The sequence below is a fragment of the Thalia democratica genome, chromosome 1, assembly GCF_965202585.1.
Source record: "Thalia democratica chromosome 1, ktThaDemo2.hap1.1, whole genome shotgun sequence".
NCBI lineage: Eukaryota > Metazoa > Chordata > Thaliacea > Salpida > Salpidae > Thalia > Thalia democratica.
Window position 1 is genome coordinate 63,367,590 of NC_139165.1, and position 52,069 is coordinate 63,419,658.

The following is a 52,069-nucleotide window of genomic DNA, read 5'->3' on the forward strand; positions in this document are numbered from 1 at the left end:
CTGCTAAGCTTTGTTTTCATTTTTTCTTTACAATCGTTTGTGGAATGATACTTAAACCTGTACTGTTTTAGGAAATTTTTAATTTAGCTTACTTACCGCAAGATATTGATTTTACGAGCGTTACCTTGGCTGGAATAGAATTTTTTACAATTTTTTTTAACCCAAACTTTAAAACCAATTATTTACAGTTTCTTTAATGTTAACTTGGAAATGTTTTTATTTATTTTTAAAGAACGCTTTTTTGCTTTGCTTTTCACAATAACTTCTATCCAATTGGGGTTTTTTATATTTTTTATCTAGTTTTTTAACTTTATAATATTTTTAAACAAATAAGTGTTAAACTAACACTTATTTGTTTACGTTATTTGAGGGATTTTTGCTCAAATGCTAAGAATTTTGGTAAAACTTTTATGGGTCTATTAGAAAAATAATAATAAGTTAGAAAAAAAGTATAATAACGTTATAAAACTTAAATATATAGGTATGTTAAAAATGAACTTATTAAAAAAATAATTTATTTTTGCTATAAAACCATGTAAAAAAAAAACTAAAGCCGTGCAAAATTGAAATTTTTCTAAAAAATTGATTTAGGCATATGTTATAAAAAACAAAATTGAAAACAAAAATTAATAATGTTTTCAAACTCAGTTTAAGAAGTATGTTTAAAAATATTTCAAAAAAATTATAAGAATTTATTATAAAAAGACAACTGTGTACAAAATAATTTATGGTAGTTTAATAAATAGCCTAGTAACAGTTAGAAAATGATTGTATAAAAATAGATCTGTAGTGTACTTAAAAGGAATTAATAAACAATAAAAGCTTTTAGAAAAACATATATTACCTTTAAAAGTTAAAATATTGTTAAAAATGATTTCAATTTTAAAGTAATAATTTTTAACACGCTTTAACTAAAGCTAGTCTTGAACCAAGAAAGTTTGAACTAAAAAACTAGTTGCTATAACTAACTTTTTTTTTAAACTTTATCAGATATTTACTGATATATTTTTTTGTCCTTTAATTTTTTCGATTTTTTTTAGTTTTTATAAAGTTTATTGAGCATTAATATTTTATGTTTTATAACACCAAATAATACAGTAATAAAACTATTTCTCAGTATTTTTTTTACTTAAACTTATAGCCAAACCAAATATTAGTTTTAAATAAATTAAAAACATGAGATGTTAAGCAATCAGCTTTTCGTATATACTTCATTTTATTACATTTTGTTTTATTTACGATACCTTCCGTTTGTTTTTTCAAATACTTTTTTCAGATTTATTTAACATCTGAAGATCTCTCATAGTTTACTGTAGAAGTGAAACGTTGTATTGTTTTTATTAATCTGTTAAATAAAATCAAATATTTTTATGAGAACTTTGTACTTTGTCCTTTAAATCCTTAGTTGTTTATGACGTAAATTTCTAAGTTCAAAACCTTGTAAAATATCAAAAAAAAAGTTTACCTTTTTACATTTGTTTCTGTTTCTTTTGTATTTTCTGATCTTTAAAGTTCAAATTAAGCTTATGTTTATTGTGAGATAGGTAAATATTTAATTAAAACCAGTGTTATTTTTTCTTAACGTTTGATTTTTTATGAAACTATAAAATATTCTAAACTTTTTCGTTGTAAAATAAGAGTTGCAGTAAACTTTTAATAATAAAGGTCTGAAACTAATTCATGTTTGTGTTTTTAATAAGAAAAGTTTTAAAAGAGGTTAATACTAATAAGAAATGGCATCGATGTTTCAGTTATTTCTAACACTTGTGACAACCATTTTCGAAACTATTTTGTACTCAGGTGTAGTTTATGGATGGGCATCTATTCACGAAGTTTTTGTTCATGAACAATATTTTAAAGCAGATAATGAAACTGCTGTTGGCAACCTAACAACCTCTGATTCCGACCAGCTCAAAAACCTTAACTTGGTTTTCACAATATCTTCTTCTTTAACACCTGTTACATTGTTTTTAATTGGCTTGCTTTTGGACAGAAAAGGAATCTGGGTTACAAGAACGATTTTATTAGTTGTCCAGGCTTTCGGCTATACACTTATTGCTCTAGTACCTCAAAATTACTCATTTGTTTTATTTTTCACAATTTCTTGCTTAGACATCGGGGGTCTCGGAATGCTAACTGTTAATTCACAAATAGGCAACTTGTTTCCAAATCATCGATCTACAGTCCTTACTACTCTTTGTGGCTGCTTTACCACCTCAGCAGCTGTTTTTTTGACTTACAACTACTTGTATTTTAATTTAGCAATAAGTGTTAAGAGTTTGTTTTTAAGTGGAGCATTACTGTCTCTTCCATTACACATGAAAACTTTCTTTTTGATGCCAAAAAATGTAGTTCCAAAGAGTTTACCCAAAGACTACAACTACGGCTATAAGGAGCTACCTTTCTTTCAAAAACATAGATTTAGATCTACTGATCCTTTTTCAAACGAAACCACAGTACAGGATAATATAAATGAAAACAGCAATATCCAAAGTGATGACAAAAAATGCTTTAAAGAGTGTTTGTTTACCATACCAACTTTTGTCTATATTTCTCATTTTTGTCTGTTGCAGTTTGGGTGCATTTACTTTCTTGGTACGTTTAATACATGGGTAAAAAACAGATTACCAGCAGCAAGTTCTGAAGAAATTACTCTTGAAGTAAGACTGTTCAACATTTTCCGTTGCATGGCGGTAATCATTGGTTTGTTGTGCGGAGCTGTGATTAATAAAATACATAAATTTTTCTGTAAAGGAAGAACTGAAGTTTATATAGCTAGGAAAAAGGCTGGAGCCTGGTCATTGATATTGACCAGCTTAGTTACTTCTTGCATGTTTGCTGCATCCTTAATAAACATTTCCTATTTTCAGTATGTCACATACTTTTTAAATGCAGTTACGAATTCAGTGTTATACGGTTCTATGTCTTCAAACATCGCTTGTTGCTACCCTGCTAAACACTTTGGTAAAATGTATGGACTGACTTACGCTGTTGGAGGTCTTTCGTTATTATTACAGTATCCTTTGACTGTTGCTACAGTGAATTTGCCCAGAGAGCAACACAAATATGTGAACATTTTCTTTCTCGCTTCTAGTCTGCTAACTGTGCTTTTACCTTGCTGGATATTATCAAACTTAAGGAAAAATAAAGAAAGTGATTTAAAAAACAAAACTGTTGTTAGCTTTAAGCTTTTATAATTTTTCAAGATTTGTTAAGTATATGTACTATCAAACATTAACAATTTTTATGATACTTTGAGAAGAATAAAACAGAAAAAAAAATCAAAATTATTATTTCTTAGATTAAATTTTTAATTTAAAAAAGTAATTTACTGTTGTTAGTGTCTCGGTTGTTAATAATATTGTTTTTTAATCACATTTAGCTTCTGAATTAGTAAAAAATTGTAAAGTTTTCTCATACTGTTTATAACAGTTAGTGTACATTCTACATTCTACAGTTAAACTTAAACTTAGGAATTTAAACATCGCGATGTATAGTTATGATAAACTTTTAAAACAGTCAAAGATTTTGAAATTATTAATTCTTTATTAAATCAATTATTTAATTTTCAAACTTAATTGAACACTTTGAAAACTTAAAATATTGTCTATAACTAAATACATTGTTTTTGAAATTAGCTAGTTTAAATTTATGTAGTATTACAGTTCATAAAGTTTAAAAAGTTAAACTAAACCAAATTTATTACAAAACATATATGTTATTTTAATAAAATAAAACAATTAAAATCTTATGATAATTTTATGCTTTTGTAAATGAAATAATACTGTTAAAGTATTAATTAACGTAAAAAATATTTTAAAGATTGTATTAATAACAGTTGTTCTAAAATTTTTGCGTTTTAATTTCTTTATTCTGTTGTATATAAAGTATTCTCAACATATAAAAATTGTCATTTACTTACTTATAACTTTGTTTATGTTGTAGCTTTTTATGAGTTGCTAGAAACTGTTAATGCGCTATAAAATTAATTTAAAGTCACATTAAAACATTTCAAAACAAAAATAAGTAAGTAATAACTAGGATTTGGTAAACTATCCTGAGGATTAGTACTGTTTTACAATTAAAGATATTTTTATTTTCCAAAATAAATCGAATTAGTGGTTATTAGCGTTGGGTAAATTATATAGCTCTGCGATTCTTAACCTGGGGTAAATTTATCCCTGGGGTAAATTCCCTTGTTTTAGGGTGTAAATTTACTTTATTACAGGTTATGTAAATTAATGTTTGTTAATTTTGTTTTAGTTTATAAGTTATTGTTAAACTTTGTAAATTTTACGATTTTTTACTTTAAACAATTTTTTTTTTTTTCATCTAAATTAAACAATACTTTGTATATTGTGAATAAACTTGGTAATAACTTTTCAAAAAGGAGTAACTTTGTAATAAACTTTCAAAAAAGGGTAACACATGAAAAAAATGCTAAGAACCGCTGTTCTAGCTAGACTGCAAAAGGAGTATTTCAGTTTTTAAAGAAAACAAATATTTTTTATAACAGAAAACATTATAAAATGGTACACCTAATATATTTTGTTTGGTATAGATTACTTACAATTTATAATTTTACTATAGAAAATTCTAATTTTTAAATGAACAGAAAATTATGGCTTAATTTTATTTCGTATATTGGTGTGTAGTTCACATAAAAGGTTCTAGTTCGCAAAATTTGAACAAAGGCTTTAAAGAGCACAGGTACACAAAAAGAAAACTTTTGAAACTACTAAAAAGAAGAATTTGTCTTTTAGTTGACAGAACAGCTTTTACATAAAAATAAAAGTATAACTTAACAATTAATTGTGAGATTTATTTTATTTTACAACATACTTTCAAAGTCTTATCAGCTTTGAAGTTCATTCTTATAGAAATTTAAATCACAGATTTTGTTCATTTTTTGGTTAACTTATAAATATATATTAGAGCTCGTCTTTACTTTTACCAACAAAACAAACTTAAAAAAAAGTGAGTCATATTAGAAAAAATAAAGAAATACTTTCCTTAAACATTAAAATGTTACTATTGAAGTACTGCTTTTAGACTTTTAAAATTGCCAAAATAAAAGCAAAGCTACTAAATTACTTTTTTGTAAAACTGATTTTAAGGATTATGCGTTACTTTCTAGAACTAAAATCATTAGTACTTAATATTTTAAAAGTCTTTAGAGGCCATAGTATCCATTTTTGATAAGCAGAATACTTTTTAAATTCTAATTTTGAAATTCGTTAAATGTATTTATGATTTTTTCTTTTTTAACACTGAAAGTAATTTTATCAGTAGGGTACCCACTTAGAGTGAAACATATTCTATTACGATAAAACTATAAAACCTACCGGATCAGGATAACAAAAAATATTTGAAAATTTTTAATGCTAAACTAAATTTCGAATATAAGGTTTAGAATTTTCTACAACCTTTATTAGAAGTGGGAAATTTTTAAAATCGGTGGACAAGATTTACAAGAAAATATTTTTGTAGACAAGAAAACATTGGCAGACTGCTTAATTTCTGAAAGCTACAATATTTCTTTATTAGTTTTTAAATAAAAACCTTGATTGATTATTTAATAAGTATTACTAAAGTAGTATCACACTTGAAAACAACTGTGCAGAAAAAGCTCAATTTTAATTAATTTCAAAAACTTTAAAAGTTGTTTAAAAAAACTTTGCAAGCCAGAGGTTTCTGCATTGCTGCGGGCTGGATCTTATCCGCAGGCATATGTTGCTCATCCCCAGCATATATATATATTTTAGGAAAACAGGTCAAATATGCACGAAGACTTTTTCGCACGAATATATTTTTGCACAAAGACACTTTGACACGAAGGGTCACTTTTGGACGAAGACACCTTTGCACGGAGGATCATTTTTGCACAAAGGGTCATTTTTGCACCACAGTAAAAAAATATATGACATAAAAAAAAACATAAAAAATAAGTAAAAAAGTTTCGGGTTTCAGGCTTAAAATGTAAATTGCCTCCAAGTTTTTTAGATAAAAATCATTACTTCATTTCGATATCGTTTTAAAGTTATCCACTTTGTGTTTTTTAAAGTAATCCAAACTGTTTATCAACTGTTTATGTTAACCAACTGCTTAATTAGTTAAAATAGTTTCTGCACTTGCCCAATCATTTAACTAATTGAGAATTTTGTTGAATAATTTTTTTGTAGATTTTGATCTGCTCTGTTTATATAACTATTATTTGTTCTACCCACGAATGTTTGTTCAAATAAAATGCATACTTGTAGATTACATTGTTATTCTTGTTGATAAAAACAAATTATACAGTAATCTTCCTTTATTCTACCAACATATGTTTCTGTGTGTCAACGAATCAACACACTTCAACTGGGTTCTGTAAAAAAAATAATTACTGTAATGAGAGAATAGAAGCATAGAATAAAGTAGGTGTATACATGTTTTCGTTAAAATAAGATATTTTCTACAGATAATAGTTATTAATAGGTAAAATACTTAATATTAAATCCGACTGTTATAAAACTATATAACATTTGTGATTATTAAGTCTAAAATAAGTAAAGTAAGCTAAATTACACGACAAAACAACAACTCATGATATAAACAAACAACTCACGTTAATGGGAAAGATAAATGATTCAAATTTTATTGTTGTTAACTAATGAAAAATACATACATTGCAACTGATAATTACGTCACAATGTAAATGAGGCTATTTAAACTATTTAATTTGTACCGCAAAAAAACATTAATTTAGTTTTTATGTAGTCTATTTTGAACAAAAATAAAACATTAACCATTAGTTAGTGAATCAATAAAATTTAATAAAACTTAACGACGGTGAAGGCGATAAAAGTCACAGAAACTCGATGCAACATGTATATTATATATCGAATGTTTGTAATGATTGAATCAAAGTTATATAGAATTAGGAAGCAGATTTAGTTCAAATGTAAAAGTCAAAAATGAAAAAATTAAACTTTAAGAAAAAACAAAATGAATTAACTTGATCTACAACAATTCTTATTAAACTTCTTCGAGTTATTTTACTTAACTGTTTTAGGATCAGAAAGTGACTTTAGATATATGTCCGAATTGAGAAAAAAAGATAAATATGTTTTTCACCTTTTCCAACTCTATTGTAGAATTAATTATCCGAGCAGATATTTGTTTACTTTGTTTGTGTTGAACAAAATATTGTTCTGAACTGATTGGTTTTAGATATAATCAGTTTTATTCAAAATTAATTGTAGGTCGTACATCTCAACGGTTTATATAAGACGAAAACATCATGTAATGAAAAATCAGAAAAAGTTAGTTTTAATTGGCGAGTAAAAGCCTAAAAGAGAACAATTATCGATTCACAAACACTTCCATAGTAATCTTACTTGTGCAAGAAATTACATAAATAGCAGATTTAAAAAGTTATCTAGAGCTAGAAATATATACCAATTCTTAGTTCTAGAATCGCTCTTTATCAGAACTTGCTAGCCGAAAATCAGCAGCAAGATGTGTATAACTTAAGACTGTAAAAACATAGTTTTTTTAAATGTTTAGTTTTTGTTAGATGAAAATCCTAAACCTTAAAAATGTTTTTCTTTTATAATTTCTTTTATATTCAACTTTAAATCGTCAAATATTAATTTAATTTAGTGCTAATAATAATTAAGTTAAAGGAAACCTGTTTTATTTTTGTTTTTTATTACGCAACTGTTTTTAACTAAGTTTAATAACTGTATTTTTAATTAAATATGTTAGTTTTTAATAATTTTCATCTGAACATGAGCTTAACGAAAATTTTTATAAACTTGTTGAATAGAGTTGATTATGCATAGTTTTTTATTTATTTAAAAACATGTTATGAAATTACTTAATAACTTATGATACAGGACGAGAGTTTATTAAAGATAAAAAACAAATAAATGTATTATTCAGAAATTTTAGTTTCTGTAACAATACAATAAATTGCGATTTGCAAAAAAAATAAAGTAGCTTTTCTACACAATTTTTTTTTAGCGTTAACTAGCAGAAAAAATTTTCTACATGAAAGAAACTTTGTAATATTTACAATAAAAATAATAAAAAAAAGTTCATACAATACCTTCAACAAAAAACAACTAATACTAAATTTATTTCCAAACTATGAACTTAACTTCACGATCTTTAATACTAATTAAATTAATGCAACATATTGCGAATCTAATTTTTAAACAAAACACATTTTTATATTGTAAAACTACAAAAACGTAGTCATTTTGTTCAAAACTAATTATATTTCACAAGTAACTAACTTTTAAAAACTAAATTTGTTCATTAATTTTCATTTAAGTGCGACTGTCATGTAGATTAATAAAGTCTGGCAAACTTGAATTATGCATTACACTTACATTGTACCACTTTGGGGTTGTTTACTTTTTTTTTATTAGTATGATGCAATTATAATACATAAAAAAAACAGAAGTAGTTTCATATGAGAAGTTATTTTATATTAACTTGTAAAAACTTCTAGGTGTTGAATAAAAAAACAATATGTTTTATTCTGTTTAATAAATACTTTGGAAATTTAAATTTCCAAGATCTTAAAAAGACATACTTACCTATCTGTTAGCTAAACGACTGTTGTTATTTTATGAATTTGAAAATTCAGAACAACAGTAAACCAAAGTATAAACATTTAGAAATGAATTGTAAAGTTATGAAAATTCAAAAAACCTGTTTTAAATTTTTAGTTCTTTTTATGCTTTAATTTTTCGCTATCTCTATATAAAAAGTTCAAAATATACGGTAAGGAGAGAAGTTTAAAAAAAGATTTTTTAATGAAATTTATATTAAAATCAGAGTATGAATTTTTAGGAAACAATAAGTTATCTAAAATGTATCTATTTAAAGTAAGCAAAAATATTTGCTTAACTGCTTTAATTACTAAAACTTAACTTATTACATAACATTTAAAACTTACAAAACGTTTTGACAATACAAGCTATGTTTTTTTATTGAATATTCAGTGTGTATACGAGAGAGTTATACACTTGAGAGAGTTTACGACAAGAAAAAAAGTTTCAACATTTGCTTTATCGGCTAGTCATTTGTGTTAATGTTTGGTGAAGTTAGTAGAATATTTAAGTTCGATAAACTTAAACATTCCCTTTAGTTTGAATGCTTATTCTTTAAAAGTGTTAGTTTAGAATTTTGTGAAATGATTAGATTTTGGTACATTAGTAAAAAATATTTGTCTACTCAAATATATAAAATGATTAATTGACCTTTTTTTTAAAGCGAACAGTTATAAGAAGAAAACTTATAACGATAAAAAATGCTCAAACTACTTGTTAAATCATTTTATATTTACGTACTTAATCTAAGTTTAGTTTGTTTTTTGCAAGCCTAACAAACAAATACATACAACTACATATATTTAGTTTACCAGAATATTTTAAATATAAAATGAATGCTAGTCTAAATTGTAAATATTTAAAGCATTTAAAGTAAGTGAACATGAAAATTTAAGAAACAGTATTTATTTTAGATTTTCATGTTTTTAAACTATGCCAAGTTTTGTTTAGGTTGATATTTGTAATAAAATTTTTAGTAAATTATTAGTATTATAAAATTTCAATATTCTAAGTTTGTTTAACATGTACATGAATACATACTTTTTTTAATTTTTATACATTTTGTAAAACTTTTTATTTTAATTTTTAATGTTAAAACATTTTTACTCGAGCTAAACAACTTTATACTTTTTGTAACATTTGTATTATGTTAAGTAGGCTACAAAAAAAGTATATTATAGCTTTATATCTTTAAAAAATAAAATAGTATATAAAAATAAAATGTACTACTAATAACCTCTTATTCTAAAACTTTCATAGTAAAAAAAAGATATACCATAGTTTTTATTTAAACAAAAAAATTTAGTTCTTTATGCTTTTATAAGCATTGCTATTATTTTATGCATAGTTAAAAAGGCTTACAGTGACATCTAATTTTTAGCAACTATGGCTTTCAATTGAATAAAAAAAAAACATTTTGAAATGATAAATTTACAATGCATGAACTATGTAGTTGAAGTTTAAAAATAGAAGTTTAAAACTTTCTAAACTTTGCAATTTATTATTTATAATTAGTAGTATTGAGAAAAATCAAAAATTTTTATATCAGGGACGTTTAAAAAATAATGGAAACGCGCGATCGTCCGAAGCGAGCCGCGTCAACAAATGCCAGCACTTTGATGAAATTTTGTATGGAAGATGATTACCAAACAGACTACAAAAAATTGAAACTTTCTGGTAATAGCAGGTGCCTAATTTTGAACTTACTTTACAAGATTTCTTTATTAACTCACAAAACACTAGAATCTGATAGTAGTTCAAAATAGCAAATAATCTTTTGGTATTCTAACTTGATAATTGATAAAATAGACTGCTTAATTTCTGTTTTATTTTGTCTTACTTTTAGTATAAGTTCTACAACTTTGAACAGTAAATTAAGATTTTTTATTATAATTCAACAAAAGATTTATACTAATTTATCGAACATACGATAATAAAATATTACTTTTTACTTTATGTTTTTTGCTGCTAGTATAATAAGTATATAATATCTAACATGTTATTTAATAACTTTAAGCTTCTCAAAATAAAAATATTAAAAAAAAACATTATCATAAAACTAAGTTTATTTAAAAAAAGCATTAACTTCTAAATAGAAATCAAAGTTATAAAAACACTTTTTTCATATTTTTAAAGTTTGTTTACTTAAATAGTTTTGTAACTGTTTTACCTTAAGAAAGTCTTGTACATTTAATGAATTTATATTAAACTATCCAGTCAAGTTAAGTTGATATCTTTTATTTTATAACTTAGATTTTTTATATATGTAGCATAAATTTTAAAGTTTTAAAAAAATCAACAACTGATTTGATAATAGTCTTTTCAAAAACTGTTTAAATAGAAAGATTTGTAAAGTTTTATATCAAAATACAGTTTTAGAAAACCAAAAAAGAAGTCCGAATTTCATAACAAAACAATGTTAAACAAGCTTTCAATAGAACGTTCGAACTTTCTTAATCAATCAATAAATACAAAAAACAACGCTTCGCGTCCAGTAGTCGCAGTGAAACCGATGATAAAACTTTCTAAATATGCACACAAACCCTTTGAAAAACCCGGTCTTACCTTTACGCAGAATTTTGTGCAACCAATAAAGTATTTCAAATCATCTCACTCAGTTTCTAAATCTGGACTTTTGAATGTAACTAAACCCATAGCTCAAGTACCTCCTTATAAACAGCTCAGTAGCAAAAATGAAGAATTTAATGTTAAAAATAACGAGCCTGATAACCTAAACGGAAAAACAGATGATGCTGTGACACTTTCTGTTCAAACAAAAGGTTAAATTTAATTTATTTTCTAAATTTCAAATGGTTGCTTAAAATATAATGTATATATAAAATTTTCGTGAGTGTAAACATGTTTTATTTAAATGTCCGACTTTAATAAACAATTACTTGTTAAATATTTTAAACTAATACTTGGATTAAAAATATTATTTTGTTGTACTTATACAAAATATTATTGAGTATTTATACTAATATATTTAAGAAGTTTTAGTTTGTTTACAAATAACTATAGAAAGTATAACAGAACACTTTAGCAGATAATTTTAAGTTTTTTCAGTAAATTAAGTATGTGTTTACACTTAGCGTATAGTTTTAGGCATTTTTTATTAAGTCAAAGATATTGTCAAGTATAAAATTTCACTATATATTACAGATTAATTAAATTTAAACAAATGATTTCAAGTTACATTTTTATAAGTTTGGTTTGAAAACAAACCTGAAAATATTTTTGCAACATTTTATATTTAAAAGTAATTATTATAATTTTAATAAATCAAAACACCAGTTTACATTAGAAACCATTAAAAATCTAAGCTTATAATAATGAATATATTACAAATAGATACTTACATAAATTTACGTAACTAAACTACTTAATAAAAAAAATAATTACAAGTTTGTCTTTAGAACATGTCTGTTATAATACAAAACAAGACTCATTGTTTCAAACTTAACTCTATCTAAATTTTCTTTAAACCTTATAACTAGGCTGGTAAAAGTTATTGATAGAAAAAAACTCTTAATGTTTAATATGTTTTTTAATAGGAGATAAATTATTTTTAGATTTATGAGAATACATTTTTTTGGTAAGATATAGTTTTTTTTAAACTAGTTTAGATTTTTTTAATATAAATATTAAAAAAAAAAATTCAATTTATATAATTACTTAAAATGCTTTCATAAAAAGGTTTCGAAAGCAAAAGTTTGATTTATCTTTATTTTCTACCTATATTTAAACTTTAAAACTTTATACCTTAAAATGTGTGCGATAATTGAAGAAAAACAAAAATAACTTCATAAAGTAAATGAAAAATTGTTTATACGTTGATAATCTTTTAAACTGTGTTAAAAGGTAATTATTTTTGTATACGGTTAGTAAAAACTTCTGTGTATATTTAGAGACGAACACAATGAATAATTAAACTAACTGAAACGTCATAATTATTTTCATTCGTTATACTAATTATAACTTTGTTTGAAAAAAAAGTCTTAAAGTTTATTTGAAATATTAAAGTAGGAAAAAAAAAGTTAATACTAAAAGTTTTAACATAGTAGTCTTTTAAATTTAGCTTAGTGAGTTTTCTCTATTAAAATTATATTTGACGTTTATTTGTAATTAGTGATAAAACATAAGCTGTAGTTATACTAAACATTAATCTTAATTGGTTTTTAATAAACTATAATTAAAAAAACTAGTAAATTCTAAACCTTATGAGTGTATGCATAGATACTACTAAATTAAATTATTCAAACTACCGACCATGTAACAACATAACTATTTGTTTTTTAGGAAAATTATAATTATTAAAGTTTATTCTTATCTGTTATTATACAAAATGAAAGAGATTTCTTTTTAACTATGAAAAACTGTTTGTAAAAAGGTAAAATATAAACCTACTTAAAAACTATTTTCACTTTTGATCAACATTTTTGTGCACAATAAGTCAGATAAGTGAATACACTGTGCTAAACTGTGAAAAAAACTCAATATCTTTTTAAACATTAATAAATAATAATTTTTTTATAAGTGTTTCTGTAACACTGGAATCTCTTAATGTTTACAGTATTTTTTTTCAAGGTTTTAATAACTTTAAACATAGTTAAAATTGTAAAATTAAATATACTTTTACCTCTGGTATAAATTAAAATTTATATAAGAGTTAACTTATATGTCTACGTAAATATGAAAAATATAAAAATTAAAAGAATACTTTATTTTTGCGAAAAGTTAGTTTTAATAACTTTATGTTTAATAAAAATTTTGATTAAGGGAAAAATATGTAGTAATACTATGATAGCAATGATTTTAAAGTAGGTTATCTACATTAACAATATTTAGTAAATTTTTACAAAACATTTTTACGGTAAACGATAAGCAGTTTAACTAGTTACTAGTAGATTATCAATTTGAAGTTTAATTTTGTAAACAAATTTTTCCAGTCTTTAAATGCTACCGATTACATTTGAAAACTAACCAAAAATACATTTCTTAATGTAAGATGTAACGTTAAAAGGCGTTAAATCCTGGAGATCCTGATAAGCTAAGCTTATCGGAATATATACCACAGATGTTCTTGTGCTAAAACTTTATTTCAACTAACGGCGTTTCACTGCTCTCAAATAAATTTAAGAACAGATCTACGGAGTCTATAAAATATTAACACACATTAGAAAAAAAGCAGAAAAAGCATGTATAATTATGTATAGTGTTTATGTAGGTAGTAACTATAAATGAACTTTATGGTTTAAAAACAAAGTTTGGGATAAAAACATAAAATTATAAAATTGTCTACAAAAAATACAAATTTAATAAAAGTAGGCACTAACCTCAAAAAGCTCTAAGAATAGGCAAGTTTTTAAAATGAAAATTAAATTGAGTTGTGCAGAAATTTTACGTCATAATAAATTTAACAAGTTGGTCAATAATTTATACAGCTTAAAAACATGAAGTATTAAGCTTGCAAGTGTATGTAATTGTATTGTGAGTGTTGTTAAATAAATTAGTACATAAGTAGACAGAGTTATTTAAAGTAGAATCGTCGGTTGTGGGGACAAATATTCGATAAATCTTGCCGCTTATTCAGAAGTAGGTCTTTATCTTCTGCTGCAATTACTGCTCTTTCTGTATTGCAAGTTGGGCAAATTCTACTTACTCCGTTGGATGCATGTTTGATCTTTGAAACAATACTCCACTCCATGTTTGGCCTTTTACCGTACCTGTGAAAAAAGCTCCAGACATAATCCGATAAACGCGTGCTTTGTTTTTTATTTATATTTTTAAAAGTATGTTTATGGTTAGCATATCTATCCTTGAAACTACCTGCTGTACTTCCGATATAAATTTTATCTGGGCCCTTACTTTCAATTTTAACTTTATAAATTACATTTTTAATTAAACAATTACCTTTTAATGGGCAGTTATCTTTGTTTAATTTACGGCAATTACATGTTTTAGGCATATTACTTAACTTATTACTATTAGGGTTAGTTGGTTTTGAATATTTATTTATAGTTTTATTGTTATGCATTTTGCTTATACTTTTAGCGCTATTATCACTTACTTGTTCTTAGTTTTCTTTTATCATTTTAGAAATACTTCTAGTTATACGTTAGTCTTAGTGCAGTTATTTTAATTAAAAACTAAAGAAAAATTTTTAGCTAAGCTTAAAAAGAAAATTTTTAAACATTTGCCTTTATGTAATATGTAACAGTAAGAATATTTTAGTTTTAAGTGTCTCAAATCTTCCCTTGGTTGTGTGAAGTTCTTTGTGATTTTTTTGCCTTTATCGATCGTAATATGTAAAAGACGAGTTGTAATATGTAAAAAACTGTACAAGTTTTTTAAATAAGTTTCTTACAAAATTAAATAAAATAATTTTTTTTTTAATAAGTTTTTCAATCGGTGGCAAAGTTATAAACTAGAACAAAAGAGTAAAAGTGTTATTAAATTGATAATTTATTTTTCTAAATTCTTCAGTCTGTCTGTTTTATTTTATACGAGGCTGATTTTCAAAGCATTAGATTTGTGTTATAGATTAGTTACAGAAAATATATTAATATTTCAGTCTTTTAAACTAGCTAAATTTTATATAACTTGTTTATACTGTTTTTATCTTAATTAATTAACATGCGTTTTATTTAACTAAACTTGCTTTTGTCACAAAAGTATCATAAAACAATAAATGAATTCAATAATCGTCTTAAATTAAAAAAACAAATCATTTATATACTAGTGTATTTTGGAAAGCTAACTTATAATTAGATTAGTTTAATTATACAATTTATAAAAAAGATGTTTAGTCCTAGGTTGTAAGATGCAAAAAAAAATTAAACTTTTTATAAACTGAACTATTTATTGTTTTTAAAATTTTTAACTTGACTTTACCTTTATTATCAGGAATATGTTAATGTAGTCTTTTTTCAAAAAATATATATAGTACTTTTAACAAATAAGTATTTGATAAGAAATCTATTTTTTTTTGCCGATAATGACTAAAACATGTTTATCAAAATGTCAGTTCAAAAACTTTATTAACAACCTATTTCAGAAAAGCAGGACCTATACAAAAAAGAACTAAAGTTTAAAAAATGTTTCAAAAACGACACCGCCAATTTTAGTACACTTAAGGTTAAAAAAACAAAAGTCTATATTGTCAAATATTATGAAAGTGTTCAAAAAATAAAAAAACTGGTTAGCGAAGTTTTATCATTAGAAAAAATATTTTTTTGTGGCTTTAAAATTTTTCACATGTACAATTTTTCTTCTTATAAATAATACATACAAAATTTAACTATCTGAGAAAAACTTGTGATATGTATACATTAAACTCTATAAGCTCCTTTTGAATATTTTAATAAAAAATATTTCAGTATAATATGATAGTATTATGCAATCAGCTCAGTATTTAAAATGAACGAAATATACAAAGTTAACATTTAAAATTTAAACTGTAAGTTTCAATGTTTTATCAGAACTAAATTAAGTGTTTTGTTTCTCTTTTTTTAATTATGTTAAAATACACATAATGTATTGATAGTTTTCGATGTTTTATAAACAGTTAAGTATATTACAAAATTGTTGCCAAAAAAGTACTCACTAAATAAAAGATTTATTTTATACAATACTTCGTCAGTTTTAAACTTTTATGTTAACTTGTTTTATAAAGTATTAATTATAGTTGAAAAATAAACTAAACTTTGTTTTAATATATGACTTATTTCAAAACCGTAAAAATAAGAAGCTAGTTTAAAGTAAATAAGTCTGTTTTTAAGCTGAATTTAAAGTTTAAAAAGTTATTTAAAATAATTGCTTGCTAAAATCTTATTATCAAATACGTTTCATTACTCAATACTACCTCTAGTGTCAAATACAGTGCTTTTCCCTATTTCAAGTTTTTAAGTATAGTTAATTTTTTATAGTTTTTGTGTTCTAAAAATTTTTTATTAGATTTTTATTATCACAATTGTTTTCATTTCGTAGTTTAGTTCTAACAAGCTAATTAAACCAGTTTACACTGAGTTTTAATTTTTTGTTCTGCATTTTCAAATGTTGTTATTGTAAAACCTTATTAACTCATAATTTATAAAAAACGATAATAAAATTTAGGTCGGTTGACTTAAAACTATACAATCATTTTCTTGAATTTTAGAGTTTGTGTTGTAGAGAACTCTAAAATTTTAAAATTTAATTGTAGTATAAAAAAAAAACTTCATAAGCTAAATAAAAGAAAACTAATTATAATCCATTTCATTACATATATATAGAACCTAATGTTTTCAAATATTAATCGAAAAGCCTGTATACATCATTCAACATAGTTTTTAAATATTTTAAAACTTTAGGATAGTTATAAAACGAAGAAAAATAGATTTAAAAAAAGTATAAAAAAAGACAAGTCATATATTAAAGAAGAAAACTGTGATAGTGGAAATAAGAACTGGGTTGCTCAAGGAACTCAGTACACACAACTTGTTTTTGATAAAGTTATTATTTCTTATAAACATTTTATTCATAAATAAGCAAGTAATAAAACATTTTATTAGTTTTTTGCTTAACTAGCTTTCGTTTCACAATGAAAAATTATTATAATGTACAAATTAAAATGGTATAAATTTAGTTCTAAGCGTGTAGAAAGTCTTTAACTAAGTCGTTAAAATTAGACGTAAAAAATAGGAAACAAAAAGCTATACACTAAGAAAATGTTACCCACAAGTTAAGAATGTAACTGACGAAGATGAAACTTGTGTTAAGCTTTATGACTGTGTAAAAATTAAGTCGCATGATAACAACTACTTTATTGGAAAAGTAAACGCTATTTGGAAAAATAGTCAAGAAAAACTTCAAGTTTCTGTCATTTGGTTTTATCAGTTAGCATGAATTTATAGATATAAAATTAATTTGAGTATATACATAGTTTTTCACAAAACATAAAGTATTTTCAAAAAAATATTTATGAATATTAAAACTATACTCTCATTTATATATTTTTTGCTTTTTTTTTTTACTAGTAATTTTTATTGTAAATATATAAAAAAGTAGTTGTAATCAAATTTTTGTATATAGTTTACTTAGGTTACAATCATAAACTAAATTTTTAGTAAAAAATTGCAAAATTAATAAGTACTTTTACTATCATAAATCAATGAGCTTACAAATTGTTTTTTTAGTTCATTAAACTTATCGAATAAAATACTTATTAGAAACAGAATAAATAAAAACCTTAATAACCAAAATAATCTTTTTAACTTTTTAAGTTAATTGTATTTAAAACTATTTCTTTTTTTAAGAGAGTTGTAGCTAATACAATTCATTTTGCTAACAATCAAAAAAATGTTTTTTTTTCTAAATACAACAATAAAATTAAGAACGAGGAGTTGCTATTCAGACGAAAAAAAAGAAAACAACAGAGGAAAAACCAAAATAAAAAAACAAAAAGTTAAAAGCAAGTTGGCAAGGGAACGTGAGTTATACATATCTACTCATGTTGATTCTGTTGCAGTGTCAACAATTGAAGACAAGTGTTTTGTAGTACAAAGTTATGAAAGCTGGATGAGGTAAGTATAATTTTGTAAGTTTTATTAAACAAAACAAACTTAGCCTTAAAATAACCATTAAAACATTATAACTACTAATTCTGATAATCCTTTTAACAGCTTTCAGGCCAAGTAAAATGTTTAAGTAAAAGCTTGACTAACAAAGTTTGTACAGAAACTACAACTTAGATATGATGAAGACAAACTACAACAAGCATTTGAAAAAAAGAGTCAATGAGCATGTGTTAAAGAACAGCGTAGTAAAAAGTAACACGTGTGAAAATTTGTACTTTTATGAAAAGTTTTATGACGTCACAACAATGCGAACAAAATTACTGCCAAGGTTTGAAAATGAAGTAGAAAAATTTGTGAAAAGTCAATAATTAAAAGAGAATTCTTATAAAATACTTCATTTTTAATAGAAAATATCTTTAAGTACTTTTGAAAAGCTATCGCTTATATGGTTATGTTTTTTTTTTCTTTTTCTTTTTAGTTTTACTTGAAATGAAACGTTTAGTAAAAAAAACACTTTAGGTTGAAAATTTTGTAGAAGGTTATCTTAAGAGGAAATATAAAGTAATTTTTTTAAGGAATGAGATTTATTTACCAGTATTTGTTAACAATCTTTTATTTTAATTATTGTTTACTAGTATTGCTATTTTCCTTATAACAGTGTTTTTTTTTTCGAAATAAACAGAAAACTTTACCATAAGTTGATATTACACCGAATGTAACTTTGATACCTTTAATACTAAGTTTTTAATTCTTCTTTCTTCGCCGAAAAGCTTTGTAAATATTGTTATTTAGTGAAATTTTAAATGTAATTAAGTAACACTGTCACTTTTGAATCTTAACACATCTTTTTGTTAAATTTAAATATCTTGAAATGGATTGATATATTAAAGAGTGTTTTTAAATCGGTTAAAAGTGTATAATATTAGCAAGTTTTAAAAGTGCTTAAAGTATTAATTTAACGCAAACATTACTGTTATTACAAAAATTGACCTTTTTTTTATATATCTTTTGTACCAAGCATACTTCATTAATGTAAATGTTTATATGCTAGTTAAAAGAACTTATACCAATAATAAGCCTAATGAAGTTATTGTAAAGTGTGTATTTTTTATAATAAAAAAATTTGTTTTTATTTTCTTAAATCCTACTTAAATAGATTTATGCAAATTGTATATTTTATTCGCGACCGGTTTCGTTGGCAAGAGATTGCGACCTTTTCAGGCAAAAATAAAATATGAATCCTACTTAAATACTTTTCAAAATGTTTTATTTTTGTAAGCTTAAGTTTTTTTAAATTGTAGTTTTTTTGAGTAAAAAAATTTCTTAAGTACTTTGCTATTTTGTTTTTTTTAACTAGAAATCTAAGCAAACTTTATAAACAAACTTAGAATATTAATTTAAATCTATTAAAGACCTTTTTAATTTTATAAATACAAACAGCGACGTTTTTGTAAGTTTTGTTATAGTTTTAAGGGATTATTAGAATAACCTTTGTATTTATTTTTTATAAGTAACCATTAAATGTTTATAAAATATTTAGAAAAGTCAGTATTCTACAGCTATTTGCTTTTAAAGATTAGTTTTTCTGCTTAACTGGTAAAATATAGTACTTTAAAAATGTGATATTAAAAATGTAAAAATTAGACCCCAATTCTATAAAATACTTTTATAATACGTTTGAGTTAAAATAAGTATTGTTTATGTTTGTTAACGCATTTAGAGATTTAAGACTTCGTGTTTACAAAAAATTAAATGTTAAGTAATACTAAGTAAATAAGTACGTAAAAAAGTGTCTATGAAAAATTAAAAAACAAAATAAATATTAAAAAATTTAAAAATACTTTGTAAATATTTTAAGGGCAGAAAAATTTAACATTAGTACAACAATTTTTTTTAAATTTTTATGAGACTTATAAACAGTTATTACTAGGTATTAAAAAATTAAGTTTGTCGTAAGTTTGAAATATTTACTTCATATGTTATAATTTCTATAGTAATAAAATATATAAATTTCAAAAAATTAAAAAATTAATTTAGAAAGATTAATTTGTTTTTAAAATATATTTTCAACAAAAAAAGTTGCATGAAAAATTTATTATTTTAAACTGCAAAACACTCATGGTCAATGGTAATATTAAAGCTCACAAAATAAATTTGAATGTAGTATCTTACAAAGCTTCATTATACAAGTTAAACTTACAAAATGTCTAATAAAATTAAGACTAAAAGTTGTCACTGTTTTTTTATTACTTATAACATTTTTAATTAAAAGTATCAAAAAATTTATTAATAATTTTTTAATAAAGTTCAAAAAATTTTGTAATTTGTATGAACAAATACTGCAAAAAATTACAAAAAAGTACACGTCTAATTTCTTTTAAACAAAAACGAAATAAAAGTTAGATAAGTTTAAAAATTTTATAAAAAGTTTTAAATTATGTAAACTATTAAAAATCAAAATTATATAAAAAAGCTAATCGAGCATCAAAAATTTAGTCTTTTTCAACACATCAAAATACATACTGTTAAATCAATCATATTGTTTCTTTAATTCAACTTAAAAAAAGAATTTTTAATGCTTATCAATCAGTTGTAGTATAAAACTTATAACTATTTTTGATTAATTCAAAAACTATTTAATAATATGAATAGTTGGTTTAGTTAGTTTTTCATCATAAAAACTGAACAATTTTATTCTAACAACAAAATTTTGTATATTTATTTTTACAAAAGTGTACTTTAAGTAAAAGTAGATTAAGTTTCTAGAAACAATTTTTAATGTACCCAACAGAAAGACTGCGGTAGAGAACGAAAATTACTACCTACATTAGGTCATATAACTTAATACACTGATAAAGCCTTTATTAGAATAATTTTTTTTGATAAAAAAAAGAAGTTCTTTTTTGCGATCAAAATTTTTTTTATTAGAAAACTACTGTAAAACAATAAAGTATGTTATATGACTTAAACTTAGTAATATTTTTTTTACAATTTTATTAATCGTAAAGACTTACACAGTGCTTATTTGAACGCAACTTTCATGTGAAAAGAAAAAACGTTAATGTCTAAATGATATAAGTGTATTGGTTAATTTAAGTGCTTTAATATTTTTTTAAAAGCCTTCACAACAGAAAGTAACTTTAAAAACATTAAATAAAAACTATTTAGTAAATTCCAAGATCTCTATATAGTTTTTATCTATATAACAAAATAAGTTAACTTGAAAAACTTATACCTAAATAATTAAGATTTAAGTAAAAGACAATAATCAATTTAAAAAAGCCGAAGATGTTTAAATGTTTTTTTTATATGTAAAAGTTTACTTTAAAAACTTTTATACTAATAATAAATTATTTTTTTTAAATTCTACTGATAAACAAAATATATCAAGTAAAAGTAACGCGCCTAAATTCTATCAAGTAGAAATACAACCAGGTCCTTACGCCAAATTTTTTGAGCGCTTTTTTTTATCGTTCAATATACAAGCCTAAAATCGAAAATTGAATTTTTTTTTTTCTTTAAGTAAAAATAATAACCTTAAAACTGAATAAGTAAAAATAATGACTACTTAAATTGAACAACCTATAAAGACAACAGTTATACATTTCCAACCTTACTAAAGCGTAGTTTATAAGTATTTTTACTTTAAATCAGAATCCTTAACTCACCTTGACAAATAATTGCTTAATATTTTTTTGTTACCTAACCAACTTTATTCAAACCTTATCAAGTTTGTACAAGTTTTAAAAAAATGTCGAAGTTATGACAAAACTAGATATAACCAAAAAAAGAACTTGATTTAATAAAATTACCTAGCATTTGCGAATATGTCAGAAATATGCTTTAGTAAAAAAAAAAAAGAAGTTTTTATTGTTATTTTATGATAATCTAAACAATTTTTTTTATTAAATTGAAATATTAATATTAAAAAAGAGGTATCTCAACTAAAATTTATAAAACAACGAATGCTTCGGTTGCAAATTTTAAAGTATTTAAATTATGATTACAGAGCAGGCTAAATAACTTTAGTTCAAATTACAAACGAGAAATTATAAAAAAGAAGAACGTTCGAACATATATTTAAAGCAAGTTTATTAGTTAATAAAGTTAAAATAAGCTGACTCGTAATTGAAAACTACTATCATAGAGATAAATATTTTGAAGCATAGAAGAATAAAATTATAATAAATTATCAAAATATAAATAATTATGACAAAAGCTTTCTTTAAATTTTTATGACTTCAATATTGAGAAACTGTTGAGCTAAAGTAGTTTTTGTTTAATTTTTAATATTTGCAAAACTTACAACTTTTAGTATTTCATTCTAATAGTTAAGTTTAATAAAAAAATCTCATTAAAATCCACTTATAATAAAACATAATTGTTTTTACATTGAGCAAAAGTAGATTTTAAGGAAATATGTTGTTAACAAACAAAATAAGTTTTTGAAATTCGAGAGACTTTTTGAAAAGGAAAAAAAAACCATAATACAGTACAAACAGTACAAAGAGTTGTCAGCAGCACTAAGTTTGAAATACTTAGCTTAAAACAATTAATTTATTGTGCGAGCAGAACAGTAACAAATTAAGTTTAATTATTTAGAAAGTAAAAGATTATCTTTATGATTTCATATTAAAAAAAAGGAAGGTTGTGTGTTGAAGAAAAGTAATATAATGATAGAAGTATATGATAGAATATTAAAAACTTCAAACCAAAAGTAAATTAAATTTAATTTTGTAATCTTTTATTTAAATGCAGTTTTAGTCTGTAAAAATATTTTTAAGTAACCGCATTTTACTTTATATATTTAGTTTCTCATTGAAAGACTTAATGTAAGTTTTGATTATAATAAAGTCAATAAAAGTGCAACTTAAAATAATTTTGTTCTTTTCCAAATGAAGTTTAGTTTTTTTACTTAAAACTTATAGACTAAAAAAGGAAAATTTAGTCATATTCAAATAGTTATTTTAGAAAAACGAAACCTAAGGAATTTCTAACTAAAGAAAGATAAAATAATTTTTTTGACATATTTACTACTAACAATTTTAGTTAGGTGCTTGAAATTTTATACAATGAGTTATAAATAAAAATTACTTGGCCATTATCTTTATTTTAATCAGAATTGAGATGGAAGTAACTTTATTAAGATATTTATTTTTTTTTTAAATAAAATACTAATCGTTAATTTTTTACAGTAATTTCATTTAATTTTACAAAAAAAAAAAATTAGTACAATCTTTCAAAACTACTTAGCACTCTTTTCTAAACAAGTCCTGGTTCGCAATTTTTTTTTCTTGTTAACTTAGTCGGCAGACTTAAAAATTTTCCCACTGACGATAAAAACTTATTAAAAACTTAATCAACATTTACTACTGATTTGTAAATTTTATTACTTAAAAATAAAAGTTCTTATCAAAAAATAAAAGTATCGAGTAAAAAAGTTTTATTACTTGATTGTTCTTTATTATTTGTTGTATTTTTGTTTAGAAGCCGGTAAAAATTTTGGTTTTAAGTAAAAACAATTATTTTATATAACGATGATCATTAAATATAGTTTATAAAACTTTTAAAACTTTTTAACTGAGGATTTAGTAAACTTTATAATAATAATTTTATTAAAAAACAATTGATATTGCTATATATTGTTTATTGAACGATAAAAAAAGCGGTCAAAAAGTTTGGTCTAAGGACCTGGTGTACATAGGAACCTTTCAGTTATCGAGTCGTACACCACATGCTTATAATTTTTTTACGAGCTATTACACATAATTTTTTTTATCATTTAAATATTTAAATTTTTGGTAATAAAACAATCAATTAAACGAAATGAAAAATGAAAGAAAATAAAACTAAACGAAAAAATGATAACGTTTTTAAAATCAAATTTTATCATATTCAATGAAGATAAACGAAAAGTGTAAACTACAATAAACTAATAATGAATACACAGAGTATTTTTTCAAACTTAGTTTATTTCTGCTATATCCACCTTTATTACGTCCAATTTAAATAAATCTAATTGTTTAAACACAAAAACAAAACAACAAAGAGCTGTACTAGAATCATTTTTTTATTGAAAATTTGATAGTATTTGATATTTGCTTAGATTGACTTGTTGTTTTCACCAATCATAGATTACAATCTCCTTGTTACAGGGTTTAATCAATTTTCTTATAAGAAGATAAGTTCAACTCTTCATAATACTATTGCATAATAAAAAATAAGAATTTTTATTAGCCCAGTTAAAATATCAAAACAAAAAGTATGACATTGAAAAATCTAATACTATTAGTAAAATAACACACATTTAAGTTCTGATAGACTGCAGAAATTTTAGTTTGTATATATACAAAATCATTATTTTTCTGAATTTTTTTTTATACTGCCGGTTTAATTTTAAACTTTGGGCATAAAAGTTATTGTATTGTGTGGCGAGCTCAAGAAGCAGACAACAATAAAAGTTTTAGCTGCAAAACCAAGGCAATTGTGATTAGCTAGTATTTCTATTTTGTTTGTTTTTAGTTTTGTTAAACTTTAATTTTTTTGTTTTTTATTTTAAGATAAGGTTAGTTAGGTCATAAGTTAAAAAATTATAATATTAGGTAAAATGATAGGAATATTAGTTTAAATGTCAGTAATTTTTTTTGTAATACTACCTTAGATCATTTGCACAACTTATTTGTTTATTGAGCAACAAATAAAAAAAGCTTAAAATGTTTGGTCCTAGGACCTGATGCACGAATAAACCTTTTAGTCGCACGATGCACACTTCTTGGTGCACCTTTTAAAGTCTTGTTTTGGACAGAAAACTATAAGTGAAAAAAATTCAAAAATTTACACGAGCATAAAGTTAATTTTATAGGCAAATTTATTAATTTTTCTAAAAACATAATACTTTTATGTCAATTATTTTCCTTATCTTAAAAGCTATCTAAAATTTTTTTTATTCATTTTAGAGAACGCACTTTTGTCTTTAATTTAAAAAAAAAAATTTTTGGTTTTGGGTTGGAATTATTTCATGGGGTCCCTCCAAAAATAAAGTATTTTTTTGTTTTTTTTCATCAAATGGTATTAAAACCTAAAATAAATATTTTTTTTTAATATTTTATTTTCTTTTTCCCTTAGTTTGCATGTTATCTAAATTCTTAAATGTTTTTTTTATTAATAATGTTAATATCTTTTACGATTTGGCCCCAAATCAAAATGTAGTATATTACACTATCATTTGCCTTGGCCATTTCCTAGATAAAAAATTGATAAAAGGAAAAAAAAAGTTAATAAGAATGTGAATTACATCAAATTTAATTAAGATAAAATAATTTAATTAAATTTGTTTTAATTCACATTCTTATTAATTACACTTGATTCTAATTAATTACATAAAATACACTTGCAGCCGATCACCAATATAAATACCTGGACTAAAATGGCTTTTAATCAAGATTTAATTTATTGTTTTGTTCAAAATTTTATAAACATGTTAAAATTCACAACAATTAAACGCTAGTAAAACATGATACCTAAAAAGAGTATGTTATAACGATTGAAATTGTTAATTTGGTCAAAAAAGCGGCCAAAAACATAGTTAATGTAAATTATATACATTTTATTGACCCTTTCGTAAAAAATTCTTAGTAGAACAACAATTTTATGTATTAAAAAAATTATAAAATTGTTCATTGTTTTACTTAATGATTAATACAAAATAAATTAAATATCTTTTGTATTTTTTTTAAATTAAAAGTTCTATTTTCAATTTTGTTTTAAGTTTTTAATCTTTTATTATTGTAAAAAAAAAATTAAGTACCTAAAAATAAGCATATTTGTGTTTTATTTATTTATAATCTACTGATTTAGTTTTAAACTTAAAATATATTAAACCCATAATAAATCAAAGTTTCTAATTAAAGATAAAAAAAGTTTAAAAGCAAACTGTAAATTATCCACAATTTATTTTTCATATTTGTTACTCTACCACAGGTTCCCTAAAAGTCGCAATTGTTAAATATCACTAGTCTACTAAATTAACTGAGAAAAGAATAATGGGGATGTTTTTTAATTTTACAGTAATTATACTTTATCGTATATCATACTTTTCTACCCATAGACATGTTCATTTAAAATTTATCTCATTATTTATAACCAACGAAGTTTTATTATATCAAAGTATAAATATAAATTATCATTTTTACCTTATGGCTACTATTAGTTGAATAATTAGTACTTGACAATTTATTTAATTAGTTTTTGATACTAACTCAAACAACAACAGCATGATAAATAAACATCATGTTTACTAAAAAATCCTTAATTTTAATATTTCTTCAACTTAGTAGGGTTGCCACACCCAGACTGCTCATGTTAGTTAAAAATATTTTTCAAAACTGAAGCTAGATTTTTCATTAATACTTGAATGAAAATTAATTTATTCAGATTTCTTTTTTTTTTTAATTAACTTATCTTCTACCATTAATTTTTGTTGAAGTTATTATTTTGAGTTCAGAGTTTAGGTAAAACTTACGGCCTGTCTGACTACCTTTGCTTCTAACAAAAAAATGTAGTTTTCTTTATTTATTAAAATTAAAATTTTTGATCATAAGATAAAAAGTTCACATTAAAAAACTAAATTCAGTTTAAGCAAGTCAAAATAGCTTAGAATATTATTGTGTAAATTATCATTAGTTATTAACTTCAATATAAGATAAATGTCCTTTTATATGTTTTCAATTAATGTCTTTAATCTTTTTTAAATTTAATTACTGTTGTATTTTTTGAAAAGTAAACATGCTTACTTTCTATTCTGTATATAAACTATTAAGTGTTCAATGTTTGGTAATTTAAAAAGTTTTGTAAATTTACAGTATGCAAATACATATTTTACCACCATGAGTTTGTGATTTTTAATTTGATCAAGACAAAGTAAAAAGTAAATTTCTCTAGAGGTAGAAATTTTACAGAGTATTAATTAATCCCAGGCTAGTTATTGGTCACTTAGGCTTAAAGAGTAGCTACCCTGTAAAGGTGGAAACCACACATTTTTTAAAACTATTGAAATTCAAACAAATCAATTTCTTATTTTTTTTTAGGGCCACAACTCAAAAAGTAATATATATATATATATATATACATATAATTATAAAATTGCATACATAGTTCTAATTCATACCTACAAACCGTTTATTTTTGTTTGAAATTTTTAAAATATTAATAAATAATTTTTAAATTATAGTTTTTTTATTTATTAAAAAAAGTATTAAAAAAAATATAAAAAAAAAACACAGAAAAAAAGTGTTTAAAATATTAGTTAGACCTACATATAAATTTTTTATTTTTCAAGTATTTATAACTTTTTGAGTTGTGGCCATTTAAATATTTATACACATTTGTTATTTTTCAAATATTTATAACTTTTGGAGTTGTGGCCGTTTGAATATTTTTAAAAGAATTTGAATTTTCTGAATTTGAACTGTCTAACCAGATATCACTTGAATGTCTTTAAGAACCTTGATTTTGTCAAATGTGTCAATTATTTTTTAAACTTTAGTAGGTTAAAAATTCTAGATGGTTGACAATTTTTGTTGCTTCTGGTGGTATTAAAATGAATAGTTTACAAATGCATGATTTTTAGAAAAAGTATAAATTAAGTAGAGGCATAAATAAAAGTTCCAAAACTCTGATTAGATTTTCTATCAACTTATCAACCAGTCATTTAAGAATATAAAAACTATAAAAAAAACTTATTTTATTTATGAGTTAAAAATGAGTCACTGAAGTTTATTTTTTTGACTCTAACACAAACTAACAACTCATGTCAACAACACTTTAAGTTTTATATCTAACATGTAAAACCAAAAGTACTTCAAACATTAATGAATAATTTAAAGTTTTAGATTATATCATAGTTTTTAAACAACAACCATAAAAATATATTAGAAAGCTATCCTGAAATTAGAAAAGTTCTATGAGCAGCATTAAAGTGTACAAAAATATCGATCAAATTGAAAAAACAGTTCTTTGAGCATATTTTATAATAAAAAAGTATGACGAAAAATAGTATATTTTTTTACTTATGTAGAGAGCAAATGAATTGCATTTGACTGTAACAAACAGGGTGCTAAATACATTTGTGTACATCAAATTAGTCAAAAAAGAATTTACTTATAGATGGTGTTTGTTTTTGAGCCATTAAGTTAATAATTTCAATCTCATGTTAGTTACTAAATATTAAACATTCAAACTTAAATCTTTTAGTTGAAGCTATTTAAGGTGAAAACTACGTTGTAGCCAAAATTTTATTGAGATGATATTAACTGGCAAAAAACAACATTTACTCCTAATAGCTTTAAACTAAGGTAAAAAAAAATAATTGTTTATTTAGAAACAAGTTCTTATTTTTATTTACAAATTTTGTATAGAGTTTTCCATTTTCATTAAAAATAAATTAATGCCAAATACACAAAAAATTAAAAATAATATTTTTAAATTAAGAAAATTATGGTTAATAAAGAAACATTTATACTCAATAATTCTATATTTATTTATTGGCTCAAAAATGTGTTAAAGTATAGATGTTTCATTAAAGAATAATAAAGTTTATATAATGAAAAATATTTATTATTTACAGAATAATTTATTATATTTAAGTTAAAAATATAGTTTTTAAGTTCCTCTCCCTGTAAGATATATAACTTCTTGTCATCTTTTTTTATTCGTTCTTCTAATAACTTGTTTTTCTAGTTTGACTTATAATAGTTTTAGGTTTTGCTAAAATAAAATCTACAGTTATAGAGTGTTTGAAGTTTTTTTATGACTCTTTTAAGTATTTGTGTTTCAGATTGTTTTTGAACATCTGTTTTAGTATTAGTTAAACTTTTGTACCTAAACATTGTTTTATCAATTTCATAGTTTTAAACTAAGTTTTTTACTTTAACACCTACAATATTTGACAATGGAGGAAAGAAAGCGTTCTAAACGAATGGCATCTGCTAATTCAAGGGCCATAACAAAGTGTCAGCTTGTTGATGAATGTCCAATGTTCAAAAGAAAAATTAATTTGACTGGATCAAAAAGGTTTACAAATTTATTGATATTATTTAAGTTCTCTATTAGTTAACAACTTAATTTATAGATATTTATAACTATTTTTTCAAAGTTTTTAAGTTTACTATGGCATTAAGGTATGCTCATAAATATATAATGACTAAATTTTAAACGTTAAAACTAACATGTTTATTATGATCAAGTAAAAAACTTCAATTAAAGATAACAATTAGATTGAGTTTACTTTCTTCTTGGCTTTCCCTATTACTCCCATTTTTATTTTAAAGCTGGTCTACAATTTTTGATTTTCACTATTTCTATGAAGTTTAACAGTCTTATTTTAAACAGTTTTATAAGTCTAAAAGTTAAGTTTGTAATTGAAATAGTATTATTTTGTTAACTAGTAAGTTATAAACAATTTTTGTAAGTTTGTAGTTTTTGTTAAGTTTTTGTTATTGAAATTATTAAAATAAAAAAAATTATGCATAAATATAATAAAAAATGTTCTAGTATGCACGCAATTTTGAATTTTTTTACAGGAAGATGTCAAATATTTCAGATAAAGAAATAGTTTTTTCCAAACCTTCATCTACAACTACTATAACATCTATAAATGATATGCAAAAAGATCAAGTAGTTGACTTAAAACAAGTGATAAAAAAACCTGTGCTTGCTGTACCACCTATGCCATTTAATCTCCAAGAATCAAAGCCTCTCAAGCACTTCAGGACCTATGAGCCTATACATAGTAAATTTCCTAATTCACAAAGTTTTAATTCTTTAGATTTTTCCTTGCTAACTAAGAAAGTAAAAGCTAAAAGAATAGTTGCGCAGGTTCGGCCTTTTAATAAAACTTCTCTTGATAATCGAGTTAAAGAAGTAAAAAGTACTATTCATAAGAATTCTTTAATGAACATTAATGGAATGAATAATAATTTACAACAAGACTCTAACTTAGACAGAAAAAGTAAGTATTTGATTATTTTTTAAGTATGTAGAACTAATTCTAGGTCTAAAATTAGTGTTAATTTTAATTTGTTTATATTTCATGAAAGCTTGAATGTTTTTATAAAAAATAAATAATTTCTGTAATTTAAAGGGATAGTTTTTTAAATAACTTTATGAATTAATAATTTATTAAGTAATATATATTATGTATATAATGATTTTATGACACAAAAACTTTTAAACTTGTTCACTTAAAAATTTATTGCTTTGCTAAATGGGAAAAAAACTAAATTAAAAAATAAAAATATTTGCCTTGTTGCTTTATTCAAATATAAAAATAAACACTTAATACATACAAACATGAACAAAAATTATGATATAATTTAAAGTTTTTATATTTGTGCAAAAAGCTTGATTCAAAAATCCACTGATTTTCGAACAAACAAACAAAATCTACAAAATTATTTTAGAAAATAAATTAAATTTATTTATGTTTAAATGAATTTAGTTTAATAAAACTTGAATATATATAGTTTTGGTACACAAAAACAAACTTTTTATCTTGTAAAGCTGTTTCAGTGTCTAACTCACGTCCGTCAGCACTGTTTATTCACTATAGAGCTAAACTACAAACATAAATACAAAGTTGTATAGAAAATCTGTGCAGTTTAGTTTTTTTAGGATTTTTTAGAAATAAATGTAATGAAATAAGTTGTTAGTATTTACTTTTTATATTCAAATACTTTTCATTTGCACTTGTTATTTGTGGGTATAACGAAGCAAAACTAATTATTTTCAGTTAAATGCTTATACCTTGATAAAAAAGAGAGTAGAGCAAACAATAAGTGAAAAAGCTCGACTAAACTTACACTTTCATAAACAACTTAAAATGCTTAACGTTGTTTTGTTATTTAAAACGCACAGCTTAAATAAAAACAAATTACAAAAATATTGATGCAAATAAAACAGCCGTTAAGTTTTTGCACTAAAAATTATTATATAAAATATATTGTAATAACAGTTTCTAGCTACGCTTTTTAAGATAAAAATTTACAGTTAATCACGCTAAGATGTAAAAAATTCAGTTTGTGAGTGAAGATATAATACAAATTAATTGTGACACAAACATATAAAATTCTATTAAAGTATATTAAGTGATGTTTACACTTTAAAACGAAAGTAAGTTGTTTTTTGTATAAAAAATTGCAAAACCCAACTTCAAAATCTAATAGAAAAACTAATGATATATGTAAATAAGTAAAAATAAATAAAATTAAAATTGAAAACAAGATAATATATTTCTAAAGAGTTATCTAAAAGTTATGTCCTAAGTAAATTTAAAGAATAAAAAGTACAGAACTAAGCTTTATAATTAAAATAAAAGGTTTAGTACAAAAACCAGCTAAATAAGAATTGAAATTAAACTTAAACTAGTCAAATCAAAATCAAACGCTTAAACTTAAATTACTATTACTTTAAGCTTTAAATACCACATTAACATTTTCAAAAACAATTAGCATTTTAAGTGTCTCTATAAATGAAGGGAAATGAAATTAACAAGAGTTAACAAGAGATAACATAGAAATTAGCTAAAAACTATCAGTATATTTATATATTATTGCAAATTTTATCTATAAAATTTCACCATTGTTTTTCATCATATATATACACTACAAACCGGTTGCCTACATTATTCTAAACAATTATTTAAAAAACTATGTTTAAATAAAGTATTTCAAAGGATAGAAGATGAAAAGTAGAAAATAAATATGTATTTTATACAAGTATTAGTATGTATATATGTAGGATATAAGTATGGGTAAACAAGCTATTAACTAAAAATTAATCCAATAAATATTAATCATATACAATAGTATTTTACAAACATTAATTAATAAGAGTTGTATAAAAATGATGTAAAACAACTTAAACAAATTTAAATGCTTTTTTTTTAAATTTCTATTACATAACTTTTGTACAACTCTTTATAATACTGTATTTGTGTCTTATTAATGTTTGCAATTAGTATTTTTTGTAATTACTACTAGTTATTAGTTTGTTTACTAATATTATAATTGATTTATTTCTACTCTTCAAGGTACTTTTTCATAAATCTTTAGAACTCCCTTATTTGTTTAATATAGAGAAACGATGTTTTTTTTAATAAATTGAGTTCTTTGCAAATAGTTGTTGTAAAGGTGAATATAGAAACATTGAATTGAACTATAAGTGCGTTTGGTGGATATAATTGATATACATGAAAGCAAGTAGTTTAGTTAAAAACTACTATGCATAAACTGCTAATTAATGTACAGTTTTAAGTAGAAAAATATAAAATAGTTATTTCAGATTTACCATTAAAAATTAAATAACCAATCACCTTTTTAAAGCACTAATTTAAGTTTTACTATGATAAAGTAATAACACAGTTCTAAGAAATACTATATTAATTTAAATCTTACACAATGTTCAAAGATCACCATAAATATTAATTAAAAAAATGTTATATCTGTATTTTAAATTATAACAAAGAGAAGACTTAATTTCAACAAGTTGAAGTACTTAAAACTTTTGTTGTAATAATTCTCGAACTTGTTTTGTTAAAACTTAAAAAAAAATAATTTAATAAACATAATTTTAATCATTCTTACAACATTTGTAAATGTTTGTACTTATTTGTTCAAGATAAAAAAAACTAACTAACTACATATGAAGTTAAATTTTTAGCATAACATTTTCAGTTGCACGGTCACTCATTGAAGTCGTTTTATTTCAGTCAAGCTTAAACAAAATAAGTAAAATTTATTAAACTTTAGACTAATTAAAACTTTATGTCATTATTTTTATAAGTTGTATATAATTCATATAATTTATCAGCAATGCACCACTTTTAAGGACTGTTGAAAGATTAGAAGCATGTAAAAATAAAACAATACTTCGGTAGTTAATTTGTCACTTACGCCCTGTACAAACTGTTTTGTAAATGTGATAAAAAAGTTTTACTATTGTATACCAAATTGTTTATTGATATGATATTAAAAAAAAACATCCATCAACTGCAGATGCAAAATTTTAAGTTTTTGTTTCGTCACAATTGTTGCAAATTAGTAATGCAAAGAATTTAAATACCTACAAAAAAACTTTGAGTTTATGTAATATGTGGTAGTTGTAAATAAAAACTTTATATTTTTGCTTCATAGTTGCAATCCTTTTAACTAACGATATGCTAATTTGATTTAAATAAAACTTTCTGATAGCAACACTTACAAAAAATTTACTTAAAATCACTATAAAAAATACTTAACTTAGATAACAGTTCTAGTTATGTAAAAAAAAAATATAAAGGTAGATTAAATAATAAAACATAGAGTAAACTAGTTAATGTATTAGTTGTGATCTTCATTTTATAGGAATAAGTAATGTATTTATAAAAAAGCAAAACAACTAAATAAAGTTAAGTACTTATTTATTTCAAACACTATTAAACAAACAGAATACAAGTCAGAATAAATCAAACTGCAGTCTGCAGACCAAATTTTTGCCGTCAAAAATCTTTGTGCCAAATGTACTTTTGGGCTAAAAACACAATTTTTTAAAACGTAAAGAAAGTTTTAAGCTCTTAGTTTTCTAATTAGTGATTATAGTGCTTTATTATTGCATATTATATCCCATTTTTGGTTTAAAATAGTTTTATTTTCATTTATTACTATAATTGTTTTGATCAAATGTTGTTCGTTGAAATTTTTTTTCTATTCCGGCCGCCCGCAACCACCTTTTTCGGAAAAATTTTACTTATAAAGGCTGCCAAATATCTGATCCAATTTATACAAAAATACGCTCAAAATATTTTGTCCTAGGACCTGGTGCACAAAAAAACCTTTCGGTTATCGAGTCGCACACCACGGATACCTTTTAACGTCTTGTCCAGGACACTTGTCTTTAACCTCTTGTCTTGTTTAATATTTTTATATCAAAGATATTAATCAATGTTTAAGGTCATCTACCTTGTTTTTAATATTTTTTTACTAAGTTTTTGGTACTTGAAAACGCAGGGTGTGTATAAATACTAAAGTTTTTCTGTTATGAAAACATATTTTAAATTTTTTCATGGTTTAAAAATTATTAAAGATAATTACAAAAATGATTATTTAGGTGTTCAAGTCAAAGTTAAAGTCGAGCAAAATGATGTTATTCCGAAAAGTAGAGTAAAAATTCGATCGTCTCAATGTTCTAAGCTTATTCAAAAAGTTACAAAATCTTACGTATGTTTTTTTAGTTCTATGTTTGTCTTTTAACGTTTCTATTTACGTAGAATTTTTACTAATGTAAAAGTTTTAACGAATAGAAATAAAACTTAATATACTAGGAAAAAAAGGTTACTGTTTTATTCGTTAGTATATGGCTTGCTTTCAGTATTAAATACTTAGTAGTTTAATAAAAGTTAAACAAAATAATTCTTTTTAAAGTATATTGATTTTTGTTCATTTTCAAAAGTTGATTAAATTTTTTGTTTATTGTGGTTGTTAACAATAACTCTTTAAGTAATAGTTTAAAAACTTTTTAATTATAAGAAAATTATAGTTAACCGATTATTGTTTGTTAAAGATTAAAAAAAAATATACGCATTTAAAAATTGAAAAGTGGTAAAAAATAAAATTTTTAGTAGACAAATTTCAACTACTCCACAGTACCTCAAGTGTTTAAACTCTTCGCTTAATAAAAAATAAATTTGAATGTGTTTTACTGATAGTAAATTTATAGTACCATACAATTTTATAAAAAGAAGTCAAAATAAATCTAAATTTAATATTACATATTTTATGTTGGTAAATCTATAATATTTGAACTGTAGAAAAAAAAAAGATCAGAGTTAAGTTATATAGTATGTCATATAAAATGAATTTTCAGTATTAATTTTAAGATTGTTTGGAAATAAAAAATCCATCAGGTAGGTGTAGCTTGATCACAATTTTTAGAAGTCTACAATTAAAAAAACGCAGCTTTATATACCTAAATATTTTATTTTGAGCGGTAATTAAAACGTGTATAATTTAAATAATTAGAAATGATAGTTCATACTTAAATTTCTTCAATAACTTAAATTACTTCTAATTTTTTATTAATAGTCTGTATAAGTTTTAGATATATATTAATATATATAGAATTGAATGTAAAGTTGTTTAAAAAATTGACCAATAAAACGAAAGGTGTATAATAAATATGAAACTATCGATTGAGATTATGCTATTAAAAAATTAAAACTTTTTAATATTAGCTTATTAAGCCAACTTAGCTTTGAAATAAATATATACAGGCATTTTAGTTTCATTAAAACTTTATGCACAAAAGTTATTATATTAACAAAAAAAAAAAATTAAAAAGTAGTGTTCATAACATCTGTTTAAGAATTTAATTGTTAACTTATTATAAATAATTCTGCATTTAAAAAAACTTCTTAAAAGTAGTTAAAAATCTTTGCACTTATACAGCAAAGGATGAAGGGTTAACATATATTAAAGTTATGTTTTACAAATAGACGTTTAAAATTTTTGAAAACATGTTTTCTGCTTAGACACTCATATGTATTTTTTATTGTTTAAAATTTAAGAACTTTTCAAATGAAATAAATTTTTGATTGAATAGTTTTATTGACCCAAGATAAACATTTTTTAAAGTTTAAATATCTACTCATATAGTAAAATAGTTAATTAATTTTAAAGTATTAAATAAAAGAGATGAATGTATATAAATATAGTTTTTTCTATAAAAAATAGGAAATATTATATGGGATACATTTACTTCTTTTTTAAATAAAAAGTTTAAAAACATTAAATAAAAGTTGACCATAAAAACATCTTTTTTTAATAAACTGTGTTCGTTACTTTTATGAAAAAACTTTTTATATATATGAATGCGATAGCTCTAAAAAGTATACCTACATAATAAGTGTTTTTAGACTTTGTTTATTTGACAGCTAAAATGTTTTAGTTGTGTATAAATAAATCGTCGTACTTTTTATACATAATGCACTAAAATAATAATTTTCTATTAGCTGTGTTTCTAAAAATACCTGTATTATTTTTCAGACGCTTATTGATAAGAAACTTTTTTTTATAAATGATTAAGAGGTTATTACTTAAATTTTCTTCTTTACTGCGGTACGTATATAAAAAGTACCAGTCTAAATTAAAAATTGCATTTTTACACATTGCAAGTTTTTGGCCGGAAAGTGCGAACTCAAAGAAGAAGATTACTATACTTTTGTTTATAATCTGATAAAAGTATATTATTAAGACTATTATTTTTTAAAATATCTGAAATACTAGCTTTGAAAAAGAATAAATTAATCATTAATTTTTTTTTGCTATAGCATAGTTATTACTGTATGAATGAGCTCATAACTATTCTAAAAAATTTCATAGTCAATCGTATAATACCAATTATGTTATAGCAAAAAAAAATTATGATTAAATAAAAAACTTTATAGATTTTAATGAGTATTAGTATAATAAGGTTTTTAAGCAATATTTTAGTTAAATAAAATAGCTAGAATTCATTTATTTTAGCTTTATTTAATTTCACAGAAATTGAAGTACATAAGAAAATATAAAGATGCGAAGCAAAAAGAAAAGAAGCATAGTGATTATTTAATACTTGTTAAAAATGGTGGTTGGAAAGTTGGCGGCATTTCATACAAGCAGTTGGTGTATATTAATGTTAGTTATATTTACCGATATTTTGCTTAGTGTTTTTGTTATTTACACAATAAAGTTTTTTATTTATATTCTCTTATTGAACCAATTTTAAAACTGTAGACTGCACTTTTTTTTTATTTAATAAGACCTTATTTTATATTGAAATTAAATAAAGAAAATATATATTAAAATTTATTGTAAAACTTTTTATTCAAATTTTGCCTTTTTTTTACAAAATTAGATAAGATACTTGTTACTTTTTACCGCTTAAAAAAATTCAAAGTAACTTTTGAGATATGAGCGATTAAAGTTAGAGGTTCAATAGGTTGCAAACTAAAAGGGCAAACATAGACTATTTCACTAAAAATCTACCTCCTTCAGTTTTTGAGAAATTGTTTTAAAAATTTTTCAGAGTAGTCTTTTATAAATTTTTAACAACTTGTAGGAAACAAATTTTTAAATTTGTAAAAAGAAAAAAAAAAGTCAATATTAATTTTTGTAAAAAAAAATGCTAGAACCCCTATGCCCTTAAGAGTTTCCGGATTTATAGGGAGTGAACATTTTAGTTAGGTTGTTAAGCTGTAAGTTATACAGTTTTAAGTTTAACCTAATTTAAGTAGTAAGTTATTTTTACATAAAAGTTATACTTTTGTTTCATTTAATAATAGTTTTTCAAATGTTATGAATCTTCAAACTGTGAATTGTTGATAAATTAATTTCTCAGTTTTAGTTTACTTTACGACTACTTTCGTTTTTTGTTAAATGCATGTTTTTTTTTAAGTGTTTTCAACAATATTCTGTAAAAATAGAAATACAGTTATTTTAAAAATGCATTAAGACCAAATTGTTATATCAAGAATAAAAATCATAATTTTTTTTTTTCAATAAATTTATTTTATTAATAAAAATTTTGTATAGTCACTTTTTTTTGAATAAATTCTGTGCAACCACACGTTTGTATTTTGCTTTAGAGTTATGACATTTTTTGTTTTATATTACAAAGATGCATTCAGAGCTGTATGATTTACGGGTTTAGTAATAAAGTCTGTACTTCGGCTCTAAAGACGTAAATAAAGTTTTTCTTTTTAATAGATCCTCGTTAAAGAAAATCCTATTGTTATATAGGTTTTGCTTTTTAATAATAAATTTAACTTAATACATGTTGTTGATCTATAAGAGATTGCTTTATAATAAAACACGAATATATTTAAATTGATAGTAATAAAAGTTTAAATTTACTTGTCGTTTATTTTATTAAAATCGTCTTCACATATTTAAATCAGTTGTAATTAAAAATATTTAGTGTGTATGCATGAAATACTCTAAGTATTAGGGTTGCCACAAGGTCAGGAAAGTCAGGAAAAACTAAAAGTAATGACGAAAGTCAGGAAAAGTCAGGAAATTTGACAAAATTAAAAAAACGTCAGATTTTGTCTTTTTAAATAAAAGTTACAAAATTCCTTATTTTTTAAAGCCTTCAAATGGTATAATTTTTCAATTTTAGTCTGACTTAAGAAGATTTAAAAAATTAAAAATCCTCTTAAGTCAGACTAAAATTTCAAAATTAATCTAGAAATTTACAAAATTTCTAATGCTTTCATCTATAAAAAATGAGTAAAATATCCTTTATAAAACTGCAAAGTTTTTCTATTAATTTTTTGAACAGTGGAACAGTCAAATATGCACAAAAGGACACTTTTGCAGAAAGGGTAACTTTTGCACGAGAGTAAAAAATAAAATATAAAAAACACTAAAAAAAAAATTAGAAGAAGAAAATATTATCTACCGAGGGTAAGGGTTAGGGGTAACAGTGACAGTAAAAATAAAAAACAAATAATAACTAATAAAAATTACTGATAAAGATTAGAAAAAAGTAAAAAAATAAAATTGATTAAAAAAAATAAAAAGAAGAAAAATAAGTTACTGATCGAGTGTAAGCGTTAGGGGTAACCGTGGTAGTAAATATTAAATAACTTTAAAAATTAAAATTAATAAACAATAAAAATAAAAAACTAACCCGTGCAAAAGTGACCCTTTGTGCAAAAAGGTCTCTTCGGGGATATCTGACTCCTACCCATTGAACAGATACCCTACTTGAACAACCACTTTTTCTATGCTTTTTAGTATTGATGATCTGTGGCAAGGACACTTACATAGCGAAATTTATTTGTATACACAAAAGTTTACCTTGCAGAATTTTTGAATCAAAGTGTTTTTTGTTTAAGTAAATATTTAAGTTCATTTAATCAGGCACTAAGTTAAGTATTTTATGTAACTACGAGTTTATGTGTATACTTTACCTCTTTAAATTAAAAAAAAAGTTGTTTAATTTTAAAAAATAAGTTATAAGAGAGGTATATGCCATGGTTAAGTTTACTTATTTGTATTTTTTGTAGAATAACTAAAATTTTTAAAATAAATAAAAGTGAATTTATTTGTTACAAAGTTTATACTAAAAATAATATAAAGAAATAAGAGGAAATATAAGATTGAAAGCTTTTCATCGTTACAAGTGATGATTATGTATTTTACAGGGTTGCCACTTTACCTGGAAAAACCTGGAATTTTAAACAATTTTTACATCTTAAGTTGTTAAGCTTTGATTTGACACGATAAATCTACCATATAAGTAAAATTCTGTCCTTATCAAAAAATTTTCTATTAAAATACACATTTAAAGTAGCTTTACAGTATCTTTTCAATGTTGTTATACTACTTAACACAGTTTCAACCTTAAACTTAATTTTAAACTAAAAATAGACCCAAAAAAATGTTTTTTCAAAAACCCGGACGAAATTCAGTAAACCTTGAAGTAACTTACCAAAAACCAGTGGCAACCCTGATTTTAGATTAAGTTTAAGTTAAGAATTTGATTAAAAAAAGTCAGAAAAATTTTAATAAATAGTCAGGAGATTTTTATCAGCTTGATTTGTGGCAACCCTGAAGTATTAATATTAAGCTATAAATATGTAAAATTAAATAAAAAACACATTTTGTTATAATAATTTTTTTAAACCTTATTCAACAAAAATAAAAATTAATACATAGAGTAAAAATAGATGTTTATTATGTAAAAAGAAAAATAAGTAATATTAATTAAACAGACTTATAAGGAAAATTAGAGGCAATCTTGTATCAAAAATTTTGTATTCTATTTTATGCAAGTACTTAATTTAAAATACGCAATTGAGAGTAAGTACATTTTTAATACTACTGTATGTTAAATTTATTTTTTTAAAGAGTTTTCTATTACTTTATTACTTGTATAGAACAGTAGTTCTCAAAATAAAGAAACTAATTTAGCCCACATGTTGGAAAAATTAATTTTTTTAACAAATCTTGGTGAAGACTTTGCTTTTTAAAGTGTATAGATTTCTAAAATACAAAAAAAAATTAAAATAGCATTTTTTGTGTATACTTGTCTTAAAAGTTTAAATATCATAAAGTATTATATGAATATAAGTGTTTATTTATAGCCTAGATTTTAATAAAGGTTTATTTATTATCACAATTGTTTAAGTTTTTTATAAACCGTTTATACTTTAATTTGAACGAATACTAGTTTACTTTAAACATTTAAAATTACTTATTAAAGCAAAGACTAAGTTTTGTACCATAAAACAGGGTAAATTTGAATATAGAACGTGCTATCCAACAGCGACACTTACAACTGGATGCGGCAAAACTCGCATAAGCAGGTACGATTGCGTGAAGATAAAATCGCATGACGACAACGACTTTGTCGGCAAAGTAATCACCATTTGGACAGATAGTAATGGTGAAATACAACTCTTTGTAATATGGTTTTACGAGTACGTTTGATTGTTTCTATTACTTTATATACACCGTAATATAGATCATTTGTAAAACTTTGGATCAACACTTATTGATTATTAAAACAAATCAATGTTTTAAAAATTGGTTGTTGTTCTAATGAATAAGTTGTATTTCTTAAATATTTTAGTTTAGTTTGAAACTTTGTAATAATATTGTGTTTTAAAAGTTATCTTTAATTGGCTCGTTTCTTATAAAACTTGTTTGAATATAAGTATAATGTCATACTTCGTATGTAAATTTACTGCAATAAGTATTTTGTTACATTTATACGAAAGAAAAACACTGTCTATTGATTAGTAATAAATAATTTTTGGCATTACTTTATAAAATTTTAAACTTCTCTCAGTTTATTATCAGTATGTATCTAGCGAAATTAAATTAAAATCTATCATTTAGTAACAGTAAGTTGTTAGAGTTTTTCCAACTATATTTAAAAATAACTTTCAACTTTTTTGCAATTTTGTTGTACATACCTGAATACATTGATGACGTGATAATCCTCACAATATTTTTAATGTGTAGGTTGTGGTTTATGCTTTGTCAATAAACTAATCAAAGATTTGGTCATTTTTTTTAAGGTCATTAAAACATTATTTTAAAAAAGATCGTAGTATTTTATTAAAACTATACATTGTTAAATTTTTTTAAACTTTTTACCTTTTTTTGTACGTGGTGTTAGCAATAAGTTTGCTTGATTTTTTTAGTACTTTAAATAGTTCGAACATGATTTTTTTAACTTTAGTGTTCGTAAAACATTAGATATTTGTATAATAATGTTTTTGTTTAAACAGAGATAGATTTTATTCAAATTTAGATGTTTAGTTTTTTTTAAGTTATAAAAAAAGGTGTGACTGTATATTTAATTTTATTATGGTAAATTTCTGGTATTCAGAAAAATATATTAAAAGTATTCAAAAAATTACATTATAATAAGATTTATTTTCGGTACATTTTTTACTATATTGCAGTAATTTAATTGTTATTATAAACTAAAGAGGTCTCAACATATAAGAAACTTATTATAAATAATGACGAAATAAAAGAAATTGTAAAGTTTTATTTAAGCTAAACAATTAAAAATTAGTTTTTCAATGCATCTTTAAATTATGTTGTTACATGTAATATGTTGCAGTGTTTTAGTTTAAGTCGAGGCTTCTGAAGTATCTAATTAGTCAGATTGTAAAATTGGCCAGACTCTCGCATTTAAAATTATTATTGTTTAGCTAAAAAACTTAGTTGGTAAAACTTACATAATTTTAGCTATGACTGAACTAAGTAACTATTGTAATAATGAAAGTTCAAATACAATAATTAAAAAAAACATGTACATTTAATATAATACCTTTTATTTTACTTTATTCAGTTTTATCTTATATTTTATTATTGTAATGTGTTTATTTTGGCAATTTCTTTTTAAATTTTATTTTGTAAGAAATATTTAAAAAATAGGTAGTAATGGTTGATTGTTTTTTATTAATATTTTTATTTATATTCATTACAATCTCTATCATGAGTATATTTGTTTTATAAACCTGCAATATTTTTATAAGGCCTGTGAAGTGCCAATTAAACGACAAAGTAGTAAAGTCAGAAGACAGTTTGAATAAACAAAATCAGAAGTATACAAATGAAATACTTAATAAAGACGAAGGAAAAATAGTTAGTAAAAAAAGTCTGAGTAGAAAGCATGAATTATACTTGTCAATGCATCTCGACAATACTCCAGTTTCGACTGTTGATGAAAAAGTGTTCATCTTTCATAGTTACAACAAATGGTTAATGTAAGTTTAAGTTTTGAAAAAAAAAAAACTCATCACATGTTTTATGAGTTTGTATTGACAATATTTAAATATTTTCTATAAGTAAAGAACTCAACGTAAAATTATTTAATATTGAAAAGATAAACAAAGTTAGAATGAGTTTTTAGATTTTTTCTCAAATTTTTAATGAACATTATGATTTTAAAGAGTATCTAGCACTGAAATAAAACTTTTCTTGAAGCAGTTTTATAAATATTAAGATGATTTTATTTAAAGTTTCTCTTTTTAATGTACGCATAATTTTTATCGGCTTTTTCAACTGTTTGCTTTAAAAATGGTTACACGACATACCGCTTATTCGAATCATTTGAGCAATTTACTTAAATAAAAAAATTAATAGCAGCTAACAGCGATCAGTAGTAATGTTTTGATACCTTTCAGCTAAAATATTTAAATTCGAATTTTGATTTAAAAAACAGCAAATAGTTGCTAGTAAACTAATGCAGTTATAGTCAAATAAAGTTGTTTACCAGCTAATTAGTATTAATTATTTTATAAATTAACGTAAAAAGCTTATTTTATACATATCAAGTTTATTTTAAAAACTTTTGATTGTTAACAGTTTAACAAAAGAAGTTTATTAAACCACAAACCAAAAAAAAAACTTACAAAAGTTTAATAGCTTTCCACGTTTTCAAATTTAAAACTAATTGATAACTTTATTACCACTTTGAAACTATTAAAATATTAAAGAATAAAGACAAATTTACATTGTAAAAATAAAAATAGACAGCAAAGTCCATGCATTTTATTATTATGTAATTTTTGATAATTTTTCCTTCAAAGTTTTAAATTTTCGTTTGTACTATATTTGATATACATTTGGTATATCTCTATGCATCATAAAGTTCTTATTAGAAAACCAAAATGTAATATGTATCTTTAATAAAAAGTCATCAAACTAACATTTACTAATAAAACTTAGCAAAACCGTTGAATTGATAAATATTCTATACTTTTAGTCTATACTTAGAGACCGTTGTCAGAGTCTATACTATTTAAATATGAAATGATCAAAAAATACATTTTATTACTAGATTTTTGGTTAAAATCGTCAAGATAAGATTATTTTTGTGAAGTACTCAAACATTTACAACATTGATAAAATTATACTGGTGTGTTTATACATAAGTTATATATTTTGTAGATTTTTGTAAAAATTGTATTTAAAATAGTTTGTATTTTGTCGGTAAAATTGATACACTTTATTTAAAAAAATTGTTTATCAAGTTTATTTTTATGCTACAAAATTTTGTATGCATTTAATGACAAAGTTTAAACTAAAAAGTGTTTTTTTATTTACCTGGTTAAGAATAGGACTTAACCACGTTCAGGTATTAAATTTAAAACAATTTTTCACAAATATATTAAATTAAATTTTTAATACTTTTCATAGACTAAGTATTAAGGATGTTCTCAATTATGTCCTTCAATCAAACGAAATAATGTATTTTAACTAAAGTTACAGTAACTTTTCTCAACAGCTTTTACAACCAAATGAAGCAGAAAGAGAAATGCGGTGGTGAATTGAGCTTGAGAAAAAATGATCAAGTTTTAAGAAATCTTCCCAGCGGAGAACATGATTTTGACAATATATTTTTTTATGAAAAGTTATGGGACACTTCAAATAGTCGTTCTAGGAAGTTACGAGAATTAAACTCAGAAATAAAAAGTTTTCTTAAATTATATCACATTTACCATTAAATTTGTTGTTGAAACAAATTTAAGAAATTTTAAGTTACTTAGTTTAAATTGGATAATCATCAAAGGTAAATATTTTACGATAAGAGAACGGGCTAAAAATTAATATTTTTATTTCCAATAATAGTTTAAATTTATGAATATTATTTTAGATCGAAGTTTAAAAAAAAAACTTTTGGTGTTTCGTGTAGTAATTTTTAAAGAAGTTATAGTTTTACCATAATGAAATAAGTACTAAAGCTTTGTTCTGAGATCTTTATAATAAGTATAAACTTTCATGCAATAAGACATAAATGTTCCTAAAACTATTATTTTACTTTTATAAGTTTACAGCTTCAACTTATTATTATTTTTTGAACAAATATTTTTAAAAGCTTGTACTTCAAAACTGCTAGTTAGATTTATTTTTCTTTATTGTGAGGTTGTTTAGCTTGTAAGTTTTTAAAATGCCGTTAACTATTCCTATAAAAAACCTCATCATATAAAAACTTAATTTTTTATTCTTGTAAAACTTAAGAGTTTGTAGCCAGTTGAACAAATTGCTTCTATCGGAATGCTGCTTTCTGAGCAAAGAATTGTCATTCAACTTATATATACATTTACTAGCTTTACCAAATAAGTGAACTTCATTTACATTCCTAATAATATATCTTTATTTATATATTTAAACCGTTTTGTCAGATATTATTTTTCTTTTTTAAAACAAATTGAGTACATGTTTTATTGAACGTTGTATGATGCTTTTATGACTGTTTGTTTCCTTTGAAAGTATCAAAACATAGTTTTATTTTTCCTTACTTTGACTATAAATTTTTGCTTTAGGCTGAGTTTTTAATTGATCGAACTTTTGATTATAAAAAATACTGTAGGTAAATATTTTAAGTTCGTTAGAATGTTTGTAAGTAAATTTAAGTGAGATATCTTAAAACTATAAATAATTTTATCTTAAATAGTAACTAGTTTAAATCAGTTTTTATTGATATCACTTACAAAATTCTTACTTAGGCTTTTTGAATTTTATAAGTTCAGCATTGTTCAAGGATGTTTACTTAAGCTACTTAAACTATTTTTAAAGTGAATTTGAGTTTATCAAGTTTGCTTTATTTTGGAATTTTTTAAAAACTAGGGATAAGTTTTTTTTTTGCAAGGCAATATTTATTTTCTGTTTACACGACTTGGAGTAATATATATTCAAAAGTTTTTTTTCGCTGTTTCAAACCTATTTTTTTGTAAAAAAATACTAAAGTTCAGTTTTGATCAGTTTTTGCTACTATAGATTTTTATAACTTAGAATCTACTAACACTCATTGGCTTATATAGTTTTTTTATGATAGTTTTGGAACTGTTAGAAGTAAGATGTACTAGTTATTAAAATACAAATTGCTTTATTAACTGCTTGTTATCACCATCAAAAATTTTTAAGTTCACTTAACCCAAAAGTTTTAATTAGAATGTTAATTACGATTAGTATATAAATTTTAAAAAATCCTATAATCTCTCATTACTTAAATCAAAAGTTTAAATTAGTAAAATTACTTGCAATTTAAACAAATCTTTCTTGCTGCCATGAAAATATAGTCAAACTAAGTTTCAGACTTTACTTTTGTAAAAAGCTTTGTAATGTAAAAGAAGCCTAAGGTAAAAGTAGTTAGCGCTGGTTCAAACTATTTTCTACTAACCAAAAAATCTTGCTAGTGTTTTTTTCTTTCAAAAATTACTGTTACAAATGTTCTTCAAATGTTTAAAGATCGTAAAACTGAAAGTTTTTAAAGAAATTTTGTTAGGCAACAAACGGTTAATCTAACTACTGGTAATAGGTTATTTATAATCAAAGCTTTGTATTAGTCATCATAGGCTTCATGTGTTTTAAAAGTAATATTACCAAAAAGTAATTTATACATTCTTCGATGAAGTCTCAAATTTTGTTTTGATTTAAAAAAAATCTAAAATTGTGTAATGAAAAAACAGTTATCAAAACAAACATATGAATTAAAAAACATTTACAAGCTCTAGTAATAACCTTTTTATGATATAAAATGATTTTGTTAATATGTTTTAACTTCCTAAAAATAGTAAGTTTTAAGCTTCTTGAAAGCTGTAAACGCTAAGATTTTTGTTTATTTTAGAATTTCTTAAACTATAAAGTAGTTGTTTACATCTGTGTTTAAGCTTTTTAAATGCCCAGTAAATGAAACAGGGTTCGTGCGCGTCAGGCTTAATCAGGCTAAGTCAGGCCAAATCAGTTTTTTTGAAAAAAGTTGAAAAACGTCAGGCTAAATCAGTTTTTTATTTAATAATTTGAGAATCTCAGTTTTTCTCAGTTCAAATGCTTCAAAATTTTTGTTAGAAAAAATTGAAAAATCTTTTTAAGATCAAATTGAGATGTGAATTTATTTCTAAAAAAATATTTAGTGAGTAAAGACAAATCAGTCAGTTTTTGTAAAAATAAATGCTTAAAACCTTTTGTTGAATCTCTAAAAATATTAAGAATCTTTATTATTTTGTTTTGAGTAGATTATATACGTCATAATTATGAAAATTCATAAAAAAAATACAGTTTAAACATTACAGTTTAGTTCAACTACTAAGCATTTTGTTTGAATTTGTTTACATCAGCTATATTTCTCAGAGCTTAGTTGGTTGAACTGTTTTAATTTCTAGTTTAAAGGCTTTATACCAAATAGTTTTTAGATTAAATCTCTTAGTAGTTGATTCATATATTTTACTGTTTGTTTAAAGTTATTAGAGATATACACAATACTAAAACTTAGCTTTAAGATATAAGTACTAAGTTTTGTGGGAGTACAAATTTTAGGTACAACTCATTTTTATTTACAAGAACAAAACATTAAAGGTTATTTTTATTTAAGTGTAAGCTTTTTAAATCTGATATGACATCAACAATCACTGTATTTATCTATATTTTAGGATTCATAATTATGTATCAATTTTAAGTATTAGTCAAAATACTTTAATAAACATTTTTTACTTATTTTAATACTAATGTAAGCGTTTCATTTTAAATAAAACACGACAATGCACGTCGTTTTATTATAAATCTTCTAGTTATAATGTGTTTACTTAGTGCTTAATTAAATTGAACAATTGCGTTTAGTAATATTAAGTTTTTACACTAGTAATATATTACATATAACAATTATTTTAAAACTTATCACTGAATTTGTTATGATAAGGGCATAAGGGGTTAAATCACCTTTTTCACAATTTAGTCTTATTTTATTGGGTTGTAAGTAAGCTATGAGTTGATTTTTGCAGATTTTTATAGCTCAAAATATTTTTGAGATAAAGCTGGTTGAAGTCAGTAACTATAATAGTACTAATTAAGGCCCCCAATACCTAAATAGACTTCTAAAGGGGATTTTCCTTACTTTGAAAAATGTCAGGCTAAATTGGTCTCAGTCAGGCTAAATAAAATAAAATTTTGCGCACGAACCCTGATGAAATGTATATTGAATTTCAAAAAGATACTTTCAAAAATTAAAGTTTTTCCAATTGTTATAATGAAAAGTATATATATAAAGATGATTAGTTCCATAAGTCAGTTCATTTTATATTAGTTTTTTTAAAAGTATTACATGGCCCTCTTATTCTAAACGATCAGTAGAGCTATTAAACAAACGAGGTTTCAATATCACCTTGAAACAAAGAAACTTGCAAAGAGTTTGATTTTTCTAAAGTACTAAGATTTCTAAATAATCTAAAATAAACTAAAAAAAATTTAAATGTGGTTATCAAATTACGACCAACTTTAAAACATCCCGTTGAATCATACAACTTGAAAGTCTATGCGTTGCAATAAAAAATTCTAGCAGATCATTTAGTAAACATTCTTTGCAAAAACCTCTGATAACTCTATTTTTAGTATCTTAAAAGAGTGCACTTTTGACTTAATTAAGATTAAGGCAATCTTTATTAATGTATATTTTTATATAAACCTAAAATTTTCCAATTAAAATCAATTTTATACATTTCTGTTATTTAGTTTATATATTTTGTTACAGTGATATAAAATTTCGTTGAATAGCTTTTTAATCTTTTTATTAAATTTGAGCTATATTATTAAGAGCTATGAAATATATATGCATTTGTAAAAAAAAAACTTTGGGTGTTTTTATTAACAGTTTATATATAAAATATAAAAATCATCAATACTTTTGACGATATTGTTTAGTTCACTTTGAAATTGTGAACAGTGAAAAAAAGAAAACTATCTCTACTATTAAATATAGGCTTTGTTGTATGCATTTACCATAAAAAGTTGATGCTAAAATTTTATAAGTATTGTTCTTCTTACCTTAACTTCCGTATACTTGATAAGAAGACTTTGATGTAAAATTGTACATGCGTTAAACAAAAAGCTTGAAATAACTAACTTTATTTACAAAAACTTACATTAACGCTAAAATAATTGTTAGAACAAAAATCTGTAATTTTCTAATATTTAGCTATGTTTTACTTTAAAAATATTTCAGTATAAAGTTTAACTACAAAAAAAAATACACATTTTAAATTATTTTTTAAGCATACAGACCTAGTGTAAAAGTTTTTTAAATCTATTGATACCCGCTTAGAAAAAAAAAATACCCGAAAAGTTTATTTTAACTAGCTTTCTCGTAATCTTTCCGTTTAAATTTTGTTTGTTAACTTAAAAAAAAACTAACATCAAAGCGAAAATCATGGAGTACTTAACAAGACTGTTTTAACTTTACTAAATACTAATTTTTCAATGTAAAGTCCAGAATATTTGTTTATATGAGGTATTACTAAATTGCTAAGTATACAAAAAATGTTGGTCTAAATGAAGAAACTAGCCTAAATTATTGATATGAATAAAACTGTATTTCTTTTTGAATTTTTTTGTTTTTTTATGCAATAGCCTTTTTAATAAAATTGACTGACTTGTTTAGAATAAAAAGATTTTTTTAATTAAGTTGAGTAAATTATAATATATGTGGAAATAAAATGCTTTAAATTTTTCTACATAATTAATGCTTATACCAAAACCAATAATAGATGTTGTAAAAATCTCTAGCATAACGAATTTAAAAACTATTTTTCTTGTTCTGTGTAAAACGTTGTAAAATTTAAATCTAGATCAATTTGTGAAAAAACTGAACAAAAGTGTTGTTTTAATGATAATTATAAATTTACGGTTTTATAAAATGAACCTTTAAAAAATTAAGATATTTAAAAATTAAAATAATGCAGAACTTAAATATTTACTATCCATTTGAAGTCAAAGTAATGTAAAAATCAAATTGCATTTTTATACACTACTGCGCACTGCACAGGTGCACACTTTCGTAAAAACTTATGATTTGAAAACAGTTATAAAACAAACTGTTAAAAACAAACTATAAAAATAGCTAGAGTTCTTTAAACAATATTTTGAATTATGAAAAATATGTATAATTATATTGTTCGAAAAAAATAGAGGTTCATTTAAAGTAAACTATTGTTTGTGAATATAATTCCACATAAATTATTTTAAAAAATAACATAAAATTGATTTCAATGTTAATATTTTATTACAATTTGATAAAATATTTAATAACAAATATTAACAATGTTAAACTATCACCCAATTTAGAGTTGTAACGAATAACTTGGTGAAAATACTTATTATGTAGATTTTACTAGTATTGATGCAAGGACTTATTTGAAAGTTAAAAAAAATCAATTCAAGTTTTTAACTACAGTATTTAAAACGTGATATAATTTAAAAAATATTTAACGAAAAAAGTACTATGCACTACTAAATTTTCAATTTACAGTAAAAATAATAAAATATTTTTGATAAATATGTAAATTTAGAATTACTTATTTAATGGTTTTAACGGTGTAAAGTTGTTTTAAATATCAAATAAGAACACTAGTTTGACTAATTTATGACGCTAAACTATTTGTATTTACAGTAGAAAAAGAATTTCAATTTCGTTAAATGCTTCGATGATGCATTAATATTAACAAAAATAAAACAAACTAACGCTAGTTAGAGATTCGTCGAGGCTTTAAGAAATAAATGTTTCTCTAAAAACTATATTTGAATAATATCTATCTTAGACATAGTGAAAACTTAAAAAAAGGCAAAAATAGTAATTTACTAATGCTTTAATTAAGTGCAATATTTATGAATTAAAAAAGTTAGTGAAGTTTAACTGCTACTTAATAGTTTTAAAACAAATGTTGCTTACTTCAAAAAATGGTATTACTAAGATTCTGATAGTTAGTATAATTTATAAAATGCCGCTGATCCTTAATATATTATGTTCATTTAAACTTATTACAATTTCTCATGTAGAGTTTTTTTATTATACGATCATACATTTAGTATCGTAATGAATTTTTGCAAAAGCTTTATTTTTTGAATTCTGAATTAAGATATATAAAAGAGACAAACATGAGTTCTTATATAATAATTGTTGGAAATATTTTCATTTAAACCCGACTTAAAAAATTTTTTTTCAATATTTACGTACTAAATATAACTTTCAGTCTAATAGTATTACAGTTGGCTTAATTCTAATGAAACTCTGTTTTAGTAAATTTTTAAAAGTATTTCAGAAGAGTAAAAAAGAAACAAGTACATAAAGCTTTTTTTTTGAGTGTAGAATATCATACAAATCTATTATATTATATGTCCATAAAGAATATCATAAGTCCTGGACAAGACGTTAAAAGGTATCAAAGTGGTGTGCGACTTGATAACCGAAAGGTTCTTCGTTCACCAGGTCCTAGGACCAAATATTTTGAGCGTTTTTTGTCGTTCAATTCAATACTTAACGTTAGTAGAGGTTTAAGCAGCATTCAATGGTGACAGGCCACACTAAAAGAAAAAAATGTGGCACCCAGTATTAAAAATAAAGTTCAAAAATGTAAATAAGAATTTTTTTTAATGAAACAAACATTTAGTAGGCTGCAGCTCAGCCGAGAGCATAAAAAAGAGCATATTTAAAAGTTGTGTTAAAAATAGTTTTAACTTGCTTCTACTGTACCAGTTGTTTTTTTAGCTAAAAGTATGTCGAAGGGCAGACAAGTTAGCTTAGTCACTGAAATCTAGACATGCAGGCACAGTTTGCCAACCCCTGTTTAAGAGTTTACATGTGATATTTAATAACGTATTGGGAAACTATACAAATTTTAACAAAGTAACTAAACTTTTGTTGATACAAAACATATCCAAAAGTTAAGCAATGATAATAACAAAAAATAATATAAAAGTATAGTTAAATAAACCTTACTGAACAAGCTAAACTTTTTGTAGTTCACTTGAACTAGCAAGTGATAAGGTTTTATTTTAGGTATAATTTTGGATTAATTAGAGATTTCAGGGTTAAAGGAATATAAAAAATACTTAAAAACTTAAAAGAAGTTTAATAATAATCAAGTTTTACTATTATGCTTTTATGACTAAACAAGCAGTTTCAAAAATTTTAGGTGTTGATAGGTATTATAAAACAAAACGTTTTACATTGTTAAAAAGTGTGTTGTTGTATAAATATGTGAAAAACTAAATTACTATATCTTAGTATACAGTAATACAATGTATATATTGTTGTAAATAATATTATATTGTTGTAGTTGAACTTTTATTATTTAAAAACAACTAAGTTGCTTTGTACTTTATTTATTTAATTTTCTTTTTAGTTTTAGATATCATAAACAAACATAGTTGTTTTTAACGTTAGTACTATATTTAGTTACTGTTATGTAAACTGTAAAAGTATGATTTTTTAGAGCTTCAGAAATTACATAACTTTTAGTAGGGTTAGCGCACGCGTAACGGCACGGCAAAATCAGACTAATATATTTTTTTTTGGAAAAAGTGACAAAATGTCGATTTTTGT

At 23.3% G+C, this 52,069-nt stretch overlaps 3 protein-coding genes across 4 annotated transcripts; all 3 read left to right on the plus strand.

Moving 5' to 3' along the window:
* Window positions 1–1,733: 1,733 nt before the first annotated feature.
* LOC145837968 (equilibrative nucleobase transporter 1-like) lies at window positions 1,734–3,847 on the plus strand. Its single transcript, XM_082945475.1, has 3 exons — window positions 1,734–2,520; window positions 2,896–3,038; window positions 3,839–3,847. Exons 1-3 carry the CDS (start codon window positions 1,734–1,736, stop codon window positions 3,845–3,847), a joined length of 939 nt encoding a protein of 312 aa, XP_082801601.1.
* Window positions 3,848–9,093: 5,246 nt separating this feature from the next.
* Window positions 9,094–18,921, plus strand: LOC145839225 (uncharacterized). Of its 2 annotated transcripts, none has more exons than XM_082946831.1 (8): window positions 9,094–9,166; window positions 10,153–10,290; window positions 10,977–11,383; window positions 15,661–15,803; window positions 16,955–17,095; window positions 17,286–17,479; window positions 17,978–18,166; window positions 18,321–18,921. In XM_082946831.1, the coding sequence occupies exons 2-8, from the start codon at window positions 10,169–10,171 to the stop codon at window positions 18,526–18,528; spliced, it is 1,404 nt and encodes a 467-aa protein (XP_082802957.1). In that variant the 5' UTR covers window positions 9,094–9,166; window positions 10,153–10,168; the 3' UTR covers window positions 18,529–18,921. The 2 variants fall into 2 exon arrangements, with proteins under 2 accessions (XP_082802957.1, XP_082802963.1); XM_082946837.1 differs by having other exon boundaries at window positions 10,983–11,383.
* Window positions 18,922–29,119: 10,198 nt separating this feature from the next.
* LOC145844992 (uncharacterized) lies at window positions 29,120–44,857 on the plus strand. The gene is made up of 7 exons (XM_082952414.1): window positions 29,120–29,230; window positions 29,740–30,167; window positions 34,301–34,410; window positions 36,733–36,864; window positions 40,468–40,655; window positions 42,231–42,461; window positions 43,985–44,857. The coding sequence occupies exons 1-7, from the start codon at window positions 29,136–29,138 to the stop codon at window positions 44,202–44,204; spliced, it is 1,404 nt and encodes a 467-aa protein (XP_082808540.1). The 5' UTR covers window positions 29,120–29,135; the 3' UTR covers window positions 44,205–44,857.
* The last annotated feature ends 7,212 nt before the right edge of the window (window positions 44,858–52,069 follow it).

Excerpts from the sequence above, each read along its gene's own strand:
- LOC145837968 (XM_082945475.1), top strand. The coding sequence starts at position 1,734 with ATGGCATCGATGTTTCAGTTATTTCTAACACTTGTGACAACCATTTTC. Across the intron at positions 2,521-2,895 it reads CAAAAAATGCTTTAAAGAGT|TTACGAATTCAGTGTTATAC; the intron begins GTTTGTTTACCA and ends TTTTAAATGCAG.
- LOC145844992 (XM_082952414.1), top strand. The coding sequence starts at position 29,136 with ATGGCATCTGCTAATTCAAGGGCCATAACAAAGTGTCAGCTTGTTGAT. Across the intron at positions 40,656-42,230 it reads TTTGTAATATGGTTTTACGA|GCCTGTGAAGTGCCAATTAA; the intron begins GTACGTTTGATT and ends TATTTTTATAAG. Across the intron at positions 42,462-43,984 it reads AGTTACAACAAATGGTTAAT|CTTTTACAACCAAATGAAGC; the intron begins GTAAGTTTAAGT and ends TTTTCTCAACAG.
- LOC145839225 (XM_082946831.1), top strand. The coding sequence starts at position 10,169 with ATGGAAACGCGCGATCGTCCGAAGCGAGCCGCGTCAACAAATGCCAGC. Across the intron at positions 17,096-17,285 it reads CACAACTTGTTTTTGATAAA|GAAACAAAAAGCTATACACT; the intron begins GTTATTATTTCT and ends CGTAAAAAATAG. Across the intron at positions 18,167-18,320 it reads AGTTATGAAAGCTGGATGAG|AAACTACAACTTAGATATGA; the intron begins GTAAGTATAATT and ends AAGTTTGTACAG.